The sequence below is a fragment of the Pinus tabuliformis genome, chromosome 9, assembly GCF_031772625.1.
Source record: "Pinus tabuliformis cultivar Carrire ecotype Pingquan chromosome 9, CPIR1, whole genome shotgun sequence".
NCBI classification, from domain to species: Eukaryota; Viridiplantae; Streptophyta; class Pinopsida; order Pinales; family Pinaceae; genus Pinus; species Pinus tabuliformis.
This window is the reverse complement of record NC_142307.1, coordinates 193,100,849-193,172,937: the sequence shown is the minus strand read 5'-3', so window position 1 is coordinate 193,172,937 and position 72,089 is coordinate 193,100,849. Positions and strand designations below refer to the sequence as shown.

Here is a 72,089-nt window from a genome sequence, read left to right as displayed (position 1 = left end):
TGAGCTATGGCTTGGGCCTGTTGATCCATATATCTCAATGAAGCTTGAGGGTCAGTGGACAAATGTTGGTGTGCCGAGATTAGTGCAACTGGATCCCCTGGTTCTGGTCTGGTGAGCAATGGCTCATTCAGCTCTCGGTTCATGACCGCTTTGGCTTCTGCTGCTCTTTTGTCCTCATGGTTTAGCCATGAGGCAAATGCCATTAATTGCATATCTCCCAAGGCCGTATTGGGATCCCATGAAACTACATTAGGCAGGGCCAAATTATGGAGGTAGAACTCCGCTAATTTGGCCTTATCCTCTGATGAGCTGGTGCTGCATACTTCAGTGAATTGCTGCGGGTCTTGGAGCTGAGAGATACCCCTTTGCGCCAAGGTATTTATTTTAAATTGCAGCCATTGGTCTTTCAAGTATAGGCCATAGGATTTGGTCGGCTGCCTGCATTGTATAGCATCCATGGCCCAACTGGCCATGCAGGCCAATTGTGCCTCTTTCTGCTGCAGCTGTTGTCTGAGAGCTTGCACCTCAATTTGTGCTTGTTGTTCTGCTTCCTGTAGATGTGTGGTTGGCTCCCCAAGACCGGTGTGCAGTTCCTTTTTGCCTTGCTGTTCTGCTGTGGTGTCATTGGAGGGTGTAGCTGTCCCTGTCCTCAGCTCCTGTAGCTGCAATCTCAGCTTTTGGTTTTCCTCCTGTAGGAACACTCGTTGGCAATTTGCCACGTGTTTAGCCATGGACAATTCACTTCTGGCCTCCTTGAGCTACTCCTGCAAGGGACCTATGTCCGCCACACCCTTTGACTTGGCTATTTTCATCCACGTGTGTGTACGGACTCTTTCTTCCTCCAATGCAAAAAACAGTGGCACAGTAAATTTCTGAGGTATAATTTTGCCAGCCTCTAAAAAGTTGTAATATGAACTCAGACTTGGCTGAGGGTTGGGCTCTGGTATATGCTCTTTCTCCACTTCTTTTGGTGGCTCTACTTCGCCCTCCCTCGGTGGTGATGAGGGTGCTTCTCCTTCCATTCTCTCAGTTTCTTTAAGCCTGGCTAAGGTTTCATGTAGAGCATCCTCAGCATCATGTAGCCGAGCTTTTGTAGTCAACTGGTCTAACCTTTCTTTCCAAGTAGTTTTCTTCAGGCTCCCCCTCTCATAGGTGACTGATATCCTCGAGGGGGACCTCTCCTTGGGCGAAGTAGGGGCATCTTCGATAATGATTGGGCTGCTGGACGGAGGCTGTGGCTTGCCCGTCTTTATTCTCACACTTCTTCTAGATTTAAAATATAGAGGGGTCTCCCTCTTTCTCTTCTCCTTTGGCTTAGGAGGTGTGCTAAGGGCGGCCAGCACAGCTGCTTCCTCCCTTGCAAGAATGTCAGCTTTCTTCTCCTTGGGTTTCACTTTTTCAGGGCTTCCTGTAGAAGACCCTGTTTTAGTTAATTTCGGGCTTCCTGTAGAAGGCCCTTTTTCAGCTAATTTCGGGCTTCCTGTAGAAGTTGGTTTCGGTTTTCCTGTAGAGACAGGTGGCACCACTTTAGATTGCTTTGCTGAGGGTGTTTTACTTTTTGACTTGGTTGCGGCTACCGACGTGGTGCCTTTGCTAATGTGGACCTACTCAGTCTTGTCCACTCTGCTTTGTAATCTTTTCTCTCTGGCTGTCAAAATGGGTGTGTCATCCTTCTCTTTGGCACCCTCTTTCTCTTGTTTCTTCTCTTTCTTTTTCTTCTGCTTCGTGGTCGTGGTCTTCTGGCCTTTTTCTTTCTTCCCTGCGGGCACTGACTCTTTCTCCTCACTGCTAGATGAACCGAGCTCTTCGGTCAGCATCTTTATATCACCATCCTCGGTCAAATTTCTGAAGGCTTCCCATGAGAGAGGAACCTTGTATGTGTGGAGCGTATCCTCCACGAGGAGTTCGATGAGTCCATGGTGGGCTACCTGGTCTGGTGTGCCTTCTTTCAACTTGGTGGCACACTCAATCAGAGGTTGTAGTAGAAAGTAGGGGAGACTGAGTTTGTTTTCTACAGGTAGATCCATCTGGTGCCTTAATTTCGTGAGTAACCAAAAATGGTACCCATATACAACGGCATTCGCAGGTGATGTACTTCATAATCTGAAGGCTAACTTCACTCCACAATGGCAGTAAACTGGTTCTACGAACCCCATTTTTATCTTCTGAGAATTCCTCCTCTGGTGGAAAGAAGTCTTTCTTAGCCTGTTGGCCCAATTTCCTTTCTTCTTTATCCCATGGTAATCCCATTGGGAGCTCAGTAACTCGGCTGATGAATTGTGGGGTGAGTCTGAGACTCAAACCCCTGAAGTTAACGGTGGCCAATGTTTTGGATTTCGGCCTCAGAGCTTGCAAAAACTCCTCTGCCACCTCGTCGCCATAGCCCTGCAATTTGTCACAAAATGATATCCATCGCGCTCGCGTGAAGAGCTCCACCACCTCAGGATTTTCTCTTAGCTTTGTGGAGTCGGTTGGTTCCCTTCTGATGAACCCACCCGGCATGGTGAAAAACCTGCGACGTTAACTGGAGGTGGCGGGTGCGGAAGAAAATTGGCTAACTGGGACAGAGCGTAGAATTACGCCTCTGCCACGCATACAATTCACAAAACTTATCTCCCGACGACCTTAACACGGCTTAACTATAACTCACATCCTGTAGGACGACAATTCATGCAACAGCAGACAATATTTGCAAAATTTTCTTACGACCAGACTGTAGACGTCGATTCTGCCACCCTCAAAACCAATTGCATGGAAGGTTCAGGCTTACCTTTTGAATCCGCCACCTTTTGACGTGAGGAACCCAATTTCCTGTAGAAACAGCTTTCCTGTAGAAGCAGCGCGCGAATTCCGGAGGATACTGCAGTGGGTCTGTGCTCTCTGTGCTGCTTAACAGGCGTTCGAATGGCCAAAGACTTGGAGTGTCGAGCTGCAGAGGGATCCGGATGATCACTCGACTTTCAAACGGTGAATGATAAATGCGTGGGGTGGCAATCTAGCCGATTAGATTTGAATTCGGTGGAATCCGTGGCGCGGGGGTGAGTTGTCCTTGCCGGACCGTTGGATGACGTCACTCCATCATTCGTCTGCGAGTTCCCTTACTGCCGCATCATTCCCCGCAGATCCGTCGCCGTCACTTCTGTTAAAACTCGTTTTTCCCGACTGGATGACTCTCACGTGTGCACTGCCCATTCCTTTTTGCCACAAACACCATTCAAACATCCGACTAGACCACTGACTGGTCGACGTGGCCAGTCGAATGGCCATACGACCGCTCAACCCATTCACTTTACACTTCGCAAACATTCCAAAGTAAAATTCATGCAATTCGACGGAAGAAAGGGCGAGGCACTTACCTGTGCGGCCGCGACAAGATTCTTCAGGCTTTTGGACGATGATGAGTCGATTTGTTTGCTGCTACATGATTGCACAGGTTCGGAGGTTCATCTTTACAGGCCGCTGACGATGAATTTGATGCTTCGGCTGCATGCGCCCGCGTGATCTTTGCATGTTGCAGGCGGTGGAATGGTGTGCACTCTAGTTGGCTTAACTGCTACGGGACTCCTGCAGGATGTCCTGTAGCAGTTTTTCCTCCTCGGGTGCATGCTGCACGGTGAAGACGGTGGCCCCACGATCATGCTCACAGGGCTCTTAGATAGCTGGGATGGGTATGGCACGGCATCTCAGCGTTTTTTCATTAACAAAAAATTGCTTTCTCTTGAATCTCAATGATCTGCCTTGATTGTGCAGGTACCTTCATTGCATGTCGACAGCGGTGGTAGAAGGAGGTGACAACAGTGTGTAAGGGTGAAAATAGTAGCTTGCATGCGTCCAAACCGAACCTTGGTCGTTAGATCTCCTCATATAATCAGTTCTGGGCCGTCCAAAACTTCTACAGGAAGTTTCCTGTAGAAATACAGAACTTCCTGTAGAAAGTCTGTACTTCCTGTAGAAAGTCTGTAACTTCCTGTAGAAGACTAAGCTGTGATGAAATCGTGCCCATACCTTGGAGAAGATGAGTATTCTTGGAGGAGGTGCTGGTGAGGTCCCCTGGCAGCATGATAAGGATCCTTGACTTTGAGTTGAGAGACCTCCTCTCCTTCATAGAACACCTGCAACCTGCATGCATTTCCACATTATAAACTTGTTGTCCCTGTCTTTTTTGCTTATTGTTTTCTTTTTTCTTTTTTTTTGAAAGATAGCAGGGGCGCCTCAATGAGGTTTTCACCCTTGCCATCTGCCTTAAGCGCCTCAGAGAGGTTTTCACTCAAGGATCTTTTTTCAAATCTCTTTTTTTTTTGAAAGACAATAGGGGCGCCTCAATGAGGTTTTCACCCCTACCACCTGCCTTGGGAGCCTCAGAAAGGTTTTCCCCCAAGGATCTTTATTTTATTTTTTATTTTTTTTAGATCTTTCAGGGTATGCCCAAAGCAGAGGCAGAACCCTTCTCTATGACCAACACTGATTTCTCCATAGTTTTGATGAACTCTTGTCTTGAGAGAGGTTTCCTGTAGATCTTCAGTCGATGCCCATTGACAAGCATGGGGATGGCTTCCTCATCAATGGTCCGAATAAGAACAGATCCATTGTCATGACATTTTTCGACTGCATATGGTCCCAGCAATCTGGTTCTCAGCTTCCCCTTGAAATCTTTGTGCCTGGAGTCATACAACAATGCCCAATCTCCTGGCTGGAATTGCTTGTCATTGAGGTGTTGGTCATGCCACACCTTTCTTTGAAGTTGAACCACTTCTGAGTGAAGGAGAGCCTGCATTCGGTGCTCGTCTAGTCCATTCAGTTGCAATAACCTTTCTTGTTGTGCATGGCTGAGATGTAGGTCCAGTTGAGCTGCCATCCTAAAAGTGTTGTATTCAAATTCAATGGACAGCAAAGCTTTCTTCCCATAGACCAGCTCATAAGGTGTGAAGCTGGTGGTGGTCTTCCAGGTGGTGTTGTAAGCCCATGTGGCCTCAACCAGGCGATATGCCCAATCTTTCCTACTGTTGCTCACCACCTTAGTCAAAATCCCTTCCAATGCTCTGTTGGTGACTTCCACTTACCCATTTGCCTGAGGATGGTAAGGGGTGGAAGTCCTATGCTTGATTTTGTGATGAGCTAGTGGGTCTTCAATTAAGTTGGATGTGAACTGGCTCCCTTGATCGGTGACCAGCTCTCTTGGATAGCCAAATTTGTAGAAGATGTTCTCTCTTAAGAACTCAGCCACCTTTTCTTCTGTTGCTGCTTTGATTGCTTTAGTCTCTGCCCACTTTGTCAGGTAGTCAGTGCAAACAATGATGTAAGACCTTTGCCTCGAAGGAGGGTTGATTGGACCCACAAAGTCCATACCCCACTTCTCAAATGGCTCAAGATTTACTTAAGGTTGGAGAGGCATCTCATCCCTTTGAGTCGGTTTCCCCATTCTTTGGCATCGGTCACATTGGCTGATATACCTTCTGACATCTTGATGAAGTGTGGGCCAATAGTAGCCTGCCTGCAGGATTTTGAAGGCAGTCCTCTTTGTTGCAAAATGTCCTCCACAAGGCCCATCATGACAGGTGAGGAGGATATCAAAGACTTCCTCCTCCCTTACACAACGCCTTAAGATCTGATCAGGGCCAAGCTTGAACAGGTTGCCCCCGATCCAAGTAAATGAGGCACTTTTTCTGATGATTCTGCTCTTCTCTCTTGAAGATAGGTGCGGAGGGAACTGTGCTGAAACAAGGTAGTTTGCTATATCAGCGAACCATGGAGAGATTACTGAGATAGAAAACAGATGTTCATCGGGCATCTGGTCATCCACTGTTCCATCCTCATCTGCAGACAAATCCAATCTAGATAAAAAGTCAGCAACAACATTTTCTTTACCTGGTTTGTCAACAATGGTCAAATCAAACTGTTGCAACAAAAGTAACCATCTAATAATACGAGCATTCACATCTGATTTATTCATTAAATATCTAATTGCAGCATGATCCGTATGTACAAAGGTTTGATAGCCAGTGAAATAATGTTGGAACTTGTTCAGTGCATGGACCACAGCCAAGAATTCTTTCTCGGTTACAGTGTAATTTAGTTCAGCTTTGGATAAGTTTTCGCTAACAAAGTAAATGGCATGTGGAAGTTTTTGTTCAACTTGTCCTAAATCTGCCCCTATGGCTTTGTTCGAGGCATCAGTGTGGATGTGGAAAGGTAGGGCCCAGTTTGGACCTCTCAAGATTGGGGCCGACACCAACTTCTCCTTTAATTCATTCAAAGCCCTCTGACAATCGTCAGTCCATTTAAACTCCACATCTTTTGCCAACAGGCCAAACAATGGCGAGGCTAGCTTGCTGAAGTCTTTAATGAATCTCCTGTAATACCCTGCTAATCCTAAGAAACTCCGAACATCCCTTACCTTTTGGGGACGTGGAACCTTCTTGATGAGAGCAATTTTGTTAGGATCCACTTGTAACCCTTGGCAAGAAATGGTATGGCCTAGCACGGTCCCTTCAGTCATCAAGAATTCACATTTTTCAGGACTAAGGGACAGGTTCATCTCAATGCATTTGGTTAGGACTTTTCCCAGATTGGACAATGCTTCCTGGAAGTTGGACCCATAAGGAGTGAAGTCATCCATATAGATTCCACCGCATCATGGACCAGCTCCGAGAAGATGCTCAAGACAGCTCTCTGGAAGGTAGCAGGAGCATTGCATAGCCCAAAGGGAAGAACTCGATAGGCAAAGGTACCCCAAGGACAAGTGAAGGTGGTCTTATCTTGGTCTTCCGGGCTGATTTGGATTTGGTTCTACCCGCTAAACCCATCTAGGAAAGAGAAGAACTTCTTTCCTGCCAGTCCATCCAACACTTGATCTATGAAAGGTAGAGGGAAATGGTCTTTCTTGGTAGCTTTGTTCAGTTCTCGGTAGTCCACACAGATTCTCCACTTCCCATTTTTCTTGGGAACCAACACCAGAGGGGACACCCATTCACTATCTGAGATGGGGTAAATGAATCCGACATCCAATAGTTTTTACAATTCTTCCTTGACAATGTCCTCAAGGGCTGGATTCATTCTCCTCTGGGGTTGCCTAACCGGTTTACAATCCTCTTTGATGTATATGTGATGGGTACAGACCGAAGGATGGACTCCTTTCATCTCCTTATAGCTCCAAGCAAAAGCATCTAGATGACTGGCCAACAGGCTACACAGCTCCTTTTCCTGGGAAGGAGATAGGGAGGAGCTGATCTTTAGCGTTCTCTCAGGGTCGAACTCCACATTCTTGACTCTGGGAGTGACAGGGTTGGTGGCACAAAGTTCCACTAAGGTGCTGGCTTCGGCATCCTCCACCAATTTCTCTAAGGATAGTGCACTGGGAGGTGGATTCTGGATCAAGGTCTCAATCAAGTCATCCTCGGTTGGGGGGTCTCTTCTAGTGGTGTCTAGGGTGCACAAAGGTGCTGAGTACACCTCATCCTCTTCTCCTTCCTCCAACCAAAGTGGTAAGTCATGCTCTAAGGAGGGTTGGGCAGGAGGGTATAGGACTAGCTGCTTGGACATAGGACCATATTTGATGGTCATGTTTCCTGCACGGCAACTTATGTAAGCATCTGCAGTGGCTAACCAAGGCCTTCCCAAAATAAGAGGATATCCAGTAAGCTTTGCCTTTGGTTTCAGAACCAAGAAATCTGCAGGGTATTCCCAAGAGTCAACAGAGACCAAGACATCCTCCATAATCACTTCGGGAGTCACGGTGGAGCGATCTGCTAGTTGCAAGACTGTCGAGGTCTTCCTCAAGGAACCCTGAAGGTTGAGTTTGAGCATGGTATCCCTGGTCATCACATTAATGGAAGCCCCCAGATCAATCAAGGTGTGAGGTATGATGGTGCCATTGATGTGGACATCTACTACAAGACTCCCAGGATCTAGATACTTTGGGCAGATGACTTGTCCTAACATAAGGTCAGACAGTTTTCCTATGACATTGATGGTTGAAGCATCTCTCTTTCGCCTGTCTGGGTGTTTGAAACACTTTTCCTTAACCAGTTTGTTGTATATTGGCACATCCTTGATGGCTTGGAGAAGTGGTATTTTCACACACAACTGCTTGAGCTCTCCCAGAAGCTCATCCTCCTCTGGGTTGGGTTGTGTGGTGGCTATTAGTCTCTCAGGAAAGGGTGGAATAGCCTTTGATTCACTTTCCTGTTTGTCTTCCTCATCCTCTGGGGGAGGAGGTTGGCGATCCGGAAGATTCTTTCCAGATCGAAGATTGATCTCCTGGATCTCCACAGCATAGGTAGGGCATGATGTTTCCCCAATGTATACCTGCTGGGCCTGTCTATTGTTGGGGTTCGGGTTCGGTTGAGCAGGCATTTGAGGTTGCCTTGGAGGAGTAGGAGGTAATGGTTGAGGTTGAACTGGTGGTGGAGGCAAAACGGCGGGAGGAGTGTTGTACTGGGGCCTCCACCCCGACTAAGGTGCATTCCACTGAGGCTGTGGCTGGGCATGTGAGTGATATGAATGAGTAGCGGGCTGAGTAGGGTACTGAGGTGGATAAGACCATGGAGGAGGCATAGACCAGGAAGGATGAGCAGGGGGACCCCAGGAAGGCATAGGGGTAGATTGGTTGGGGCTGTAATAAGCTTGGGGTGCCCCTTGCATCCCCTGCTGGTAAGGTCTAGGTCCTTGTGGCCTCCTTTGGTTGAGGAAATAGAGAGGTTCAGTGGGGGCTTCTGTCCCTTGGTACATGGCTTTAAGCCCAGGTAAAGTTGGACATTGATTTGTGGGATGGTACTCCTCACAAACGAAACACACTTCAACCGAATGCAATGGGCATTCGTTCTTAGGGTGTCTCCTTGTACATCTAGGGTAGAAGATAGCCAAGGCCCTCTCAACTTCTTCCTTCTTCTGTTGGATCCTGAATGTGTCAAGTTGCATGGCAATGGTCTGTCTCACCTCACTCTTGAGATCTAATTGATTTGCAAACTCATGTTTGGAGAAAGGAATACCAGCTGAGAGGAGGTTTCCTCTGCCTCGTTTCCGGGCTGCCCTAGAGTGGTTCCTAAACATAGTCTTGATGTCCTCATAAGGCAGTTGGTAAATATCTCCTCCAGCTAACATGTGAAGGGTATCTAAGAGGTCTTCAGGGACTCCTCGGAGCAGGACCAACTTGAGGGATTCAGGGTCAAGTGTGCACCTGGCCCGTTTATAGCTAAGTGGGAACCTTTCCTCATAATCCTCTAAGGACTCATCATTTCCCATGGTCATCTGAAAGATTTCTCCCTTGGTTTCCTTGGACCTACAGTAGTCCCGGTACTTGGTATTGAAAGCTTGCTGCATCTGAGCCCAAGTGGTGATACTATTCCCAGGTAAGCCCATGAACCAGCGTAATGCTGCGTCCTTAAGAGTTGAAGGGAAGAGTTTCAGCTTATGCTCATCTTCAGTATAGTCATAGGTTCGACAAAGGACAGCAAACTCAAACAGGAAGGTATCAGGATCTTCAGTAGTCAGTCCATGGAAGTGAGGTAGAGCGGAGGGGCTAATGTTCTTCATTTTCATGTCTCCATTGGTTTCTCGGATGGGGAAGGCACCTTCTATTCTCTCATCTTCTCCTCTATTGTCAGCCATAGCTTCAGATGGGATGGTCTCTAATTCTCCTTCTGCTATAGGATCTTCGTATATCTCAAGAGGTTCACCTATAGGTTCTTCTGGATCACTGTCACCGAAGAAGAGAGAAGGGTGACTCAGTGATGTGGTGGGGGTGTTGGGTAAGAATTTTCCTGTTTTATCTCGATTCCTAGGAGGCATGAAATGGAAAGACTTTTTTTTGATTGCTTTTGTTTTTTCTTTGGTACCTGCAAAAACTGAAACAGATTGATCTACAACTAACTATCTTGCTGAAATGAAAATGCAGAATTGAAATGAAAGCAGGAAAGAACTAGTCTACTTTGCTCAAATGGAATTGCAGGAATGGAAATGCTAGTCTACGCTTGCAGAATTGAAATGATAATCTATGCTTGCAAAATTGAAATTGCGGAATTGAAATGCTAATCTATGAAAGCAGGAAATGTCTATGCTACTTTTGCAGAATGGAAATGAAATAAACTACTTGGCAGAAGGCGAGAGTAGGAAAATAGAAGAAAAGCAACAATTACTAATACTCTGACGCTTCCCCGGCAACGGCGCCAAAAATATGGTGGGCTCCAGTATTGTAGCAATAATGCTACAACTCCTGGAGCTTCCTTCTCTAATTTTATCAACCCGGTAGTTCGTAACAAACTTGGAAGCGACGGTGATGTATGCACAAGTACTAGCTCTTGTCGCAGCTGTCACTTGGTCAGATGGCACAAGTCCGCTAGGGCTCAAGCCAACTTCTATATGCTCTCAGAAAAAGCTTTTTAAGTGATGAACGAAAGCTATTTCAAAGGAAATTAACCTACTTTGCAAGAATGAACTGAAAGCCAACAAAACATGGAAACCCTAATTTGACCAGCTTAATCCTTACGATGCAATGGTGGGAATGCAACTTCTAAAAATGATGCCATTACTTCTAGTGAGATGAGATGCATGAGTCTAAACTACTTTCATCTGAAGAGAACATGTTTTTGTATTTTTTCTCAAGTGGTTGGAGTTATTATGACTGTGCTTCTTACTGGGTCTTGACTGTGCAGGGGTAGTTCAAGGGGAGGAAGGCTTGGAAAAGGTCAGGAGGACTTTGAGAGGGTCCAGAGGATCCCTAACATCATTCCACAGAATTTCACAACCTTCAAATGCCTGGCAACCGTGTTTGCAAGCTTCTACAGGATGTCTGCAGGGGATCCTACAAGAAGCTCGGGATTTCTACAGGAAGATTGCTAACTTCTACAAGATGTTCTGCAGTCGGAGTTTTGGGTGATGGATGGGTGAATGAGTTGTATGGGTGGATGGGTAGGATGAGAGGGGATCTTGTGATGGCTTATGGACAGAGAGATGAGATGGAGAGGGGGTGTGTAAAGTTGGTTGGTCGATAGGAGGGTAGAGGCAATGGAAGGCCGAAAAGATAAAACAACGTGGATAATAGAAGAGTTGGTGGGCAAATGATCTAGCTGGGAGGTAAGGAGATGGCTTAGGCACGGCTGAGAAGGATAAGGAAATGATAGAGTGGTGTTGCGCAGTGTAAATGAAACAAATCACCTCTGTCTTGCACAAAACCGAGAATTCATCAACCTATTCTAACTGTTTTATTGAAAACCAAAGAACAACAATGTCAGTTAAGGGAGAATCGTGCATGGTGCTGAAACAAAGAGCTACTCCACAAGATCTAAATGCATGGACACTTCTGCAACTGAAATTATTGCGTTAAAGCTTGCATGAACATATAAAACAGTGTTTTTGGTAGTTGGCACGGTCTGCACTTCCGGTCCCCAAACAGAGGTGAAAGTGAGTGTGCATTCAACCTTTTTTCGAACTCTGATTAACTCCAATCCTTACTCTAATCTAAACTACTGAAAGAAACTTTTGTTCATAACACTAACCTATGTAACCACACCAAGAAATCTGAATCAGCAAACTGTGTTTCCAAGTGCAAGTAAAGGACAAGAAATATAATGTTGAAAGAAAGACAAGTACAATACAAAGAAAGGAGGCCTATTGCTCTCAGGTTGGGCCCAAACCTAAGAGCTATAGCTCCTCTAAGAACTCAGAATTGAACTCAAATCTGCCTGCCTTATACTAAAAGATCATAGTCAAAAGTCTAACAACATGCCAAAAATGGCTTACAAAGAGCAAAACAGAGCTGTAGCTCGTACTTCAGAATTTGCAACAAAGGTTCAAAAGTTTTTTATCGAAGGCTACAGCCTCAATATTTATACATTATGAGGGCCAAGCTGGCCTCCTAAATTAGTGGGGCTTGGCTGTCCAACTAAAAGTAAACTGTTGTTCCTTTAGAATCCATTGGCTGCCTTCTAGCTCGGTGGTGATAGCTGTTGGAGCTCGGAGTTGGGGTGGAGATCACGAGGAAGGTCATTCAAGGCTGTGGACAACCTTCCTACAAAACCGCAATGCCACCTTGGCTGTCTCCTTGCCTTCATCTGCGTGGTTTTGCTCCATTTAATGTCAAAAAACCTGAAATAAACATGTATTAGCCACATAGGCATAATGACTGCCCTCCTTCCTACAAATAACATGAATATACTAAGAAATGATGCATAAGTGATAAAAAATGAAGGGTTGAGCAAGTTAAGTAGGCCAAATGAGCCCAAAATGTTACCAAATTTGGGGCTCATCACTTCTCCACACTCCCGACAGCTGCCTGCTTAACTTTGTAGATCCATCTCGAACCCAACACTGATTTCCCTTCTAGTCTAGGAACAGTTTCCCATGCAATTTTTCTGACAATCGAATCATACTCTTCCACCATGGCGTCTACCCATGCGGGATCCTCCACAGCTTCCTCGAAAGAGGATGGCTTAGTCACAACACATTTGCTCATAAGAGCCATGTATCCAGTGTACCGATCAGGTGACTGTCTCTGCCTGCATTGGACTGTAAGTGGTCCTACAACTTTTTCTGCATCTTGAGCCAGTCGCTCAGCTTCTGTCAAGTGCTTTCGCCCTCTAATGGTTGGCGCTGCATGAGTGGTCTCTTCCACTCCATGAACCTCGTCCTGTGGCTGATCCACGTCCTGAGGCTCATCTTTAGGAACTAATAGCTCCTCATCTGCATGCACGTGTGACTCCCTCTCAAGCAAACACTTCATGGCTTTCTCCTCCTAAAATTTTATATCCCATCGCACAATACACACGATAGTTGTGGGGCGTATCAATGTACCCCACAAATATCCCAACCTCTGTGATCGGCTCCAACTTCTTCCTGGCATCCTTCGTCACATGCATGTAAACGTTAGCACCAAAAATCCTCAAATGAGAAAGATCAAGCTTCTTACCAGAATAAGCCTCCTCGAGTGTACTCATGCCAAGTATCCTGTGAGGACAACGGTTCTGCACATAAACTGCTATATTGCATGCTTCCGCCCACAAGTGAAGGGGTAGGCCCTGATCATGCAACATCGCCCATGTAGCACCCATTATCGTTCTGTTCTTCCGCTCATCAACCCCATTCTGCTGTGGGTTATGGGGAGCTATGAGCTCTCTTCGAATCCTTTCTGCACTGCAGAAATCCTTGAACTCGCCAAAGATGTATTCACCACCATTATCGCTCCTAAGAGCCTTCACCTTCTTCCCTGACTCCTTCTCGACCAGTGCTTTGAACTCACAAAACTTTGAGTATGTCTCGCTCTTCTTCTGCATGAAGAAGATCCAAAACTTACGAGAGAAATCATCAACAAAGATCACATAATACATGTGTTTTGTTGTCGAAGCTACTGAGAAGGGTCCACACACGTCTGTGTGAATTATCTCAAGGATCGTCATGGCGCGACTATCCTTCTCGTGAAAAGTGGATTTCACAAACTTTCCCAAAGAACACCCCTTGCACTGATCTGACTGCACAAGAGTGCCTTTAGGAAGCCCTGTAGTGGTCTGCTCCAGTATCTTCAAGACTCCATGGTGAAGGTGACCCAATCTCCTGTGCCATAGCTCGCCATCATCCCGGCACACCAATCCTTCTACCTTGCATGCCATTTCTGCGCATCCATCTACATGCAACTGATAAAGGTTCCTCACTCGAACCCCTATCTTCCGGGTTTCTCCAGTTGTCTTACTGCACAGGAAAGCCTTTCCCTCGCTGAAAATAACATCATATCCCTTGTCTTCTAACATCGCCACAGAGATAAGATTCTTCTTCAATCCTAGAACATGCATCACTTACTTCAATACGAAGGGTTTACCAGACTCCCTCTCAAAGGAAATGGTACTGATATCGGTCGCACTGTATCTACCATCATCGCCCATCTCGATGTGCACTCCAAGATCTTTGTCCTCCAGATCAGAAAACAAATCTCGATCTCCTGTCATGTGAAAAGACACACCACTGTCCAAGAACCACACTGATCCCATCACACTTGAAACCAAGCATGCGATCAATGAAAAATCAAGCTCAAACTGCGAGGCTAGAGCCTCTCCTGCTGCAGATCCAGGAGCTTTCTTGTTCTTCTTCTTCTGCAGACAATTAGTGGCATAGTGTCCGTGCTGGTGGCAGTGAAAGCACTTCACCTTGGACATGTCTTACTTCTTGCCTTTCGCACCAGACTGAGAATCTTTCTTGCTCTTCCCCTTCTTTGCTTTGGCAACCAAAGCGCAATTTTCTTCATCAGTTCCCTTTGATGAAGATTCGTCCCTGGTATTCCGCCTGATCTCCTCCTGCACAAGATCTGACCAAAGTCTCTCCCATCCTGGCAATTTCTCCCGACCATTGACAGAGTCCTGATAGGAATTCCAACTCTTCAGAAGACCAAGGAGAGCCAAGCTCACCAAGTCCTCATCATCGACAGTCACCCCCACACTTCCCAGCTCATCCCGACACTGAGTGAACTTCATGAGATACTTGGGCATACTGTCTCCCTTCTCACATTTGATGTTTCCGAGTTTATCCTTGAGCGCCAGCTTCCTCTGATCGCTCTTTCATTGGAATAGATCTTTCAACGCTTTCCACATCAAGTATGGAGAAGCCTTTCCATGCAGGCTGGACACAATGTGATCCTTCACGCCCTCCAACAGAATCCTTCGACACTTTGTTGTCTTCTTTTGCCAAGCATAACTTGCACAACATTAGTAGGCTTTTGGACATCATCCTCTATGAAATCCTTCAGCCCATTATCATCCAACACCGCCTCCATCCTATCCTTCCATGCAATATAGCTCGAGCTGCCCTCAAGAGCATACTCTAATCGCAATCCGTTGAAAGACATTGCCACGTTGATACCAAGAAAACACTGCTGCAAATTTGAATTCCACCAGCTCCAAACTCAACCGCCTCTAATCTAAGATTCGTGAGAACAAAGTATTTCTCGTACAGATATTGGTTGTATGGGATTTTACCGGATATCTCACCTTCCAAAGGAAGGATGAATCCAGAGGCTACCTGGCCCGATTAGAGACTCTGCCTGAAGAAATAGAATGTAAACACTTTCTGAATAATAGATCTGATGATCAATAGCTCTGATACCATGTAGAAATTTTGAATAATATGGCACTTATTCACAGAGATTATCCCGATTATACACTATTGCGGAATACATGCATAATACATAACCTCCTCTATGTTGATCATCAATTTAGGAGCATAAAAAACAATGAAACATCAATCGCATGCACACATTAACACAGTATGTAACCCGGGGAAAGCTTATAGTTGAAAACCCCACACTATCTGTATATTAATGATTGAGAACATGTAACAATACATAGTACAATACTCCTCACAAGTATCTAGCACTATCTCCACTTGTTACACACAAAACTAGCTCAAATCCGAACAAGTCACAGGTTCAAATCTCCTCTGCTGCTTTGTCTGCCTCCACTGCACAATACCATGTGAAAATCACTCACACTGGAAATCACGTGAGCACGGGCTATAATATTGGGCATATACTGGGAAATACTCATTGGCATACTCAATCCATTGATTGTGCAAGATATCATGCACAACTATAGTCACAATTGATAGCAATCTCAACCTCTAACACCTGTCTCCACTAAACTGTACATGCACTGAGTTAACTGATGTATTATTCAGTGGCATTATGAGTTAATAATTAGTGAATTAATTTAATAAATTAATTCACATCACTCATCACTAGTCTATTTGCAATTAGACTAATTACAACTAGTTTAACAAAGTCAAACTGAACACAACTCCATCAACTCCACCAAACTCAACCACATGAGTTCTAACTGATGTCCTGCATGCAGTAGCTCAACTGACCCACAAAGAAAGCATATTTCCTTCTGACAGCTGCATGTGCCACATCTGTAGCTCAAACTGAAGTGCTCCAAGAGGATAAGATAAAGTTTATAGTCTAAATATTATTATGAGACAATAATATTTGACTTTTCTATTTTTAGCCTGGCAGTCTAAAAATAGACTTTGATCACTCCACTGTGAACCAGAAATAGAATTCCATCTATTTTTCCCAACATGACCAATCATCCATAAATAGCATCCTGAAACTCATAGACCATGATCCATATGTCTAAAAATAGACATAGTCTAAAAATAGACTTTGCGCCATAATTTGCCTGCGGGCCCACTTAGTGAAGGCGACTCCTTTCCACTAAGCTCCATCATCTTGTTTCATTCTCAACACACTTAGCACTCTCCATTTGCAACCATCACTTAACACTCTGGTGTTAGATATAGAAATAAATTTAATTCCTTGGTTATCTTACAATGAATAAAATTATGAGTACTACCTGAATGAATCAACACTATTACCTTTTTCTTCTTGATATAACCTTCTATCTTGAGAGTTTGAGGAGTGGTAATTCCCGCCAATGCATTACAAGATGTGGTCATATTCATTTCTTCTTTCTCTGGGGTTGGTTCCTGGTTTATATCATCTTCTTTTGATGTTTCTTGTTCATTTTATTTCTCCTCTTCATAATCTATGTAAAATAATTTCTTCTCAACGCACTTATGACCTTTAGTATATTTACTATCACAACTGTAACAAAACCCTTTTTCTCTTTTTTCCTCCAATTGTTGTGGTGACAACCTTGTATGTTGTGGAAGGCTAGGAGCAACAACACTCCCATCTTTATAGTTGTGAGTGGTATACTTCCTTGTTGCAATAATTTTTCTTTCAACTTTTCTTGCACGTTGAATGCCTTATCCAATGAATCGCCTCATGTTGTATGTTATCCTTTAAAGTCCCTATGAATACATCAATCCTATGCTCCTCTAGAATATCAGTTACCCTTATATTCAATTTTTGGAAGTCCTCAATGTGCTCCGCCATTGAACCCTTTTGTTTGAGGCTTATCAATTGGCTAAAGAAGGTGTTACTCTTTGTTTCCTCATAATGTGATATCATTTCCTCCATAAAAATTGACAAAGTGACAAGTGATTTACGAGAACAAATCCCTCGATACCATACAAATTGATTGGGTTCTAAATATAAGGATTCAACACATACCTTTTGTGTGTGTTGCACATCATGTAGATCAAAATATTGCTCCATTTGTAGTATCCATGTTACTAATCCATGTCATCAAACTTCCCCATATCTATATTTTTAATGTGGTGGTTCTTAAACCCCACATTGAAGTCTCTAAATTCATAATTCATATTCTTTTTTTCCTCATCATGATTTTCATGGATTACCTTATCACCACTAGGAAGCATTTCTTGCAACAACTTTGTCAACCCTTCCAACTTGACATTCATCGCATCCATGTCTACTTTAAAAACCTCCATGTTTCCTTTTATTTTTTCTTCTAAACCATCCATCTTAGATTCCAATTCATTTTTGGTTACTCTTTGTGAGAGCGAAATTTGTTGCACTTGGTCTTGTAATTTTGATATATCATGTTGCATTTCTTCCTCTTCTTCATGCGTCATAGTAGAGCTTTCTGGTTTCTTACTAGGTGTATCCATTTATTGTTTTGAGGAATTTTGGAATCAAACAATGATATCTATGCTTCATTATGACCTTTGAATCACTTCAAACTAGTTTTTAAACAAAAGTTATGCAAAATAAAAAATAAAAAAATACACACATTTTTCTTTCTTTTAGTAGCTCAATATTGAAATTGTTTTATCTCTACAATTTAGGACTCCTAAGGTCTAAAATTTTGTCCCATGTTAGCCCTATGAGTCTTATTTCCAATGCCACAAGTTAGACCAAGATTGGATTCTTCAAGATAAAGTTATGGCAAATCTCCTATAATGCACTGATTATGGACTAGTTCAGTAGAGTGAACTTAGACCGAATGCCACATGTCAATGTTTCATCCTTCAGCCTTGAAATTGATACACAAGAAACTACAATCCATGCAATTTCTTGAAGAGAAACTTATAATGATTTTCCATAGGCCACCTATTTGAGACTGAATTCTGGAGCATGCATAAAAACCCTAGCTTCTTCGGGCCGTATCTCAGAAAATATAGCGAACCAAGATCTAAAATTTATACATGAATTTCACCAAGATTTCAGATCTACGTGGCTGAAATTTCAGCCTCTAAAGCTCGTAGAAAAAAAGTTATAGCGAAAATTCCAAGATGGCCTATTTGAGGTAGCGAAACCCTAGAATCCAAAGCTCTGATACCAAATGTTATGTAACCAAATCACATAAGAATAATGTGAATCTATTGTTAGGGCCTACATAACAATAATAATTTAATGACACAAAAATAAAACTTGTCGGGTTCTATGGGGCACAACAATAATAATAATATGGGGATACATGGGCACAACAACAATAATAGGGGGCTACACTATCAATAACAATAAAGGGGCTACACTAGTATTATAGGGACCTAAAAACATAAGAGATAATGTTGAAGAGTCAGAAAAGCATAACAAGAGTTGGCACAATGTTGAAAAGTTAACCAAGATGATAAACATTAGAATTTGATTAGTGAATTGTATCCCTATATTTACAAATTAGAGTATCTAGCTAGAAAATAGAGTTGTTAAAAAGTTGACCAAAATGCACAACCAATGTTAAGAACTTGTGATATTTAATCTACAATACTTTAAGAATTGATATAGAGGAGATCATTGTTCATAATTATCATGTGTGATTCATTATATGTTTTAATATCTTTGTATAACCATTGGATCATAGGTTGTTGCATGAGAGGCAGGTCATATTTTGAGGCACTACCCCCAAAAATTTGTTGCATTAAGAAATGAACAATATATATCTAAGTGTTTCTTTAAAGGAAGGGCATGGAAAGTCTTTACTCTAGTTGAGAATCAATCTATTATCCCTAAAAGGAAATACAAGTTATTGTTTTTCATGTAGAGAGGAGGGTATTAACCACAATGCATCCATAGACTTGATATAAAATAGGGTTGATCTTTTAATTCTAGGATTTAAGATGGATGGCCTTGGTGATTTCTCCCAAAGCCTAGAAACTGTCCAATCCATTTATTCACTTTCCACTAAAATATGCATTGATAAATTTTCTTCCAATGTGGTCTTAAGTCCACTAGAAGGATCTTTCTGTGGAGATGGTTTTCGTGGAAGACATTGTTTTCAACATTTATGTGAGGGATCTTAGTGCTCCAAATTGGATAAGTTCTCAAAATTCAATATCATGGATGGATTTTTGGCATTGGAGTATAGGGCAATATTTTTCGAAAAACCTATCTTTAGAGATTGATTCATCATATTTTATAGTTGAAATGGTCAAGTTGGGGGACAAGGCTTTATCACTAGTAGATTCAATTAGATTGAGACATGCACATCTAACTCATGTTTTTACTAAATATGGATATTGTTTTTTCTTGGGCAAGGTCACCAATGAAATGTTTTGTCGGGAAACATGTGGAAGATTCTACAATGGATCATTTCTTGTTCTTTCAACTTCAAAATCTTCTAGGGTTTCTACCTATAAAGGTAAGAGAGTAAATTTTATCTCTTTGAAGTTTTACCCACCTAGTTCTCAAACAAAAGGAGCTAAATCAAGGAATCAAATGTTATGTGTAAGAGCTACCTTTCCTCCATTTTGGGGAGGCTTTGTCACATACCATTTTAGATGGATAGCATGTTTTGAATATATAATATAGTTCCAATTAGTTTGTTTTAGATATGTAATGTAGTTCTTTGAAACTGCATGCTTGCTTATTCAACATATTGTCACATCTATTAGAATTTTATATACTAAAATCTTTACACAACATAATTTATAAAGTAAATAAAAATGTAATGTCTTTTTTAAAATATTGTTTAATTATTAAACAATTAAAACTTAACTTCCACCATATTTATAAAAATATAATCACTCATCACTTAAACTAAACTACATAACTATGATTCTAAAACTTGTCATCTTATAAAAATAACGTAATGCATTCGGTGAAGGTTAACCCTTTAACTTACTTTGATAAATCTTGACTTGCATTAAAAGATGCCAATTAATAAGTGGTTACACCTTTTAACTTAATTTGATCAGATTTGACTTGCATTAGAGATGTCATACGACATCATTAACTCAAAGGAAATATATTCTTGTCTACATATACATAAAGGGCCATGGGTAGAAATTTCTTATAAAATTTGTAGTGGAAAAAGGGCTTAAATGGTAAATATGTGTGGAAAAAGGGTTTAATGGTAAATATTATATTTATGATATTTTGTTTTTATTTATCCTTGTCTAAATAAAGGGCCATGGATAGAAATTTCTTATAAAATTTGTAGTGGAAAAAGGGTTTAATTGGTAAATATGTGTGGAAAAAAGGTTTAATGGGTAAATATTATATTTATGATATTTTGTTTATATTTTGATAAATCAGGTTGAATCATTAAATATTATATTTTAAAAAAAAATTGTTGTTTGTTTTAATTTAAGTTATTGTGTTTGGTAAATAAAATTAATTAAATGCACAAAATTTTATTGTTGTTATTGATTTTTTTTCAAGTTTGATAAAAAATAATTGAAAATTTAAAGAGGTTTGTAGTAAAAAAAAACAATAAAATTTTAAAGCCTAGAAGTTAATAGCTTTAATATATATATATATATATATATATATATATATATAGTTTATACTAACAAAATCTTGTTTTTAATGTCAATTTTGTCAACAAAATGTTGTATTTAATGTCAATTTCATTGAGGCGACAAAGAGTGAGAAATGTCAATTTTGTCAACAAAATGTTGTATTTAATGTCAATTTCATTGAGGCGACAAAGAGTGAGAAAAATTAAATTAACTTTGAGAAAATGTTGAAAATTATTAAATTATATAGAAATTACTTTTTTTACTGGCCATTTTTATTTTAATAATATTTTTCATTCTATTATTTATATTTATTTTTACAATTTTCATATATTAATTTTTTTATTTATACTATATATACTTTATTTATATAATAGAATTACAGCAATTTTTAATATATAAATATATAATTTTCAATTTTTTAATATGTAAATATAAATTTTTAAATATATTTTAAATTTTATTTTCAAAATTTTAATTGTCTAATTTTTATTGAATTTTTGCATAAACACTAACCAAACAACTTAAATTTCAATTCATATTTATTATTAGATTTAACATTATAATCTACTTAAACTAATTGAATTTTATTAAAAAAAAAAAAATTATATTGTTTCACAAATTAAATAAAATCTCAAAAATATTACATATACATATTTGTTGGAAATTGAATCACCACCCTTACTAGACACTGTCACCCTTGTTTGAATAATTTAATTATTTAAAACCTCGTAATATATATATATGTATGTATGTATGGGGTGAATAAAAATTATTTATACATTATAAGAATAGGTAAGAGATTAGTTTCATTGGTTGGGAAAATGATTGGTATGCTTTTTATATAGATTTAAATTTCAGTTTAAAGTATTAAGGTTTATTGGTTGAGTATTGTAAATCTCAAGTTTATTGGTCTGAGTGTTTTAAATTTTAAGTAAAAGGTTATTGGGCCGTGTAATTATTTGAGTTATTTTACATTTTATATTTATATGTTTTAATTTGAATATTAATTAAAACATAGGAAGCTAACATTTTTTTCGACATTTAAAAAATGTTGACATACTATCTTTCTTACATTATGCCTACACATCTCCCCTAGACTTGGATGTAGAGCACTTTTGAATGCAAAGACTTTTGAAAGATCTTGCACATGTGAAGGAGACAACTTCTATTTTTTTGTGACAACTCAATAATTGCATTATCAACGAACCATGTGTTTTATTGCAAAAGCAAGCACATTGACACTCGCTAATACTTCATTCACAGGCTTGTCAATAATGATGACATATCTCTTCAATTTTGTGGATCTAGAGATCAACTAGTAAATATCTTAACCAAATCATCGAGAATAAGTGTTTGAAATGGCTATCTTTCTAGATATTTCGAAAATATTGTTAATCCTTGATATTTCTAGAAAATCGTTAGTCCTAAATAGTTCTAAAAAGTTTAGTTTATTGTCAGATCTTTTAATACTAAAAAAATTGAGCTATGCTTTGTAAATTTCCACTTGTTTTTTCTTGTGAGTTTCACAATAATAACCATTTTATATACATTCCATGTTCACAACCATCTATAACAAATCACTTTTATACTCTTTCAACATTTCATATGAAATTTAATAAAAATCTAAATTCTAAAATATGTTTCATTTCATATGAATCATTAACTTTGGTCAAGCCATCAACGACTTACAACGTGTTTTTGGAGACTTGAACCCATGCAACTGGGAAACAAATTGTTCACCAAACCACCTGAGCTAAGATCCTTCAACTTCATCCACATCATTAATTTAGTCTTTTTTATTTGAAGTATAGTTATGTGTTCAATAACCCCTATACCTTAACAATTTTGCTTGATTATAATTCCAAATGAACCATTTTTATCATTAATTTAGTCTTTTTTATTTGAAGTATAGTTATGTGTTCAATAACCCCTATACCTTAACAATTTTGCTTGATTATAATTCCAAATGAACCATTTTTCTTTAACCTTCAGGTTTTCAAATCAACCTTTCTTTTTTCAACCCTTCTTTCTTTAACCTTTGGTCATTTATTTTATTGACCAGCCTAGATCCATTTTAACTACGGATCTATCAAATGTCGAGAGAAATCAAATCTCTCAATGTGCAAACGTCTTTTTTGAGTGCAAAACTTAAGAAAAATTTTGCATCTGGAGAGATTTGGTCCCTCTAGACACTTAATACATCAATAATTAATATAGATCTAAGTTAGTTATTTAATGTAAATCTAAGTTGGTTATATATATATATATATATATATATATATATTCCATAAAATATTTATCATAATTATTAATTTTTATTTTTTTAATTATTTTTATATAATTCGTTCAAGTCAAAATGTTTAAATAACATAAAATAATATAATAAAACATTACAACATTTCTTCTATACTAATCTAGAGAAGACCTCTCAACTCACTAAAAACCATGGACTTAAAACCATTGTTCAGATATTACCAATAATATTGACCTAGTAGGTTATAGCTAATTATATTCCAATATATTTTGTTAATATCGTAAAAAAAAAAACGAAATTGAAGAGTGGGGGACTTTTTTAACATATAAATAATGCATTAAAAAGCTTTTCTAGCTTAGAGACACTTCAGCATATGAAATGTTATAAATATCTGAAAAGTTAAATATCTGAAAAGTGGACAATAATGACCACCTGCCTATGTTATTTTATGTTCACTTTCGTTTAAATGGACCACCTGCCTATGACACTTCAGCATATGAAATGTTATAAATATCTGAAAAGTGGACAATAATGACCACCTGCCTATGTTATTTTATGTTCACTTTCGTTTAAATGGACCACCTGCCTATGACACTTTAGCATATGAAATGAAATGTTATAAATATCTGAAAAGTGGACAATAATGACCACCTGCCTATGTTATTTTATGTTCACTTTCGTTTAAATGACCACCTGCCTATGTTATTTTATGTTCACTTTCGTTTAAATGACCACCTCTCTATGTTATTTTAGGTTCAATTTTTCTTAATATTTGTTTTAATGGTCACCACCACCAATGGGATTTAGGATTAAAATGAGAAAGTGCCAATACATGAGATTTATATAAAATAAAATACCTCCTCATTGATCTTTTCTCGTTGGAGGCAATATTTGATTTACTATGTCGAAATAACTTACTTTATCAAGATTACTTGATATACTGAATTACGAAATTCAATTGAAAAATATTGCCGTTACTTTTTACTTCGGCTTCTAAAACATTTCAAAGAGAAAAATAGCTGGGCTTCTATAACATTTCCGAAAAGAGAAATAATTATAGAGGGACAACATTTATAACATGATAAAATGCAATAGCTAGCAAACTTTGTAGGAGTGATAATTCTGTACATATACATAAAACCAGCATTTATTCTCATGTAGTAAACTATGGTGTTGCTGATTCTAAACCAAACCTGTTTTGGGTGGGATGAACATGGAAGCTTAGAATACAGCTATCTACTTGAGAGAGATTTAGCCACTTCTGTTACATTTTCTTCTGTAAATCCCATTTTCTCAAAAGCTCCACTAGCTCCAAAATCTCTTACAGCCTGTATTAGCCCCTTAGAGCCCACATATTCTCTCCATCCCAGAGGAGAACCAGCTTCAACACTCAGTCTCTTCTCAACACTTGGAGGAAGAATGGCATCCCTATATACTTGCTGTTGTTCGTCAAACAATTCCCAACAAACTAAAGAGACCACTCTTACCTTCCTTCCTTCCTTTCTGAGTTTCTTGGCAGCAGCTTCACAGAGGCAGAGCTCTGATCCAGTTCCAATCAAGATGAATTCTGGTTCATCTTTGTCAGAATTATCACTTATCACATACCCACACCCTCAATTGTTGTCCCTGCCAGGTTTGCAGCCAACTTTTGCCTAGACAGTGCAATTACAGATGGCCCTTCTCTGTGTCCAATTGCTACTTTGTATGCACCTGCTGTTTCATTGCCATCACCGGGTCTCAATACCAGCAAATTCGGCACAGCTCGCAGACCTGCAAGATGCTCGACTGGCTGGTGTGTTGGGCCATCTTCCCCTAGACCTATTGAGTCATGAGTTAGTATGTACACCACTCCAGCATGGCTGAGAGCAGATAGCCTCATTGAATTCTTCATGTAGTCTGAAAACACAAGGAAAGTCGCTGCAAATGGGATTAACCCACTACCATGCAAGGCAATTCCGTTAGAGATCCCAGCCATGGCATGCTCTCGCACACCATAATGGATGTTTCGGCCCCAAGGGCTTTCTGGCTGCTTGAAATCCTCGAATTCTTTTAGGTAGACTTTGTTTGAGCTTGCAAGGTCAGCACTTCCTCCTATCATACCAGGTATGACTTTTGCAATTCGATTCAAGCACTTTTCAGAATACCCACGTGTTGCATCTACTGGATCTGGTTTCGAGAATCTCTGTATTTATATACAGAACCACACCATAAATTATATGTTGCGCAATATAAATTGAACTTCCATTACAGCAAACTATACTGCTTCCACATTACCCAGTACGTCCATTTCTGGAATGGAGTCATGTGTTGGGTGTGGAAACCATCTCTTACTAATCGACCAGACCAAATTAAACTTTGCATCTATTATTATTCTGTATCAGACAAAAAGTATTGCAATTTAGTACTTACTGGCAGAGCAGATTCCCAATCAGAAGGAAGTCCACCCTGAAGAAGAGTCATGAATTCTTTCGCCTCAAGAGGATATTTCTGTTTATATATTTCAAGCATTGTGTTCCATTCTTCTTCCAGTCTTTCTCCATATTTTGCTTGCTTCTGCAGTTCTCTGCATCACCAGCAAAAGTAGCCTATCAGTGGTAATAAGCTAGAGATAGATTAAGTAATGTGAATCATAAAGTACACAGAGGCAGAGGCAGCTTTCAAAGAAGAATAATGACTAGAATCAGCTACATAGCAGTGAGATAAAAATTAAAATAGGTGCTACAAATAGGAGCAGTCTCCCTCGTGAAATCAAAATCCTCTCCTACAGTAATCAACTCAATAGAGAAAAGTGAATAGTATATTATAAAGGTCGAATGAGCTAACGATGAAAAATGCTTGTAAAAAAGGAAAATATTCAAGGTGTTTCAATGGAGCATTGTATGACTGAAGACTACAATTCGACTAGCAGTAGTAACCATCAAATAGGAGAAAACTATACTAACTTGCCACAGCAAAGAGTATAGCAATTGAAGCAAAAGAAGTTAAAGCCATTAGAAAAATAGAGCAAACAATCACACATTCATGTATTTTCTCGGAGTCTGAGAGTGCAATCCAATGACGCTGCATCATAATTGAGCCGAGAGGCTCATTCTACAGCCCAGTGTGAAGGCCATGTGTATGTGTAAGTATGTCCATCTGTCTTAAAATAAAAATAAAATATTCTCTAAATAAAAAAGCAATGCCGGCTATAATAAAAAAAGAAAAAAAAACTATGCTATGCATATTTAATTAGTTGTCCATATGGCCTAATATAATTTTATGTAAAGTATAGACCTAATATAATTTCATATAATTTCATGCATATATATATATATATATAAAAGATGTTTAACTTTCATGCTTTTCAAAAATATTTTAACACTTCATATCAACTTCATATATATCTATATATGGAAAAAAAATTTAAAAGAAAATAATTTAATGTTGTATATAATAAAATATCCAATATAGGTTATGAATAAAATATTTTAATATGAATTAATATTGATGTATATTTAAAAATATATTAATAACAAAAAAACCAGTTTAATGTGCGCTGATAAAATAGCTCAGTACACATGTTATATGATCTCTATAATATTCAAAAATACAATTTAAACGATAAAAAATTACACATAAGTTTGCATCTGAAAAAATTTGATCCTTCTCGGCTCATATTAAATCCATGGTTAAGATGGATATATGCTGGTTATAAAATAGATATATGGTTTATCAAGGATATGAGGAAAATCATTTGCTTCAATACACTGGATTGGAACGAGTGTTTTCTCAAGTGTCTCGATCTAATTGATAGGAGTACTATGGAAACTAATCATAGGCTGGATGCCAAGCATATAACATTCGACAGAGATAGCATGAATAATGTAAGAGGTCCAAAAATGTACTGAAAAGCATGTGACATAAATGAAGCTCATCACCAACTTCAAAATTTTTCCTTTTTAATAGGAATTACTTTTCATGTTCTCTAAACAAAAGAGGGATGACCTATTGAACTTTAGTTCTCAACTGTGTGAGGCATTACAATTTTGAGAAATCTACACGTACATAGCATTTCTCTCTGTTGTCTCCTCTCCAATCCTTCAGGGTCTTCTTTATAACTCTCAGACCACTATGTTTAAATCAAAACTAAACATACATAGCATTTCTCTCTGATGTCTCCTATCCAATCCTTCAGGGTCTTCTTTACAACTCTCAGACCACTATGTTTAAATCAAATCAGAGATTAAGCCAGGAATTGAAGTGTCAGACCAGGCAGTAACTCCTCAAAAACAATTTGTTACTATTCATTCAGGTTGGTCTTATTATATACATGAGGGAGAGATTGTTCATTTCATCTCCCGGTGACTATTCATATTCTCTATTATTTATTTACATCAATTTCGGTTATTCACCCAATCTTGATGATTAAGTGTCAACATTCCCCCCCTTAATCTGAAGGGATGTTGGTGAGTCCAAGCATCGTTCTAAATCTTTGAAGCTTTTATCTTCCAAGCGCTTTGGTGAAGATGTCTGCAATTTGCTCATTAGTGGAACAATGGTGGAGATGGATTGTTTTGGCCTCAACATGATGTTGAATGAGATGATATTTAGTATTGATGTGCTTCGTTCGATCATGGAACTTTGGGTTCTTGGCCAATTTTATTGTCGAGGTATTGTCAATCATGAGTGGAGTTGATTGTACTTGTTTTACCTGCAAATCTTCAATAATTTTCCTGAGCTACACAATTTCTTTTGTTGCCTCAGCTGCTGCCACATATTCTGCTTCTGTTGTGGAATCTGCTGGAACTGATTGTTTGCGTGATCTCCAGGAGACAGCTCCTGATCCAAGACTCATAGCATATCCTGAAGTAGATACCCCATTTTCTTTGTCTTCATCGAAGTCTGAATCAGAGTATCCAATGAAGCTGAAGTCGTCCATCTGTGTATACTTGATTCCAAAGTCTTGAATTCCCTTCAAGTACCTTAGAACTCTTTTTGCAGCATACCAATGTCCCTCACAAGGCTTTTGCATAAACCTGGAGAGGATTCCAACAACAAACGAAATGTCTGATCTGGTAGTAGTTAAGTAGTTGAGACTTCCTACAAGCTATCTATACTTTGTTGCATCCTCAAATTCTTTTCCTTCAATGGATGTGAGCTTTAAGTTTTGTTCCATTGGAGTAGTAAGAGGATTGGATTCTGTCATGCCAAACCCGTTCAACAGATCTCCAATGTACTTCTTTTGGGAAAGGAATATGGACTTCGGATGTTGAGTTACTTCAATACCAAGATAGTAATGAACATAGCCCAAATCATCATTTCAAAACCTTTCTTCAATTCCTTCTTTATGGATGCAATGTAGCTTTCAATGTTCCCTGTCATCAAAAGATCATCTACATATACCACAAGATATACAACTGTTTTGCCAACTTTCTTGACAAATAAAGTTGCATCATCAAGATCATAATGTTTGAAATTGAGTTTTAGAAGATGCTCAGTTAGTTTTTCATACCAGGCTCGTGGTGCTTGTTTGAGGCCATACAAGGATTTCACAAGTTTGCATACTCTATGTTCATGTCCTTTCACAGCAAATCCTTCAGGCTAGGACATAAAAACATTCTCTTTTAGATCTCCATTCAAGAAAGTCGTTTTTACATCCATTTGATGGACTTTCCAATCGTTTTGAGCTGCTAGCGCAAAGAGTGTGCAAATGGTAGCCCATTTTGCTGTGGGGGAAAAATTCTCCTCATAATCGACCCCTTCCTTCTGTGCAAAACCTTTTGCCACAAGCCTGGCTTTGTGCTTGTCAAGTGAGCCATCACCATCAGCTTTATACTTGTTCTTGTAGACCCGAAAAAGTCTCCTCATAATCGACCCCTTCCTTCTGTGCAAAACCTTTTGCCACAAGCCTGGCTTTGTGCTTGTCAAGTGAGCCATCACCATCAGCTTTATACTTGTTCTTGTAGACCCACTTGCAGCCAATTGGTTTGGTTCCTAATGGAGGATCAACCAGCTTCCAAGTGCCATTCTTTATCAGCGCATGATACTCCTTTTGCATCGCTTCTTTCCATTCATCATGAGAAGCAGCTTCTTTGAAGGAAGTTGGTTCAATATATGTAGACAAATTCAATTCACAATCATAAGAAACATCCATATCAACAGGTGAATTAGAGTCATCTACATCACCTCCATTTTGTCGGTTTGAATTTCTAGTTCCTGTCTTTCCAACCTCATCAGGATGAACACTTTTAAGTGTCTTTGTCAGCCACTTCGGGGGACCTTTCTCAGATGGTCCAGGCTGCTCAGTTGATTGAGTTGGGACTGAATCAAGATTGAGTCTCCCAATTCTATCAATCACATCACTTAAAGCATCATCCATTATTGAAGTTTCATGTGGGGGAGAGAGTGCTTCAGAAGAAGATTCCACAGGTTGATCTAGTATAAGAATCCCCCCTTCAAGATGTGGAATCTGATTATCAAATTCTTGAAATGATTTTGCATTTGCGAATCTATCCAAGCAATCAAGTTGCCGCTCAACAACATTGTCAGTTTTGGATGATTCAAGAAAGATTACATCTCTAGATACAACAAACTTTTTATTAACTTCATCATAGAGACGGTATGCTTTGGAGGTGTTTGAATACCCCAGGAAGATACACTTACGACTTCTTGCACCAAGTTTATTTCTATGTACCTTTGGTATCAAGGCGTAATAGGTGGAACCAAAGACCCTAAGATGCTTTATCGAAGGAATGTGCCCATACCACTTTTCATAGGGAGTCTTGTTTCTGATAGCATTAGATGGAAATCTATTCTTTATATATAAAGCACATAGAATTGCATCAGCCCAAAACATCAACTTTACATTTTTGAAAAACATCATGGAGCGTACCGTATTTAAGATTGTCCTATTCATTCTTTCAGCTACACCATTCTGTTGGGGATTATAAGGCACAGTTTTTTGATGTTTGATCCCATGTTGGCGAAGATAGTTTTCAAATTCATTTGAAGTGTATTATTTTCCATTATCAGTGCAAATAGAGCCAATATGAGATTGTGCATCATTTTCAATCCATGTATGAAAGTTCTTGAATGTTTGAAAAGCATCAGATTCGTTCTTCAATAAATAAACCCAACACACTCTGGTGTAGTCATCAATAAATGTCATCATATATTTATTTCCATTTGCAGAAGGAACAAGCATTGGACCACATAAATCTGAATGAATGAGCTCAAGTTTTCTATGTGCTCTTGAATGTGAATCATGAAAAAATTGTTTGCTATGTTTTCCTAGAATACAAGCATCACATTGCTTAAGTTTCCTAGGAATTGTAGGCAAAACAACAACACCATTTTTCTTCAACAAGCGGAGGCTGTCATAGTTCAAATGTCCAAATCTAGCATGCCATAATAAACTTGATGGAAGTGTACCTTCTTCATAATTAGAATTGTATGAGAAATGTTGTGCACGAGCAGAGGTACCTTGCAGCTTGAGAAGCATTTCTTCTTCTATTCCCCTCATGACAAGTGAGTGGTCAGATGCTTTTCTCACCTCAAGCTTGCCATCAAACATATGAATGGAGTGACCTTGCTGGTGGATGTGGACCAAGGACAGCAAGTTTCTCTTCAGTTGTGGGAGATATAGAACATGATGTAGAATAAATTCTGGAAGACCAAGCAATTTGAGCCTGATTGTGCCAAGCCCTGATGGCTTGATTTTTGATTGGTCTGCAAAGTATACTGCCCCATCAACATTGTCAGTAAATTCTTCAAAAAAATCTTTTCTACGAGTCATGTGACAAGTTGCTCCTGAATCAAGCAACCAATCATTTTTCCAAGAAGCAAGTGAAGCATTAAATAAATGAGTGGATTCAGGTGCTTTACCTTTGTCTGTGTCATTAGTTTTACCTTTATGTTGGTTTCTTTGTTGCTCAATTTTGTCCCAAGGTAGCCTGCATGTAGAGGCATCATGTGATCCATTTTTTTTGCAGCATATGCAGTGAAAATCTGACTTTTCTCCTTGAGAGTGCCTGCCCCCCCTGCCTCTGAAATATCTTCCTCTCCCTCTCCGACCACCTCTTCCTCTCGAAGAATCTTGGGCAAGATTCTTTTCTTTATGAGCAAGGCACACAGCCTTTTCAGAAGATTCAGGGGCTATCTTCTTTCCAAAAGCTTTCTCTCTTTCAGCAAGTTTTTTCACAAGAGAGTCAAAGGTAATATCTTTGAGATTTCCATTTGCTTGCAGTGACTCAAGATAATTGGAGTAAGTAGGATAAAGTGCCTTGAGAAAAGCATTAAGAGGAATATCCAATTCAACCTTAGTTGCTTTGATATCATGCATTATAGATTTTACTTCGGATGCAAGAGCAAGAGGATCATTATTTTGTAATTCAAGAGTGAAGAGTTTAATCCTGAGTTGAACAACTTCAAGTGCAGAATGTGAGTCTTAGAGTTCTTTCAGCTTTTGTAAGGCTTCAAAAGCAGTTGAAAATGGCGAAATATGGCGACTCCCCTCTTCACTTACAGATGCTGCAATTACTGCATAAGCTTTGTTGTTCTTATTTTCCCAAATGGCGAACTCTTTGTCTGAGGTAGGCTATTCTGGCTCTTTGTCTCCGTCTCCAACACACACTCCTTTCCACAACTCATTGAAAATGAGGGTGTGTTTTATCATCCAGGACCACTCAGGATAGTTCTCCTTACCAGTGAGAACTATTCCCACAATGGATATGATTGAATGCATTGTAAAATCTGTGTACTATAAAAAAATACTTCTAGCAATATACTGTAAAAAATTGTACTTCTGGTGGCAAACTCTATTTAACTTTGAAAAAAAATAATGAGGGATAATTAAAACAACAGTGTATTAAAACCAGCAGTCTTAAATCCACCATATGAAGTTTCATCACCAAGGAAATATGCTTATCGCACCATACGCTACTCCCTTCAATGCATACACACCAGAGGTCATATGCACCGGCAGAGGTAGAATACCAGACTTGGGCTCACATTCCAGCAACCACACCTCAATGTAGAACCTCACTTATGTAGCAAACTCTTTTTTTTTGGACATAAAACACTTAATATTATAAAACTTCACTTATGAGCCTTTAAATATGGCACCACTTATAATGACCATAAGTCATCTTTAAAAAACTCTATGTTTATATATATGCACCCTTTAAGAACTCAATGGAACACAACTTCACGGCTTGTATAATATAGGGTCTTCAAAAATGGTTAACGTGCAGGCATCAAAATGATGTATTAAAAAAAAGCGGTGTGTTAAAACCAAAACCGGAGTAGGCTTACGATATTCAGCTGAGTAGCCTTACCAGCGAGTTCCAAAAACCTCAGCAGCCAGATATTCAGTTGATTAGCATTACCAGCAAGTCGCAAAAAACCTCATCAACAAGATATTCAAGAACAGCGGCAAGGTACACCGGAGCACCAGCTCTGATATTCAAACATTTATCTTCATATTGATATATCATATAATATTCAACGCGCTCTCACGGTGTTCCCACACAGCGCCAAAGTTTAACACAGTTCAACGCACTCTCACGGTGTTCCCACACAGCGCCAAAGTTTCGACCCCAGCTCACTCCACGGCACCTCCAAGTAGCGACTAGCTCCAATCGACTCCTTCAATGCAGTAACGCACTTCAACAATGAATGAGATTTCGCAAGGATTTAACAGAGATGTTAGCCTTCAAAAAATGCAGAACATAGGCAGAATAGGGAATTACAAAGCAGAAGGAAGCCAAAAATGGCGTTGGCTCTTGATACCATGTCAGACCAAGCAGTAACTCCTCAAAAACAATTTGTTACTGTTCATTCAGGTTGGTCTTTATTATATACATGAGGGAGAGACTATTCATTTCATCTCCCGGTGACTATTCATATTCTCTATTATTTATTTACATCAATTTCAGTTATTCACCCAATCCTGATGATTAGGTTTCAACATGAATAAAAACACAAAAAACGAAATGGATTTCTCATCTCTAAGCACAACCATTCGGCACACCAATCTATTCCATTGACCTCAATAGGCACCTAGATACATCAATAAATTTGCGTCCGAGACAAACACATACTCTTATAGGAACATCATTGATAACTCTTCAAATTCATGGAAATCATTCATTCTGAGTGCTACTTCTCATGGGGAAAATTTTCCTTAAGATAGACGCACACTCTTATATGAACATCATGACAACTATTCAAATTCATGGAAATTGTTCATTCTGAGCAGTTCTCATGTGAAATGGGTAATGCATAACTACTCATGTGAAATGGGTCATGCATTAATGACTTACTCGAATGTTTAAACAGATAATCCCATATTTCATTTGTTTACATTAAAAATCTCCAAATCTTAAAGAGAAATACTCAAGAGAGCTCTAAATGAATAGTTCACCAGGCACAATACTACTTGTTAAGGTTTCCCAAAATGGTATTTCCTTTGTTTGACATTAAAAATCTCCAAAGCTTAAAGAGAAATATTCAAGAGAGCTCTAAATGAATAGTTCACCAGGCACAATACTACTTGTTAAGGTTTTGCAACTGGGGTAGCAAGCTAAATGGATTTGAGTATGTGGGAAAACTCGACCATTAAACCCCCTTGAGCCGGAGCAATCTTATGATGGGTGATTTTCCAAGGGAAGACCCAATTACTACTAAATTCAAGTTCCCAAGTCTCAATTACCAGGTGCAAGTCCCAATTTCACTAGTCTCAATCCCACCTCTTCACCTTTATAAGCATCACCTCACAAAATGAGTGTGAAGTGGACTTCAGATTTATGGGAAATTGGTAAATACTAAGTGGATTATTCAAATTTATGAGAAATTTTGTCACTTAGATAAATCCTAAAACCCAAATTCACTAACCTCACTCCTACTTCTTCACTACTTCACTATTCAAATTCACAAGAAATTTAGTCATCGCTAAGTGGACTATTCATATTCATGACCAATTTGGCCATTCTAGGTAATCCCAAAAATGATATTTCATATTTTGGACAAGGGAATCCCTTCGAAACTTAAATAAAAAGAGTATCAGGTGCAAGTCTCTGAGATGATGGTTGATATTGTGTAATTCATTATGCTAATGTCAATCCCACTTCTTTACCATTGTGAGCGTCAAAGGACATGAGTCATGCATTAATGAAAATAATATTCCATATGTTGACTGTACAAGGCCCCCAACGTTTAAATTAAAAGTTTATTATTATGTTAATGTGTGCAAGTAACAGAAATTCATGCGAAATTAGTCATTGTGATTAGTTCTCATGAACTTGGTCATTAGTCATTACGATTACTTCTCATGGGAGACTGGTTACTTCATCAAATATAAAGTGTAGACCAAGGAGATTGATTTGCATGTCTTAAAATCGACTAAGAGATTTTTTCACCAAGGTATTTACTATTAGCAAAGGACAAATTTGGAAGGTTTAAAGGAGATGGTTAATATGAAAGAAAATCAAAATGGCCATTGGCAATGGAAAGTGTTGGAAAAGCCAACCCTTGCTTGGAGCTCTGCAAATACCCTAGAGTAAGGGAGTGAGTTGCCTCATTGAGTGTACCTTCACAACAATTTTTTCACAGAAAGCTAATTTCAACCAAATGAACTGAATGCCAAATCAGTCTACAGCTATCCCTGACCATCCAAATGCCTCCCTGAAGGGGCCCCTTCCACAAGAGGGGAAATAAAAAAGGAAATGAAATTCAGCCAGAAAATATGACCAAAAACTTTGGCAGTATGACAATTCCAAAAAGCCATGTTGAATTGTGTCATCCTTACCACAATGCATATGTCGAATTAGTACTGTCGACTTTGTGGAACCTACTCTTTACTACCAATCCGTGACGAAGGACTAACCAGCCCCAAACTTGATGCTTAAAGGAGGCACAAACCTTCCAAATGTACTAACACCTCCTCAACCATCGCTCCATCGGATCTCCAAGCCCCAATATTTTATTAAAGCGAGTGCCTAGGCTAGAGGAGTGCCTAACGAACTCATAGAGAACCTTCGTCTCCATCTGAATCCCTCCATATAAACAGGCTTTCTCCATCTCAATCCCTCTATATGGAGCCTTCCCCATGCATCTGCATTTTAACTTTTAACCAAACAACTTTTTGGAATCATACCACATAGGCCCTCTAAAACAGCCTTGTCAACACTAAATATCTTTTGAGCGAGATTTCTTTTATTGTGTGTAAATAATATCTTAGAAAGGTTAGGACCAAGGTGCCTAACATGGATGCATGCCAATGGTTGCCTTGCAATGGACCATGTCTTGAAACATTCATAAACCAGGCAGGCATGATTAGACTTAAGTTACTAATCCACATTGATACTTGTGAGTCGAGGAGCTTGTTAACTGACACAAGTTCCAAGTACAAAAAAGGAAAAAGACAATTCCATAATAAGAAAAATCTTCCACAACAATTCTTCTAGCAAAGATATGGCTAGCGACTAGAACTAGAATCTATTTGCAAGTTAAATAGGCTTCGACCAAAAGTAAAATAGTGAAAGGGAAATTTTCCCAAGATGGAATGTTGTGTCCAAGCCGTTGGAATACAATCAAGATTCTGCCCAAATCATTCATCAGATATATAATCCTAATATGATTTTATAATCAATAATGAGCATGGAATTTGATATTTAGTAGACATAGCACTCCATGCAACCTACAGCTCCAATGTGCAGCCTTATTTCTAGTTCTTTATGGAGAAAGGTTTGGTTTGGTGTTTGAATAGTAGGTCAGTATTATGACCGCTTTTGTGTTATTAGGGAGGAATTCAACAGTTAGCCATCTCTATGATAACTGGCTACCTAGGACTACAAGCAACTCTGTCACATGTCTACAGAAATTACTGTAAATCATTTCGTAATCCTAAGATGATTCTATCTGTGCAAACTGGGGATGTAATATAGATGCACGATTATTTTAGTATCACGCACTAGCTGTAGCACATTACTCAAACACAAACCTTCTGTACACTAGGCCCTAAGTTTGTTTTTTACTTTTGTACATTGGACCCTTACTTTTATGCCGAAGACATAGATGCCTTATGCATTCTTTAGTAATTCAGTGTCCTGGAATCCCACTAATTAATTTGAGTCATATGTCGGCATTATTCATATATCCTTCTCTCTGCAAGCTCATTTGAGAATGAAAGCATGAAGAGATAGGTCTTTCAGTGACATTTCAATCAAGAAAGAAAAGTAAATAAAGTAGAAGGGGTGAAACAATTTACTTATCAAAGCTTATGCACTGCCATTACTAGAGCATAAAGAGATAGGTCTTTCAGAGGACATTTCAATCGAGAAAGAAAAGTAAATAAAGCAGATAAGTGGTAAAAAATAAAATCTACTTGACCAAAGCTTATGCACTTCCATTACTATTTTGGGCTCACTTACCTCGTTACTCCAATAGCAGTTTACTAATCCAATTTAAATGCTATAAGTTCTTATGGTGCTATTCCAGATCCCTGTATTTGAACTTCAAAACTTTACCTGCTTATTGGGGCATCATAGGCTCTAATTGTGGTCTTGAGGGCATTAATAAAGTTATCCTGCCCTGTAGCAACTAGATATTCAGTAAATACAAATAAATTACTAAATCTGTGTGGGGGAGGGTGTTCAGTCCCATGCATTCCACGTCAAATTTGAAAAAAGCTAGATGACATACTGGTAGGCCATTGGAATAACATGGAATGGTTCTCTGTCTTCCCATTTCACTTTCTGCCTCATCTGCTTCAGATCTTGATCATCAAATATTCCATGATGAGCTTTGGCTGTTCCTTCCTTCTTGGACAACTTACCAATCAGGGTCTTTACCTGGTTCAAAATGATTCATAAGTACTGAAGAAAGGAATTAGGGAGAGAGTGACATCGATATGGTTTTTTGGCCATTACTAAGTTTTATTTTAGAAAGAGATTTCCAGCATGTAACAGTAAAGCGAATGGCTTGTATTTTGACCAAATATTAAAAAACAGTAATGCCTGTCGGTTTTCGTTAGATTCCTTTCATGACATCTCATATAAGTGCTTTTGTACATTACCTTGATAAATGTAGGCCTCTCAGTTTCATTGAAAGCAGAAACAAGTGCTTTATGAAAGGACTCCATGCTTTCATGTATGTTATCCACTGTAACTGTATTCCAACCAAGAGCCCTGAAGCGGCCAGAAACGTCTTCAGAAAATGCAAGACTAGTATCTCCATCAATCGTATTATGGTTGTCATCATAGATCAGTGTGAGCTTGTTGAGCTTCCAATGTGCTGCAAGAGAAGCTGCCTCATTTGATATTCCCTCCATTGCACAACCATCTCCCATAATGCAAAACCTGCACGGGGATGTAACGTTAATTTCAGGAAACAAGTACAAATTGATGCTTTTAAGACTCCCTTATTCACTATAAGAACCAAAGAGGAAAATAAGTAAAGTGCATCACAACAATGAATAACACCCCATTGCACTTGCAATCCAATGAGAAGCATTGGGAAGCTCACAGAAACTTTTGACACCACATGGACATTTCTTTCTTGAATGTAAATTATTTTTTTTGTCTCAGCGGAATATTTAAAAATATATTTTAGTGTTAATCTTCTATTTCACAATACTGGACAAGAAGATAATATCAAGTTGAATATGTTTTCTTCTCATTGACTGCCTAGTTTTTCTCGCTAAAATGGTTAGAGAATCTCACGTCCGGTGATCAACAATCACTGCATCAGGTTTGTTGAACCGTGCTGCTAAATGTCTCTCTGCAAGAGCAAAACCCACTGCATTCGCGACTCCTTGTCCCAGGGGACCTATTTGGACAAAACATATATGGATTCAGATGAAATAAAGATAAAACAAGGCACTGGGAAAAAATATGAATATTTACCAAGAAGATTACAACATATTGAATATTAGAGAATCAACATCACCATTGTAAAAAGCATTAACATAGAATTGTTATCGTTATTCACTAACTATAAAACTGTTGTTCTTTTAAAGAACAGGAAGATACTCAATGGACAGAAGAAAGTCTAATGAGAAATGTATCCCTCCACCAACTGACTTCCTGTAGTTAAATTTTGAAGGGCTATCATAAGAAAATCTAAGAAGAGGAGAGGGGAGGAGGCCAGCGGAGATAACAAAGGCAAAGTGTTATTGTCTCCTTAAATGGGATTAGGGAAATTGGGGGAAAAATCTATAGTGAAGCTAAAGTTCTAATTATGATTTTCAGTCTGAAAGAAAGTTAAGTTTTGGCATCAGATGAATTAGGGTACAAAGGAACTCCAACTTAATCATTCAAACTTTGAAAGGCCTCCAGGTTGATCAATAAAACCTTGAAAGGCAATTTAGAGGCTGTTAACTGGAATCTCCAGTCGAAGCTGGATAAGGCCAAAGACGCAGTGCGAGGATTTAGTAGAACTGAAATCAATAAATGTTAGAAGACATAGGAATTGATTTGCAGATAGAAGGCATAAATAGAGTGCAACTCAGGCACCAGAAGATAAGAATATGAAAGAATGGGAAGAGATGAGAGTTGAGGAAAGCTACATAAACCTCAAAAGATAATGATGAGGGGTCTTGACTCTCAATTTTCGAGGATAAGGTCAGTGTAATCAATAGATGTTAAAAGACATAGGAATTGATTTGCAGATAGAAGGCATAAATAGAGTGCAACTCAGGCACCGGAAGATAAGAATATGAAAGAATGGGAAGAGATGATAGTTGAGGAAAGCTACATAAACCTCAAAAGATAATGATGAGGGGTCTTGACTCTCAATTTTCGAGGATAAGGTCAGTGTAATCAATAGATCAGCTGATTGTATTTATTTCAATACCACTCAAAGTTCCAGATCCACTGCAACAAAATATAAGATTTGGATGGTATCCCTAATTTTTAAGGAGTTGCATGAGGGAGGAGAAATTTAAAAGCATGACCTGGCATCTTATCTACAGTTCTAAGCTTCACATGAGCATTCGTTTGGTGAGAAGGAAAAGAGTTACAAACTCAGAAAACACGAGGGATTGCAGGAGAGACACGATGGTTTGTTTAAGGAAGAGAAGAAAATAATACAGGTGGTGGTTAAAAAAGAAGACAGAGAAAATCTTGGAAGCTTTGATAGGAAGAACTTGGGCAGCCCTTGGAAATGAACGATGCACACAGATTCTGGTTTGTTTTTCCATGCAAGCAAGCATGTTCATGAGGAAAAATTAGACCTTGCATAGCAAAAATGGTCCAGCTTCTTGGTCTGCAAACTTGAGCAACTAGATGAAGCTAAAGGGTGGATAAAGGACACAGGATCTCATAGAGCTAGAAAAGTAATTACATTCTTGCTTTGAAGCTGAGCAAGAGGTGTACAATTTCCTGGCAGGTCTGGGTACCAAATGCATCATGCAGTAGTGGAAGTCCCATTAATGTGGAATGAAGTCCTCAACAAGGGATATGCCACTATGGTTTAGTAAGATTTCGTTTAAGAAGGCATCAGAAAGATGATGACCACAACCAATAGGGACCCTCAAAACACACGTAGCAAAGACCAGAAAGAGACTTTGCAGAGGGTGCAGGTCCTCTCAGCTGACCAGGTCCCTATACCAGGTGTGGAAAAAGCAGGTGAGCTCAATCAAAGACTCAAAATAGGCTAAGGAGGAGTTCGCTGCATCCAAGCAGAGATCAGAAATCTGACAGAGTATTTCAGGGTTTAAGCAAGTGGAAGTCTGATTAAATTTGAGTTATCGGAATGCTACAAAGAAAATCTGACAACTAACAAGAAAGGGGAGGAAAGAGGACTGACATATACTCTTGAAGAGGCAGGAAAAAGCCTTGTTGATGTATGCCCCAACATGCTTTGTATTTTACATTAATCAGTTTCAGTATGACAATGTTTGGGTCTGATATTATATATGGGAAGTTTAGGCTGGTTCCAATTAGGTTTAGCAACAGTGCCTTTCATTCTAGATTGTTTGCTACTGATTGATAGGATTCTGAGAATAGATTCTAGACCTCTGTTTTGACAGTTGTTTGTAAATATGTTATGACATTAACCAGGTGTTATTATGAAAACATTTTCCCACCAAAAAAGGATTAATATTTCCTGCTCAATATTTCTAGAAGCTTTTAGTTATCATTTATAATTTTTTGTTTGTTCTGGATCAAGTGAAATTTATCTTCCAGAGCTCTACAATATGCTTTCAGTATTATTTGTGCACTTTCTATTTAGTACATAGAAGAGGAGAGTACCTGTAGTAACCTCAATGCCTGCAGTAGTTTCATTCTCTGGATGACCAGGTGTGCGACCTCCTAACTTGCATAATCGTTTTAGGTCTTCCACCTGTGAAGAAAGAAACGAAGAACAATGCAGTTTGTGGATGCAAAGACCAGTACAAAATACAACAGTGTTGAGTCGAAGAAAAAATTCTATAAATTCTGGAAACCTACAGGAAAAAGATATCCCTCCATTCTTTTATATCATAACAGACCAAAAATTGACTAATGGGATTAGCCTTTGTTTAATAATTTTCAACTATATGCTGTCAAGAATAGGCCAAGAAATTTAGTTCAGGGGATTACTTTTTTTCTTTTTTGTATCAAGAAGAATCAGCAACTAGGCCAGGCTCATACTCATGTGACACGGGGTCGATTCCAATGGCAACCAGTATGACCTATAGTCTATAGATGAAGCCATACGCGCCCCCATGCACAGCCCACACAGTGAATCAAGGGATTTGAACCTCAAACCTCAAATTTTCACATCTTCATATCACGGCAATTGCCCATTGAGCTGCACCCCTAGGGAGCTTCATGGGATAACTTCTTCAAAGAGCTATTTTGTTAGGATTATGTAATATGACCGACTGAAAAAAGGGGGAGTCCCAGGCACTTAAACATGTATCTCAGATTCTAAACACAAGAAAATCAGCTGAAAACACAACTAAATACCTCAATTAAAATTACTATGTCCCTGAAGTTGTAAACAACTAAATACTGAATACTTTCAACAGGAGGCAAATAAATTTTTGAAAAGGGTTTGACAATACTCACTGACCTACACCAAAAATAAGTTTCTCCTTTTTTGTTTCCTTTCCTGTTCATTAAATTTTATGACCTAAAAGGAAATAGGGTATCCTGAGACATAAGAAGCTTCATAACAGGAGAGGTGCCCCACAAGATAAACTAGTTAAGACAATTAAAATCACATGAAGACTGAAATGAAGCAGCTATCAAGGCAGAGACAACATAAAAGAAACCTATAGTCAACAATGAGAACTAAAAAGTGGACCATTTTCTCCTCTGCAAACAATCTTCCTTTCAAAGAAATACATGTAATAATAAACTGATGAATCACACACAATGAAGTTATCTCCAGTCACAAACATGGAATACTTTTGCAGTTTTTCCTTGTATATGTAGAACCTTGCAGTTCAAAATTAGAAAACATATTTAGTTTCTCCTCTATCGTTGAATTCTTTAACTTCTACCCCTTTTCTTCGATGGATTCTTCCAGCCAACATGTGCAAATGACACATTCCCCAATATGGGAATTATTGCATGTGTGTGTGTCTCACAACTGGGTGAAGATCGTTTTGCTAAGAGGCTGAGAGTAGGGAATATCTATCAAACTATGCAATGTGACATGACACAAGAACATTGGTGCAAAAGACTTCAGCCATTCTCAACAATATATTTGTCCAGTGATATCAATATATAGTGCATGGACATAATCACCCAATTAATTAAAGAGTGCCTACAAACTGACAAGTCATCAATAGATAAGGATGATAATCTATAAAGAAACGATCTAGGACTTTGTTTGTCTAAGGACACATAGGCTAACAATCCTCCTCCTCAATCATAAGTCCAAATAATTAACTAGCAAGACAAGAAGAAACAGGGCATAAACTGGTATAATTTCAATCTGAAATTTCTGAATTGAATTTTGATGACGCTATACCTAAAATATTGTCAAATCTGAATGTTGATAATCTGGAAAATCCCACTAATTGAACATGTGAGTTCCAATATCTATAATTTTCCCACGGATGTGAACTCCAATATCTAATGAGAGCGGATTATAAGAAATGAATCAACTTTATGTTTGATTCTTCCTTGAAATTGCTTGATAGCCCCATCAAATGCCAAGCAACAATGCTAGGTTTAATGAACATTGGACTGAACAAATGTCCTGATTATTTCTCTTAGAAAATGACAGACAAATAGTGTCAATTAGCATCCCAATTATTAATTATATCGAAATATTTGCAGTGTCACTATTACCATTGTTGTCAAAACTTGAACTATGACAATCATCATTGATATTCCTCCCTTTGTCATTGGAAAGGTGAGAAGTATGTCAAAGGAATCCAAGCTTGACCTTTGGATTCTTCTTTCTTCAATAACTCTTTCATCATTGTATCTAGTGGGTTTGGTTGACCACTGACAATTTTTATTTCATCAATGTTCTCCTGCGCTTGAAGTGTAAGAGCGTTCCACTTTATTACATCACTATACTCCCTCCCTTGAGGTGCAAGAGAGTGCCTTTTTCATTTCATTTTTGTCCTTTACCCTTTTAAGGTACAACAGAGTACCATCTTGGAGTCATGAACTTAATTTTCGAATTATTTGAAATGGGCTCTAGTCATGCCCAAAGTTATCATATGTAACAATTGATTGAAAGCCATTTATTTTTGTAACTTTTCCATAAAAATATGTATTCACCTATGTTTGAAACTTTGAACTCAACATTAAGACCTATACAAATAATTGACTTGTAGATTCCATAGCCAAGAACTTATCCAACCATAATGAATTGTTTTCTTCTTAACCTTTTTCTTCTTCTGACATTTTTTTAGAGTATGATTTGTCTTCCCACAACGAAGACAAGGATAATAATCAAAACAATTGGTGTCCATATCAATGTTGGAACTAATAAAAAATTTCATCAATCTGTTTGTGATTAACTGCTTGAAATCTGAATATCTTCTTCAACGTGTGAATCTTGCACCTTGAAATTCTCTGCAAGAAATCTTGCACTCTCAGATTGAACTGGTGTGTAGTTTGGAATATGAAAGTTAATGTCTTTTCAATCCTAAGCTATGTTGATTACTGTTAAATTACAGTTCTTCCCAAGGTCTGCAAATGATTTTGGAAAGATCATTCTCTACTTGAGGATGTTCATGAATTTTTTCTTTTTGTAACTTCAAAAGAAAATTCACGTTCATATTCACTTACACTGCTTTTGGTATCACTCTCTGCTTTGACATCTTCTACTTGTGATTCGTCTTCAATAAAACTTGTCTTCATCAACTCACTGTTAATGAATGATTCCATGTCATGAACTAGTTAAAGAATTGTTGTATTGAGGCTTCTGTGATCCATATCAAGTTTATGAGAGATTCTTCAACGTAAATCGCATGATATTTCATTTGTCGATGCGTTTCGAACCAACCAGTGTGGTTCATTGTTTCGAAACGCGTCGACAAATGAAATATCATGTGATTTACGCCGAAGAATCTCTCATAGTTAAAGAATTATCAATCATATTATTTGTTGTATTTGTGTCAACCACCTACATTAGGCCATTTGTGTTACAACATCAACCATTTGCATCAGGTCATTTGTGTCTCAAGTTGCATCAATCATTTTCTCAATTTGCAATGTTGGTATTTCTTGTTCATTTTCAATTAATTCTAGTTAAAGTGATTCGATTAGTTTATCCTATAGATCAATTTTCTTGTGAAGACATCCAATTGTCTAAATCATGCAAAAGGTCCTATAGTTCTTTAATTTCTTGATGGCATTTTGCAAATGATTTCTGCCTTTACTCATTTTAGATTTGTAATTGTGTCATGTTTGCGATTTCTATTGGGGTGTCTAGTACTACCAAAAATGCATCATAGTACCCTTTTTACAATGATTTAAAATCTGGTGAAAATGACCTCCTTATTCAATTTTAGTTGTCTTTTGTACAATTCAATGACACCACTACGCTTAAATTATTCAATGACTCGACTAGCTTTTGATTCAAAGAAATGTGGTCCACAACTCTTAGTCTTTTGTTACATGAGATTACAAAATACTTGGTGTATGATTGATTGATGTCTTAGGTTTGTTGAATGATCAAATTCGCCTTTTTACTCCATGTTTGTATGGCTGAATCATAAGTTGCAATTGTAGATACAAGTGTCAAATCTAGGCACAAAATACCATCATCAGGCCCCTAAAAAGATCACCATCACACAAAATCACAAATGTACCTAAGACCCCTTTATTCAATTATTCAATGACTCAACCAGCTCTTGATTCAAAGAAAAGTGGTCCATATGTACCTATGACCCCTTTATTCAACTATTCAATGACTCAACTAGCTCTTGATTCAAAGAAATATGGTCAATTATTCAATGACTCAACCAACTCTTGAATAAAAAAATGTGGTCCACAACTCTTAGCCTTTTGTTACATGAGATTACATAATGCTTTGTGTATGACTGAATTGATGTCTTGGTTTGTTGAATGAACAAATTCTTATGTCTTTTTATTCCAGAATCCATATGTGTATGGTTGAGTCATAAGTTGCCAATTTAGATTTAAGTGTCAAAACAAGACACAAAATACCATCATCAAGCAAGCCTAGGGGCTTTAAATCATATGTATAGCAGGCCGAGGGGCTTTAAATCATATGTATAAAAGGCCACATTTTGTCAGGCCCCCGAAAACTCTTATCTAAACCAGTGCAACCAAGACTTTGGAGTAAGTCCCTTTGAAAAAACCACCGAGTTCAAGCCTTATGCATATCTATGCACATTTGCATCAAGTGGGGTGGAGGGGGGGCTGAGTCTCGATAATCTAAGGGCTTGGGCACTAAGCCGCAATAGGCCCATGTGCAATAGAACCATTGTGACCGAGTTGAGAGGGTAGAAAGGCCCAAGTATTCACATATATCACATATGGCAGGGGTTGGAACATTAGGGCTTGGAGGAGCTGGGCGGCTCAAGCCTAATAAGCCAAGTGACCAAATGCGATGACAATAGATAGAAAAGGAGAAATCTAATCTGTTGAGAGCTGAACACTTGTAGTCATCCACGTGTCTTAGCAATTTGTACTCGGAGATTTCAAGGGCCGTCTCAAGGAGAAACTCTTGAGATTTTATCGCCAGGGTGACTTCGCATTATGGGGCCGGTTGAACATCCCATCACGAAACGACGAATGGAAATCTGATTCCTCTTTCTCAACCTGACCCATGTGAGTTGTGTCGCACCGGATATAGTGGAAACCACAGATACGTGGCCCATGATGTCGAGGGTGTGTTCAGGATGACATCACCCCGACGTTTAGGATTGTGACATCACCCAAGATCTCAAACCTTGAAGGTTTCGCACAGAGACACTATGGAAAACTCTCGAGATTTTATTTTTGGGAAGATGTGGCATAGTGGGTTAGCGTCCATACCGAGAGGTGAAAGGTTGAAGTCGTGTGAAGGTATTGAGCCACATTATCAGCAAGGCCCACAAGTTTTATGCAATCCCAAAAGTTTATACCCTAGAAGAAATGTCAAGAGATTGCCCAAGAGATTCCTGAGATTTAATCTCTGGGATGAGGTGGCAGGGAGAGGGGCCTACACCGCGTACTACACCCAATATATATGTGGATTATGTAAGGGGCGTGCTAAGAGGTCTAACAAGTATGAGCGGGTCAGAAACATAAGTATAAATATGACCCTGAATATCAACAGGTCGGCAGCTGCCATGTGGCCCATGACTTGGATAGCCATGCGGGCACCACGTGGCAAGTAGATGACATGGCTCTATAAGATATGTCAATCTTTAATTGGCCATATCTTTCGATTCGAGAGTCGAATTGAAGTAAATTTTATATCATTGGAAAGGTCTCGACGAAACAAACACAACAATGTTAACCATTTCTTTTTTTGAGAAGGCTTAAAAATTCAAACCCCTGTTCCATAATGTGACAGTGGAAGTCAGTTCATCACAATAAATACCTTCTTCTACCCTTATCTAGGTTTAGGGTTAGTAGGGGGTACGTTACAAGGTGGTATCAGAGCTTCCAAGTTCAACATTTGGACTAGATGGGCTCTATCATAGAATTAACAAGTGAAAGTTCAACACTAGACCTTGAAGGTTTAGTGAGGCCTTAACACCTCGCGATAAACATTAGAAATCTGAATGTTGTGTGAATTGATCGTATGTACTGTTTGATTTAAGATAACCAATACTACTATCAGCTCATCCCTGTGAATTTAGACTCCACAGCTTATTCCATGCATTGCCTTTTCATTCTAAGCCTACCATGCATTGCCTTTTCACTCTTTATCCTTTTTCTTAACCTCCCTTGTCTCACTGTAGATGCCATAGGGACAAACCGTTTCATCAAACTACATGGTACAAGCACAACCACATGCACTTATTAGATCTGGCCTGGCCCAAGTAGCCTAAACTGTAGCAGTTTTGCTCAAGTGTGTAAAGGGTGGAACTGTACTACAAATCACTGCCTTTTGAAATCCATGAGAATCAAACATCAACATGTTCCCCACAGCTGTAGGACCTGTGCATTTAAAACCTGAAATCTGAATCCATGGTTATGTGCACCCAGCAATGCGAAAGCTGGAACTTGTATTGCTAAGAATCTGTCCCCTTTGTTGGAGAGTTAGCCATCAATGGTCAATTGATTTAGTCAATAACTTAAGGTTAAAAAGGAAAGGCTAGGTGAAGGAGAGACACATAATAACTCAATGGGAGATTGAGACACAAAGAATAGTGACTCATGCTTAGAGAAAACAAGAGCAGTGATTAACAACAAAGTAATCAGCCAACAGCTTGATCCAGTGGAGGTTGAGGCTGTACGGGTCAAATTGAGGAGCAGAGGGGCATAGATTAGGTCGTACGACAGTTAAACAACAGGCCAAGGTCATATATCAGCTAGTAGAGGCAGCCATACAGCAGTCTAGAAAGGTCGTACAGGACATATGAGTCACACTAGTAGCCAGCAGCAGGTCAATTGGGCGATTCATAATTTTAGGTCATTTTCTAGAAATTTGTTGTAATTTGTGTTTATTCTATGGGCCATTTTCCCAATAAGGGAGCCCTTGTAAGGTTTGATATTATTTTATTGGGAAGCTGATTTGAAGGGCCTAAATATTTTGCTGTGTTGTGGCAATTGGTTTTATTTGCTTTTGCTGAAATTTTATTTTGCTAGTGAAAAATCCCAATGTCTACATTTTATTCTCTGAGCTGAAATAAATTTAACTTTCAGCAAGGAAATCGCAAGTAAATAATTTTTCAAGCTCCGGGGTTAGAAAAAGTTAACATGGTACTAGATCTTACACTCTGACTATGAAGCTGATTTTCAAGATTACAGCAGAAGAATTATGAAACCAATGGTAAATCGTGTGGGTGCTTGAAGGACTGAGCACAAATCCACAGCAGTTTGTTCATATCTGAAAAATAACAGCAAGAAGTGTTAGGTTCAAAGACAAATTGGATGAAGCATCCAACTTCCTTGTTCTGGAAAGTAAGGGTTACTTTGCTTTTGAAAGAAAATGACCATTGGGAAATTGTTAACCAAGTAATTCCTTCATCAACACATCTGGAACAGTTGGTAGCTCATGAGAAGAAAGATATAAGAGCCTAGTAGGTGATCTTAGATGCAATGAAGGATCATTTGATTCCTCACTTGTTTAAGAAACAGTCAACCAAAGAGATGTTCAAAGCTCTCGTGGATATTTTCTAGAGCGATAACATGAATAGGAAATTGATATTGAGGAATAAGCTTAAATCCATGTAGATGTCTAGATATAACAATTTTACCAGCCACCTCATGAGGATCACTCAAATACATGATCAACTTGCAACAGTAAGGGAGAAGGTGGATAATGTAGAATTAGTTAATACAACACTGAATGGTTTCTCAAAGCCTTGGGAAACATTTGTCAAGGGTACCTATGCTCAGGAGAAACTTCCCTCTTTTATGAAGATTTGGGATGATTGCATCTAGGAAGAGACTCAAAAGGAGTCCAAAATCAACAGGAAAGGAGGAGATGAGAACTTGGCCCTTGTCAATCAGGGGGAAAAGGGAAAACGGAAGGGTTCTAGCAAAAAGGGTAAAGGTAAGGGGTCAACCTCATAGCCGAGAAAGGAGGAGGACTTGAGCAAGATCAAGTGCTTCATATCCCACAAGAATGGACATTGTGCATCTCGGTGTCTAGCGAAGAAGGATAAGGGAAAATCATAGCATGTAGTAGCATCAGTAGAAACTTAGTTGGATGAGTTTGCTGCATAATTTGAAAAGGACTTCTCACTAGTCTCTGGCCTTTCTACTGACAGAATCACAAGGAGTGCATGCATGGAAAATGGTGCATCTCATCACATGACAACATGAGAGCTATTTAGCAGTCTAACAAAGGACTCATATATTCATGTGGAGCTTAGTAATGATTCCAAGTATGTAGTGAGAGGGGTGAGGACTATTTTGTTCTAACTCAAGTCAAGTGGTTTATTCGAAGCCAAGGATGTGCTATATGTACTAGGAATTATAAAGAAATTGCTCCTAGTCTTAGTTATGGAGGACAAGGGTTTTGTTGTTACGTTTTAGAAACAAGTACTTATTTGTCCAAAGGGATCTAGCCCTGACACAACATAGGTCATTGGGGTTAGAGGGGCAATGTTTACGGGTTACAAGGTAAGCTGGTTCAAGCTTTGACACATAGCAATGAAAACCTGTGTGAGTTATGGCACAGGAGGATGGGACACCTACACTATATGGCATTGCCGATTTAGAAGGAGATTGTCATTGGTCTTCCAAATTTCTGCATCTAGCAGTAGGGAGTGTGAAGAAGGTGTGCTCTTGGCAAGAATGCCAAGGCTTGTTTTTCAAGCAATAGGTCCAAGGGGATCTTGGATCTAATTCATTCAAATGTGTGTATATTGGTACAAGGAGCATTGTAATATGTGACATTCATTGATGACTTCTCCAGGAAAACTTGGATCTACTTTATGAAGACTAGATAAGGTATTTACTGTATTTAGTTGCGTTTAGGCATTTAAGGTTCTTGTGGAAAACAAGGTAAAAAGAAAGATCAAGGTCTTGAGGTCCAATAATCAGGGTGAGTACACTTCCAATGAATTCAAGAATTTCTACAAGGAGGTAGGGATCAAGAGGGAGTTGACAATCTCATACAACCCACATCAGAATGGAGTTGCAGAGAGAGAACATGTCCATCATTGGAGCTGTCAAGGCTATGATTCAAGACCAAGATTTTGCTATGTTTCTTTAGGAAGAGGCATGTAATACGACAATGCATGTTTAGAACAAGATTCCGCATAGGATCTTGGGACATAAGAATCTAGAGAATGCATTCATTGGGGTGAAGCCAGAGATAGGGCACTTTCACTGTTATGAAACCAGCTCACAAAAAGATAGAAAAGAGAGATCCACGCCTTAGAATTCAGCCTCTTCGAGGGGGCAACCTCCTTTACATTACATAAATGAACAATTCTTGGATGATACAAATGACAAAACCTCCTTTCTATATATAGGAGTCTAAGGAGTCACAATATAATCCAGCCAACCTAACAATAATAATATAAAGCCACAAAAATAACAATAGAGGGATTCTATGGGGCACAAAAATAACAATATGGGGGTAATAGGGGCACAACAATATAAATAAGGGGTATAACTACAATAGTAATGGGGTAATCACTAGTATTATAGGGACCCAACATGCCCCTCTCCTTCAAAAAAGTGTTGTCCTCAACGCTTGAGTAGTTCTGGATACTTCTGCATAAAATTCTCATCCTCCCATGTGGAATCTTCAGCGGATAAGTTCTTCCACTTGATAAGATACTCTGAAATTGATCGATTTCGTAGCTGTCGAGTTCTTGTTTCTGTGACTGCTTCCGGTTCCAATATAATTTTTCCTTCCTCGTCAAGTTCTGGCAATATTGTTTGAACTGGGAGCTTGTCGCCTATAACCTTCTTTAAACATGAAACATGGAAAACTGGGTGCAATCGAGAAGCTGCAGGAAGCTCCAATTTGTATGCCATAGTACCAATCTTTTGCAACACCTTGTACGGACCATAATACTTTGGTGATAATTTATTATCCTTCTTAGCTTGCTTTAGGGACATTTGCTTATATGGTTGTAGCCGTAGGAATACCCAATCACCTACATCAAAACTTCTTTCACTGCGATGTTGATCTGCCTGTTGTTTCATTCTATTTTGTGCCAACACGAGGTTATCCTTTAAGAGTTGGAGGACTTGTTGTTGATGTTCGATGTGATGTTCCACTGCCTGAACCTTAGAATTTTCTCTTAAATATGATGTGATGGATGGTGGTTGATACCCATAAAGTGCCATAAATGGGGTCATTTTTGTTGTTGTATGGAAGGAAGTGTTATACCACCATTCAGCCAGAGGCAACCATTTGACCCATTGTGTCTGTTTATCAGATACAAAGCAACGAAGATATCCTTCCAAACATTTGTTTACTATCTCAGTTTGCCCATCAGATTGAGGATGATAAGATGAGCTATGAGCTAACTGAGTACCAAGACAAGAAAATAATTCTGTCCAAAAATTTCCAGTGAAAATGGGATCTCTATCACTTACAATAAATGCAGTAGAAACTGTACTGGCTTTAAATGGATGTGATAATGCACAAAAGTGTGCATACTTGGTAAGTCTGTCAACTACCACCATGATGACACTCTTTCCCTCAGACTTGGGTAAACCTGTGATAAAATCCATTGAAACCTCCTCCCAACGTTGGCTTGGAATGGATAAAGGTTGTAATAGACCTGGTGTCTTAATTGTTTCAACTTTATTTTGTTGGCAAACCAAACATTCCGCCACAAACTTTTGAATATCTGATTTAAGGCCATCCCAAAAAAATTCCTTCTTAACCCTGTGGTAAGTTTTTAAAAATCCTGAGTGCCCTCCTAAGGGAGAAGTGTGCAATTCCATAAGAATCTTTTGTTTTAGCTGGGAATTCTTACAGAGGTATAAGCGATCTTTGTACCATAACGAATCATTTTTCCAGCTAAATGTATCAGAAGTACTGGAATCTTGTTGTAGCTTTCGAATAAGTGCCCACACTTCTTCGTCATTCTTCCATTCCTCCCTTGCTTCGTTTATCCAATCTGGTTGGATAATAGAAATGGCACACAACAATGCTTCCACATCCTCATCCTTTCTTGAGAGTGCATCTGCCACCACATTTTGCTTCCCTTTTTTGTAGATGATTTCAAAGTCATAACCCAACATCTTTGTGACCCACTTTTGTTGCTCTTCAGAGGATAATCTTTGTTCTAAAAAGTATTTAAGGCTATCATGATCCGTTTTTACCTTGAAGTGTCTTCCCATTAGGTAGGGTCGCCATTTCTTAAGTGCATGGAGTATTGCCAACATTTCCTTCTCATAAATAGCTTTGCTTAAAAACTTTCCCTTGATTGGACGACTTTCAAAAGCAATGGGTCTTTCATCTTGCATTAGAACAGCACCAATTCCATTTCCTGAAGCATCACATTCCACAATAAAGGTTTTTGTGAAGTCCGGTGTAGCTAAGACCGGTGCTTGGCACATTGCCTCTTTAAGATGTTCAAAGGCCTTTGTTGCTTCCGGAGTCCATGAAAATGAATCTTTCTTCAATAATGTTGTTAGAGGTGCTGCTATTCTCCCATAATTCTTAACAAACTTGCGATAATACCCTGTCAACCCAAGAAATCCTCGCAGATGCTTTATGGATGTGGGGATTTTCCATTCCTTAATGGCTTTAATTTTGCTAGGGTCTACCTTAACTCCTTCATGAGATACAATATGACCCAAATATTCCACCTCCTGGACTCCAAAGAAACATTTGGATCTTTTTGCATATAATTGTTTCTCCTCCAATAGTTGTAGCACCCTGTCAACATGTTCAACATGATCCTTCCAAGACTTGCTGTAGATTAGTATATCATCAAAAAATACTAACACAAATTTTCTAAGGAATGGTTTGAAAATTGAATTCATCAAACCTTGAAATGTTGAAGGTGCATTGGTAAGGCCAAAAGGCATGACCAAAAATTCATAATGACCCTCATGAGTTCTAAATGCCGTTTTCGGAATGTCTTCAATCTTCATTCTGATTTGATGATATCCCGAACGAAGATCCAACTTGGTGAAGTAAATTGATCCATGCAATTCATCCAGTAATTCATCAATGACAGGAATGGGGAACTTATCTTTAATAGTGAGCTTGTTGAGCTCCCTATAATCTGGACACATGCGCCATGATCCATCCTTCTTGTGCACCAATACTACTGGAGCTGAGAAAGAACTTTGACTCGGTTGAATTATACCAGCCTCTAGCATTTCTGCAACCATACGTTCAATTTCACTTTTTTGGACATAGGGATATCTGTACGGCCTGATGTTTGGAGGAACACTTCCTGGAATCAGATGAATAGCATGATCATGATCACGCATAGGTGGGAGACCTTTGGGAGTCTCAAATACCTTGGAATGATTGTCCAGGACTTTTTGGAGATCTGGAGAAATAGATGATTCCAATGTGGAAACATCTAGCGAACATAATTGTGCAATTACACCTCTTTGCTCCTTTTTTAGAAGCTTTGTCATGCCATTAGAGCTGATTATCTTTCCTGGTTTCCCTGCAATACCCCTTAATTCAACTTCCTTTCCTTCCACAGAAAATTTCATGAAAAGTTCTTGAAAATTAAAAGCTATTGTACCCAAGGATTGTAGCCATTGGACTCCTAGTACAACATCAGCACCTCCCATTGGAATGGAAAGCATTGGGCTAGTCAATACATATTCTCCCATGGATAGCTTGATATTATGGCACTTTCCAAGCAATTTATTGTTCCTCCATTTGCAATCATCACTTGACACTCTGGTGCTGGATATAGGAAGCAATTCAATTCTTTTGCTACCCTACAATGAATAAAATTGTGGGTGCTTCCTGAATCAATCAACACTATTACCTTTTTCTTCTTGATTTGTCCTTCTATCTTGATGGTTTGAGGAGTGGTAATTCCCGCCAATGCATTACAAGATATGGTCGGATTTATTTGTTCTTCATCTAGGCTTTGTTCCTGGAGTATATCCTCTTCTTTTGACCTTTCTTGCTCCTTTTCTTCTTCCTCTTCACAATCTATGTAGAATAATTTCTTCTCAGCACACTTATGACCTTTTGTGTATTTGCTATCACAATTGTAACAAAGCCCTTTTGCTCTTTTTTCTTCCAATTGTTGTGGTGTCAACCTTGTAGGTTGTGGAAGACTATGGGCAACAACACTTCCATCTTTATAGTTGTGAATGGTATGCTTCCTAGTTGCCATAATTTTGCTTTCCATTTTTCTTGCTAACCTGAATGCCTTCTCTAATGAATCAGGTTCCCAAAGGCGAACATCATGTTGGATATTATCCTTTAAAGACCCTATGAACACATCAATCCTATGCTCCTCTGGAATATCTTTTACCCTTATGTTCAATTTTTGGAACTCCTCAATGTGCTCCATTATTGAACCCTTTTGTTTGAGACTTATCAATTGGCTAAAAAAAGTGTTGCTTTTTGTATCTTCATAATGTGCTATCAATTCTTCCGTAAAAATTGCCCAAGTGATAAATTTTTACGAGAGAAAGCCATTGATACCATACAAACTGATTTGGTTCCAAATATACAGTTGCCATACGTACCTTTTGTGTGTTTTGCACATTATTGAGATCGAAGAACTGCTCCATCTGTAATATCCATGTGGCGGGATCCTTGCCATCAAACTTCCTCATATCGATTTTTGGAATATGGTGGGTCTTCGATCCAACATTAGCGTCTATGGAATCATGATTAACATTACTTTTGTTCACATCATGAGTTTCCTTTACAACCTTTTCACCATTAGTAAGTATTTCTTGTAGAAAATTTGTCAAATCTGTCTTCAAATCTGCCATGTCTGTCTTCAAATCTGCGAATCATCCATCTTAGCTTCCATGCCCTTTATCTTAGATTCCACGCCACTTATCTTAGCTTCTGTTAGCTTTTGTGAGCGTGACATTTGTTGCACTTGTTCTTGTAATTTTGATATATCATGTAGCATTTCTTCCTCTTCTTCATGAGTCATGCTAGAGCTTTCAGGTTCCTTACTAGGTGTTTGCATTTTCTTTCCTCGGGGCATCAGTTACCGATAATAATGCTTTACTATGCCCTTTGAATTCCGTTAAACCAAGCTTACACAAAAATTTAAAAAAAAACTACACACCTTTTTTCACTTTATAGAAGCCTGATATTGAATCTGATGTATCTCTGTAATTTCGGATCATCCAGTTCTGAAATTGCTACCTGTAGTAGCCTTCTGCGTCCTCTTTCCAATGCCACAAGTCTGAGCCAAATTGGATTCTCCAAGGAAGAGTTATGTGAAATCTCCCACAGTGACTTGCTTTTAGACTGGTTCAGTAGAGCGAACTTGTACGACGTGCCACGAGTCACTGTTTCAACCTTTGAATCTGAAACACACACACAAGAAACTACAGTCCATCCTCTTTCTGTACCTTTTTACAAAATTTCAATCCGATCCTCAGAGAGAGAGTTATGATGATTTTCCCCAGGTCACCTGTTTTGAATGTAATTCAGGAGTCTGCAAAAAGCCCAACTTCCTCAGATCATATCTTCGAAAATATCGCGCGAAAAGCTCTGAAATTCGGACCCAAAGTTCAGCACCAATTCTTCTCAAATGGGTTTTTTTTGCAACTTCTGAAACGTCACAGAAAAAAGGTTATAGCGAAAATGCCACGATGACCTGTTTGGAGCAGCGAAACCCTAGAATCCAAAGCTCTGATACCAAATGTTATGAAACTAGCTCACAAAAAGATAGAAAAGAGAGATCCACGCCTTAGAATTCAGCCTCTTCGAGGGGGCAACCTCCTTTACATTACATAAATGAACAATTCTTGAATGATACAAATGACAAAACCTCCTTTCTATATATAGGAGTCTAAGGAGTCACAATATAATCCAACCGACCTAACAATAATAATATAAAGCCACAAAAATAACAATAGAGGGATTCTATGGGGCACAAAAATAACAATATGGGGGTAATAGGGGCACAACAATATAAATAAGGGGTATAACTACAATAGTAATGGGGTAATCACTAATATTATAGGGACCCAACATTCACATCTTTGATTGCCTAGTATACATCCATGTGCCTCTGGAGAAGAGGACAAAGTTGGGGCCTTCGGGATAGAAGGGCATATTTGTGAGGTACAATGAGACTTCAAAGGCATATAAGATCTTCATTCCAGTGCATAGGAAGATAGTTGTTGTTGATTTGGGGTAGCATCGGATGTGCTCTAGCCACGAAAATTGGTGGAGAGGCTAAGGCACATGAGATCTCCAATACCCAGAAAGGGTTTGAGCAAATTCTAAACAGTTTGGGAGATATTAAAATAATTAATGTTTTTATTGGAGTCCCTAAATCTAAACTTAGGGAAAATAAAATATTAATGTGAATTAATATAAAACTGTGTTAGAATGGTCCAAAAGTCATGGATCAAGCCAAATCTAATCTTAGCCATTGATTAGGGACTTAATCTCGGTCATTGATTCGTCAACGAGAAAGTATAAGAGGGGCTTGAGGGTCACTTGGAGAACACACCGAGGGATCAAGATTTCGACTTTTTGGGGCTGGGTTTGCTGAGAAAGTTGAGAAAGTGATCAGAGTTGCAGCTGAGGGGCAGTGAATACAGAAGCAGAGAGGCAAAGATAGCACCGGGAGGATCAGCGCAGTAGCCGGAGAGAGGGACGCAGAAGCAGCCATGGGTTCACACAAGGCCAACGTGGGTGATGCAGAGGGCCAGAGGGTTGACGCAGTGCCTCCAAAGGCTGACGCAGACCAAGCTGGAGTTACGTTGGGCTAACGCTGGGCCAGAGAGAGGCTGGCGCAGTCCCTAGAGGCTGACGTTGGGGTTTCGTGGGGAAAATTGGAGCTATGTAGCTGCCAGAGTGTTTATCCGAGGTTTTAGCCGGAATATCTGCTTCCGAGTAGAGAGGTGCTACTGCTGAGATTTTTCTCTATTGGGTGAGCCGAATTTGACACCCAGATTATATTTTGAAACTGCTTAATAAATCAAACCCTCACATAGCTACACCAGTTTTCCCGCATTGGGTCTTTCTGGGGACATTAGTCCAAAAACAACAGTGTCACTTCTGTGGTTGTTTCTATTTCCTTCAATTGATGATCTGTAATGTGTTGAGCATGTCTTGTATTTATTTCTAGTATTTACATGGTAAATAACTTGTTAATTAACAGAACAAGTAGGTAGGAATAAATCAGTAAAGTGCATGACGGGTTTCTAACGTGTCAGACTTAGAAATTCCAACATGGTATCAGAGCGTGGTTGTAGATCACAGGAGAATTGAGGACATCAGCCAAACAGAGCAGCAACAGTAGAAAACAGTTATCCTGAGTGACATAAGTTGTTCCTAGTAGAGTAGGAACAGCAAGGAAGGGGTGACACAGTGCCTGCATCATCAAGATTGAGCTAGGAAGAGGCAGCGCAGAGGCTAAGGGAGGCAAAGGCAGACTCACGCAGAGCCACACAGAGGCCAAGGGGGCTGACGCAGTTGGATGAGGAGGCTGATTTTCCGGTGCTGGGATTGTGCAGAGCCTAGGAGCTCTAACCTTCAGTTTGCTGGGGTTTAGGAGGCTGTGGGTAAGTTGCAAAGTGGAACTGGTGGGGTACTGTAGTCAGAACAGTGCTTAACAGGGCAAGACCAAGGTAGAGGGAGTTGTTGCCGAGGTGGATTTCTAGCCAAGGAATCCAGATCAGTGTTGCAGTTGCACAGACGATTGGAGAGGGGCATCTCAACATTGGCAAAAGGGTTTCCAGGAGGGAAATCAAGGCTCAAAGGAGTCATACCAAGAACTTCTAGGAGGGAAGTAGAGGAGCAGCGAAATGGCACTACACGGAGTAAGAGACCAGGACAAACTGGACGGAGCCTCAAACTTCGTAGTCTAGAAGGCCAAAATCTTATTCGTACTAGACAAGAATCGTTTCAAGCACTTCGTCTTAAGGATGATAGCTATCTCAATTGACTCGGCTGATAACGATAGGTACGAGGATGCAATGGCGAGGGCTAAGAGTATCATCCTTGACGGGGTCAAGGATCATATAGTACCACATATTGTCGAGAAGAATACGACACAGGAGATATGGGAGGCCCTGACCAAGTTGTATCAGCATACTTTCGTGCAGAGGAAGATGCTACTAGAAAATCAGTTGTGATCATACCAGATGAAGAAGGGAGAACAGATTGACCCATTCCTCGGTCGATTGAAGGAGATCCGTGATCAACTAACTTCCATAGGGGTAACGACGGATCCAGAATTGATGGTGAGAACAACCCTGAACGCAGTCTCAGAAGACTGAGAGGTGTTTGTCTAGAGCATACTAGGAAGGGCGACTCTTCCAGATTAGGAGGAAATGTGGGCTACTCTTCGCCAAGAAGAGATCAGAAGGCTGAGCAAGGCAGGAAGCAATGGCAAGGGGATCAGAATCAAGATGGAGGAGGCGGAAGATGTTGCTCTAGCATCTGAGGGAAAGCAAGAGAAATGAAAGAAGAAGGACCTCTCCAAGGTCAAATGCTTCCACTGTGGGGAGCTGGGTAATTATGCAACCTAGTGTCCAAGGAAGAAGAATAAGGGAGAGGCCTCCGAGACCAAGGCAGCGCCAGCAAGGGCAGAGAAGGAAGTGGAGACAAACAGTGATTGTGCCATGAATGCTCATGGGCCACTTTAGAAGAAGTGGGGAGACATCGAGCTGTAATCAGGCGGACTACAAGAGATGAGGGGCAAGATCCTCGAGGTACCCAGCCTCTTGGATTAGACCTTGCTACGGGAGCCCCAAAGAGGAGTAGCAGTACTGGCGATGTCAGTAGAGACGGATGCGGATGGAGAAACAGAGGAAGCTGCAATGCAGAATTCCCAAGACAACGCGAGGCTAGCAGGTTGTAACAGTGCGAGAGGCAAGAGAGTGTTGCACCAGTGCAAGATGGCACAGAGAGGTGTGCAACGGTGCGAGATGCATGGAGTTGTTGTAGCAACACAAAGGTCAGAGAGGGAGCACTTGTCAGTGATAGAGGGAGCTTCAGCATCAGGAGTGTTTCTAGCCTGACGGAGATGTCAAATTTGGGAGATCAGTTACTTACTTCTCAGTAACTGGGTTGCAGTGCATCAGTTAGCAGTGACAGTGCTATGGGCAGCATGATGCAACAGGATGAGAGGGAGTTGCAGTACGGATGCAACAGTGGCAATTGCAAGGCCATGGGTAGCAGTACAAGAGGCAGTAGTGCAGATGATGGGCAACAGGCCTAACATCAACACAGGGACCGATGCCGAATGATCGGGGTGATACTCAATGAGGAGTATGGCTAGAGCATAATGCTCGCTAAGAGGGAGTGTTGATTTGGGGTAGCATCGGATGTGCTCTAGCCACGAAAATTGGTGGAGAGGCTAAGGCACATGATATCTCCAATACCCAGAAAGGGTTTGGGCAGATTCTAAACAATTTGGGAGATATTAAAATAATTAATATTTTTAATGGAGTCCCTAAGTCTAAACTTAGGGAAAATAAAATATTAATGTGAATTAATGTAAAACTGTGTAGAATGGTCCAAAAGTCATAGATCAAGCCATATCTAATCTTTGTTATTGATTAGGGAGTTAATTTCGACCGCTGATTTGTCAACAAGAAAAGTATAAGAGGAGGCTTGAGTGTCACTTGGAGAACACACCGAGAGATCAAGATTTTGACTTTCTGGGGTTGGGTTTGTTGAGAAAGTTGAGAGAGTGATCAGAGTTGTAGCTGAGGTGCAGTGAATACAGAAGCAGAGAGGCAGAGATAGCACCGGGAGGATCAACGGAGTAGACGAAGAGAGGGATGTAGAAGCAGCCAAGGGTTCACGCAATGCCAATGTGGGTGATGCAGAGGGCCAAAGGGATGATGCAGGCCAAGCTGGAGTGATGTTGGGCTAACGCTGGGCCAGAGAGAGGCTAACGCTAGGCCAGAGAGAGGCTGACGATGGGGTTTCATGGGGCAAATTGGAGCTGTGGAGCTGTCGGAGTGTTTATCCGGGGTTTCAATTGGAATATCTGCTTCTGAGTAGAGAGGTGCTACTGTCGAGATTTTTCTTTGTTGGGTGAGCCGGATTTGGCACCCAGATTGTATTCTAAAACTGCTTAATAAATCAAACCCTCAGATAGCTGCACCGATTTTCTCGCATTGGGTTTTTCCAGGGACATTAGTCCAAAAACAACGACGTCACTTGTGTGTCTGTTTCTATTTTCTTCAGTTGATGATCTATAATGTGTTGAGTGTGTACTTGTATTTATTTCTAGTATTTACATGGTAAATAACTTGTTAATTAACAGAACAAGTAGATAGGAATAAATCAGTAAAGTGCATGAAGGGTTTCTAACGTGTCAGACTTGAAATTCCAACAGTTGTAAGTCAAGATGTGAAGTTTGAGAAAAACTTGGCATCTAGGAAGTTTCATGAGCCCTTACTAGTGACAAAGGATGAGGAGTAGGAGGCTCTGAAGGGTGAACAACATTCAAAATCCAGAGGCTTCCAACTTAGGGAGTAACCATTCAAGTGGGATGAGGAGTCAATAGCTCCTTCCATTTCTATCAAAAGACATCAATGATTCACACAAACATTGAGGGATGCTTAGGAGCACATCGAAGCTCCTAGGAGTACATTTAGGGAGAGTAGGCCTTTGACAAAGTTTCCTAACTGTATGGTGCTTATGAGTAGCATCATTGATTCCAAACCTTCTAGTTTTGATGAAGCAGTATATCAACAGATTTGGAAGGATGGCATGGTGGAGGAATACAACTCCATCCTGAAGAATAATGTGTGGGACATAGTGTCGGGAATGAAGAGGAATTTAGTGGTGAGTTCCAGGTGGTTCTTCAAAATCAAGTATGTTGCAAATGGTAGCATCAAGAAGTTCAAGGCGAGATTTATGGCAAGATAGTTCTCTAGAAGGAGGAAGTGGACTATGAGGAGACATTTGTTGTAGCCACTAGATATACTTCCATTCAACCTATCATATCTATAGCTTTAGTCATGTAGTTGAGGTCCGAGGATACATTAGATGGATGTGAAGATCACATTCCTCAATAGGATTAGTAGATTACTAAAGAGGAGGTCTATATAGAACAATCTCAGGGTTTTGAGGCACAAGGGAGAGTGTCTCATGTGTGCATGCTTAGGAAAGACATGCAGGCACTAAGGGTGTGGCATTCCGGGATTGATGGATAATTGTTGAGCATGGACTTCAACAAGAGTGAAGTGGATCCTAACCTACACTTCATACTTGTTCAGACTGATTCGCTTATCTTGGTGCTATACATGAATGATTATTTTCTCACTAGGGCAAAGAAGCTTATAGTAGGGTGCAAAGAAAATTTAGCTGCAAAAGTTTGAGATGAAGGGCATTGCCTTAATACATCACTTCTTAGGGTTAGAAGTATGGTAGAGGTCAGGATAAATCTTCCTTTGTCAAGGGAAGTATGCAGTAGAGGTTTTGAGGAGATTCAAGATGGAGGCCTATGGCCATGGCTATGCTTATGATCACCAATTCGAAGAAGGCTTTGACTTCAAATTTAGAGTTGGTGGATCCCATGTTGTATAGGCAACTGACAGGGCCCTATTGATTTTTGGTAGCATCGGATGTGCTCTAGCTTTGAAAATAGGAGGAGAGGCTAAGGCACATGAGATTTCCAAGACCCATAAATCGTTTTGAGAAATTCCACCCAGATGAGAAGTTATTAAAATAATTAATATTTTTAATGGGTTCCTAAGTCTAAACTTAGGAAAATAAAAATATTAATGGGTATTAATAAAGATAAGGATCAAGTCTGTTTTAATCTTAGCCGTTGATTAGACACTTAATCTCAGTTGTTGATTCAACAACAGGAAAAGTATAAGAGAAAACTTGAGGATCATCTAGAGACGCACCGGCAGATACTCAGTATCTCAAGGAAAATCAATTCTCAAGTAAAGGAGATCAATTTTAGAGGGAGAGTTGCAGCGTGGAGGAAGAGGAGGGCATCAGCAGCAGGCAGTGACTGAGGAGGAGGTGATGCAGGGACAGTGGGAGACAATGCAGAGAGAGACATAGTCTAGAGGAGAGACGTAGCCCTCACGCAGGGTGACACAGAGGGACACAAAGCCACTCAGAGCCACGCTGGGCCATGCAGAGTGATGCAAGAGTGGGAGCACGTGTCTCCAAAGTGTCAGATAGTCTCAAAGAGAAAGTCTCAAGTGTTTTCTTTCAGTTTCTCTATAAAATCATTCCTTGTAAATGCAATTTCCGCTGAAGATTAATAAAGCCCTCATCTGCTGCACCAGTTTTCCCGCATTGGGTTTTTCCGGGGACAATTGTCCAAAAAAAATTGTGTTGATGTGATTGATTCTTGCGCATGTATTTTTTCTCTAGGTAATTGTGTGATAACTGGAGTAGAATTTATTTTAATATTTGTTGAAGGGATTTCGTAAATAAATTTTTGTGAATAGTAAGTAGGTGAAATAAATCAGTTGTTTCAGTAGAATTTCAGTTTAGAAATTTTCACATGTTATCCGAGCAAAGATCCGGCAACAGGAGAGGAAAATTGACTATGGGTCAAGAGCATGATGCAAAGGCATCCACTCAAGGGGACTAGCCCAAATTTCCAGAAGAATGCACAAGGGACATGAATTACGATTTTCTATGTTAGCTTCCAGATTGGAAGAAGAAGTCGCTTGCTTAGCAAGCTCTGCCTCGTCTGAGGTTTGGTATATAGGCAGTGGAGCTTCCTGGCATATGACAGGAATCTGAGAATGTTTTTCAGATTATCAGGAAGAAAGAATGAATTTTTAGATCACCATGGGAAATAAGACAAAGTGTACTCCAGTAGGAAGAGGTACTGTAGTCTTTCAAACCGAAGCAGGAGAGCGACTTCGAGCAACCAATGTGCTACATGTGCCAGGATTGGAGATGAACTTACTCTCTGTATTTCAACTTCAAAACAAGGCTATGATGTTTTCTTCATTAAGGAGAAAGTGTATGTCAAACACCCAAGTTGGAAAAAGAAGGCCCAAATTGGAATCAGAAGTAACAGGTTGTACAGGTTGCAACTAGAATCACCAATAGCACTGAAGGCATTAATGGAGACAAAGATTTGAATGAACTATGGCACAAGAGGATGGGACACTTACACCATGGGGCTATGAGAATTCTCAGGAAAATAGTATCAGGAGTTCCAAAACTAAGTACCAAATGAGATGATGTATGCAAAGGGTGTGCTCTGGGCAAGTATGTCAAAGCAACGTTTTCCAGAAGTAACAATAGGGCTAAGAGTGTGCTAGGATTGATACACTCAAATATCTGTGGACCGATGTCCACAAAAGCTCTTAGTGGTGCCGAAGACTTCGTCACCTTCATCAATGACCATTCCAGGAAGGCTTGGATCTACTTTCTAAAAACCAAGGATGAGGTTTTTCGTCGATTCAAAGAGTTCAAGGCTCTAGTGGAGAATATGACAGGAAAGAAGATAAAAGTGTTGCGCTCAGAGAATGGCGGAGAGTATGTTGACAAGGACTTCACCGATTTTTGCATTATGAAAGGCATCAAAAGAGAGTGCATAACTCCCTATAATCCGGAGCAGAATGGAGTAGCATAAAGGAAAAACGAGACTATTGTGGAAGCAGCTAGGGCAATGTTGTATGATCAGGATATGTCTAAATTCCTGTGGGCAGAAGCATGCAACACGACACTTTATGTCCAGACACATAGGGCATTAGGAAAAATCACTCCGGAGAAGGTCTTTGTCGGGAAGACACCTGAAGTCAGTCATTTCAGGATATTTGGGATTTAGCGTATTGCCGTATACCCGAAGAAAAGAGAAATAAATTAGATCAAACTGCTGAGAAATGATATCTTGTGGGATATAGCGAGAATGCTAAGGCAGATAGAGTCTATCTTCTAGGAAGTAGGAAGGTAGTAGTTCAGCGGGATGTAAAGTTCATGGAGGACAGAGATTTTAGGAAATCTCGAGAAATGCCTTTTGAGGAGCAGTGGAAAGACGAGTCGTTGGTCAAACCACTTCGACCAACAGAAACTAGTACCAGAAATTCTCTTGAAGACAAAGCTTCAGAACAGGATGAATCTCAGGAAGAGGAAGAGCTGATAGATGTGCCTACTACCAGTGGAAGAATGAGTTGGGAACTTCGACAGATTCTACGAGACGCGGAGGACTTCATTGGTGCACCCAGGAAAAATAAAAGGGAGCGAAGATAGCCACATAGATACTAGGCCTTGGTAGCTCAGGTTGGGGAACTTTCGACTTTTCAGGAGGCCGTTCAGCATCAAGTATGGGTAAATGCTATGGTGGAGGAATACAACTCTATAATGATCAATGATGTCTGGGAAGTGGTACCTAGGCCTTAGGATAGGTCAGTGGTAGGTTCGAGATGGATCTACAAGGTCAAATATGTTGTAGATGGCAGTGTCGAGAAATACAAAGCCAGGTTTGTGGCTAAGGGGCATGCTCAGAAGGAAGGGATAGACTACGAAGAAACCTTCGCCCCAGTAGCCAGGTATACTTCTATTAGAACCATGATATCTCTTGCAGCACAGATGGGGTGGGAGATTCATCAGATGGATGTCAAGACGACATTCTTGAACAGGGTAATAGAAGAGGAAGTATACATTGAACAACCATAAGGTTTTGAGACACATGAGAAGAAATCTCATGTATGCAGATTAAAGAAATCCTTGTATGGGCTTAAACAAGCACCTAGAGCATGGTATGGTCAAATAGATGGCTACTTGCAGAATATGGTATTCGTCAAAAGTGACGCAGAACCTAATCTCTACTATCTTGTCATAGAGAATGAACCTCTAATCCTAGTGTTATATGTGGATGATCTTTTCCTGACAGGATCATCCAGGCTCATCAAAGACTATCAGATGAACCTAGCCACAGAATTCGACATGAAGGATTTGGGACAGATGCATTATTTCCTAAGGTTGGAAGTTTGGCAACAGAAGGGTGAGATCTTCCTTGGACAAGGGAGATATGCTACAAAGATCTTGAAGAGATTCAAGATGCAGGACTATAGACCTATGGCTACTCCAATGATCACCAACTAGCAGAAAATTGATGCATCAAAAGATAAAGAAGTTGATCCCACCTTGTACAGGCAGCTTATAGGGTCCCTAATGTATCTGGTCAATACCAGGCCAAACATTTGTTACGTTGTCAACACCCTTAGTCAGTTCATGGTGGAACCTAAGAGGTCACACTGGGCAGTAGCCAAACATGTTCTCAGGTATATACAAGGAACAGTCGAGCATGGACTATTGTACACTCGAGGCAATGACATCACGCTGAGTGGGTTCATTGACGTAGATTGGGCTGGAAGTTCAGTAGATCGGAAAAGTACAACTGGGTACTGTTTCAACATTGGATCAGGAATGACCTCCTGGTGTAGTAGGAAACATAAATCCGTGGCTCTGAGCTCAGCAGAAGCAGAATAAATGGCAGCTAGCACAGCTTCATGGGAAGCCATATGGCTTAGGAAATTGCTTGTGAATCTATTCAGGAGAAAGATGGAAGCGACCAGGATCATGTGTGATAATCAAAGTTGCACCAAGCTCTTTGAGAATCCAGTATTTCATGATCGGTCGAAGCACATTGATATCAGGTATCACTTTGTCAGAGACTATGTCCAACGAGGAGCAGTACAGTTGAGGTACACTCCTACAGAAGAACAGGTGGCAGACATCCTCACCAAGGCTCTAGGAAGAACAAAGTTTGTTTATTTCCAAGATAAGATAGGGATGGTAAAGAATCCATTTCAGTAGAAAAAATGGATAAGTGACAGGAGTTGCAGTGCAACAGTTAGCAATGGTAGTGCTATGGGCAGCATGACGTAGCATGTTTAGAGGGAGATGCAATACAGATGTAGTAGTGGCAGTGGCAGTGTCATGGGCAGCAATATAGAAAGCAACAGTGCGGTGGATGTGGGGTAGCAGGCCTAGCATCAGCACAGATACCGATGCGGAGGATTAGTGTGATGATTTAGTGATGAAGCATTACTAGAGCACATTCCTTGCTAAGAGGGAGTGTTGATTTTTGGTAGCATCGGATGTGATCTAGCCTTGAAATTTGGAGGAGAGACTAAGGCACATCAGATCTTTAAGACTCAGAAATCATTTTGAGAAATTCCACCTGGATGAGGAGTTATTAAAATAATTAATATTTTTAATGGGTTCCTAAGTCTAACCTTGGGAAAATAAAAATATTAATGTGTATTAATAAAGATAAGGGTGAGAAGCTTCTAAGAGACGAGGACCAAGTCTGTTTTAATCTTAGCCGTTGATTAGAGACTTAATCTCGACTGTTGATTCATCAACAGGAAAAGTATAAGAGAAGACTTGAGGATCATTTGGAGACACACCGGCAGATACTCAATATCTCAAGGAAAATCGATTCTCAAGTAGAAGAGATCGATTTTAGAGGGAGACTTGCAGGGTGGAGGAAGAGGAGGGCATCAGCAGCAGGCAGTAACTGAAGAGGAGGTGATGTTGGGACAGTGGGAGACAGCGTAGAGAGAGACGTAGTCCAGAGGAGAGACGTAGCTCTCACGTAGGCTAACGCAGACGGACGCAGAGCCACTGAGAGCCACACTGGGCCACGCAGAGTGATGTAGAGGTGATGCAGGAGTGCGAGCAGGGTCTCCAAAGTGTCAGATAGTCTCAAAGGGAAAGTCTCAGGTGTTTTCTTTCAGTTTCTCTGTAAAATCATTCCTTGTAAATGCAATTACTGTTGAAGATTAATAAAGCCCTCATCTGTTGCACCGGTTTTCCCGCATTTGGTTTTTCCGGGGACAATTGTCCAAAAGCAACTATGTTGATGTGATTGGTCCTTGTGCATGTATTTTTTCTTTGGGTAATTGTGTGATAACTGCACTAGAATTTATTTTAATATTTGCTAAAGGGATTTCATAAATAACTTATTGTGAATAATAAGTAAGTGAAATAGATCAGTTGCTACAGTAGAATTTTAGTTTACAAATTTTTGTAGGTCCTTTATGTATTTGGTCAACACGATGTCAGATATATGTTGTTGATATGAACACCTTGAGCCAGGTCATGATGGAGTCGAGGTAGGTACATTGGGCAACAATGAAACATGTGCTTAGGTACTTGAGAGGTATGGTGGAGCATGGTGTAAGGTGTCTTGGAGGTGAAAGAGTAAGGCTACATAATACAGAGACTCATATTGGGTGAGGGGTGCAACAAACAAGAACAGCTAAGGCTACAAAATATATAGACTCAAATTGGGCGAGTGGTGCAACAAACAAGAAAAGCACCTCATGGAGTCGCTTCAACTTGGGATCAACAATTATTTCATGGTTCAATGGCAAACAAACTTCCATATCACTCAATTTCGCAGAGGCGGAGTGTATGGAAGCGAGTATGGTGAGTTGTGGAACATTTGGCTTCGCTAGTTACTTGCAAGGTTGTTTGATCAGGAGTTCCAGCCTATGAAGATATACTATAATAATCAAAGTTGTATCGAACTCTCTGAGAATTTAGTGTTCCATGACGGATCCAAGCATATAGAGATCAAGTATCACTTTATTAGAGATCTCCATAAAGAAATGAGAAAGTTGCGGACACTAACCAAACCCTTGGTCAAGGGGAACTTTGTGTTTTACAGGGACAAGCTTGGAATTGTGTAGAATATCTTCCTCGCTAAGAGGGAGTGTTTGTCTTTGTAGCTTGGATGGATACTTCCGCACAGGGGTCTAAGTGTCAAAATATGTGTAAGTCATCCAATGTCCTCACCTTAGTAATTCACTTCAACAAAAGGAATCATTCATGTGAAATGCCTTTTTATAAAAGTGAGTTTAATCTAATGAAATGTAAAAGCTTTTACATTAGAAAATTAGATGAATCTTGACCATTGATTGGGATTTAATCTCAACCGTCAATCTCAATCTCATTAAGAGATTAGGATTATGGAGACTTAGTCATCAATGGTTAATCCATTCCTTCAATAACTTAATATTGAAAAGGTAAAGGTAGGTGAAGGAGAGACACACAAGAACTCAGTGAAAGATTGAGGCACAAAGGATAGTGACTCAAGCACTGAAAGCAAAAGCAATGATTAGCAATAGAGTAATCAGCCAGCAGTTTGATCCAGTGGAGGCCAAGGTCGTACGAGTCAAATCGAGTAGCAGAGTGGCACAGATCAGGGCAGATACAGCATGCCAGCAGTTTGATCCAGTGGAGGCCAAGGTCGTACGAGTCAAATCGAGTAGCAGAGTGGCACAGATCAGGGCAGATACAGCATGCCGAGTACGCAGATCAGCTAGTAGAAGCGGGTTGTATAACAGTCTAGAGAGGTGGTACAGGCAATACGGGTTGCACTAGCAACCCGCAGTAGGTCGATTGGGTGATTCAGAATTTTGGAGGACTGAGGTGCCCAGTTGATTTCCAGAAATTTGCTATAGCTCGTGTTTATTTTTCTGTGGGCCATTTTCCTAGTAAGGGAGCCCTTGTAAACTTTGATATATAAATTTGAGGAGCTGATTTGAATGGCAAATATATTTTGTTGTGTGGTAAAAATTGGTTTTATTGGCTTCCATTGAAATTTTATTTTGCCAGTTAAAAATCCCAGTGTGCATGTTTTATGCTGATTAATTTTCCTCTAAAATTTTATTTTGACAGTTAAGAAATAGCAGTGTGTGTCTTTTATATTGTGTGCATTTTATTCAGTGAGCATAGATAAATTTAATTTTCAATAAGGAAATCACAAGGAAAAAATTGTCTAAGTTCTTATAGAAAAATTAAGAATATCAGGGATCAGTACAATTCAGTCTCTTGGATAGAACCAAACCACACCTATATCCAGGAAATACTTTCAGGTTATTTTCTTATTTTATTTGACCATTTTGGTGTCCAATGAATTCAAAAGGATGGATTTACATGCAGAGCACTTACCTCAACAGATTGAAAGTGAAACCCTGCAAGATGATGCAAGCATACGTACTGAAGAAGGCACCCATGTCCTGCACTGAGAACAAAACGATCTCTGTTGAACCATTTTGCATTGTTGGGGTTATACCTCATGGCATGCCTAGATACAACACATACCCAACCTCTGCCATCCCCAGAGGCAAACCAGGGTGCCCTGCTTTAGCATTCTGTACTGCATCAACCACCAACATCCTTATGTTATCCACACATCTCCTATCTATAAACCTCTGAACAAAATCCTCATCACACTCTTTTCTATTTAACCTTTCAAACCCATCCATTCTTTTAAGTTCTTCCTTCCATGACTGCATATATTTTTCATGTTCATCCCTGCCTTCTACAATAGAGGCTAGTACATCAGTTTCCACTTTGTTACTAATGCTGATAGCACGTCTTGCGGAAGTCAAACTGTAACTATTTCTTTCAGGATTTCTCTTCCAATGCAAGCAAAGCTTTGTATATCTAAAGTTTTGCAGAGAGCCGAGGTGGTAAGGAATTGTGACTTTGGGCACATATGGATGGAGTGCACGCAGATATCCAGAGCTTCTTTGGTTCGTGTATAACTTGCAGTGGATATCTGCGCCTCCTACAACATTAGATTTGACTGTGCTCAGACAATCTAAACACGTGCTCATGGCAGCCATTTTTGCTGAGAATTTCAGGTTGGAAAATAACAGAATGTGAAGCAAATAAAATTAGGGTCAGGTTGTAAATGTATGCATATGTATGTTTGGCTACCAGTAGGAAATTGGCGCATAATTAAAGGTGAAATACTTCGTGTCATATTTTCAGTTGCAAGCGTACAGATGTAAGATAATCACATAAGGTGGCAGAGTCCTGTGAATCCTGTGAGGACAGGTCTGTTAAAAGAAAGTCAACTTAATTATTAAAAGTCGTTGTTCAACTTTACCAGTGACGAATTAAATAAATTCACTGTTTAGACGAAAACAGCGACAAGATCTCATCTTTTTCGGTCCGATTTCAAGAGACTCAGAGTTGTTCACATGGTTTGAATTGGATCACAATTTCCTGATTCTCCAGGTTTCTTAAATCAAGAGAACATTTAATGGTGTCATATACTTTTTTGTAAACCTGTTTTGTACTTTTAAATTTAATTTTGGATGTTTTAATTTTTTTAAATTTTCTTTGATAAATGAACATTAATATGAAATTTTATTTTAAATTATGGAATTGCAAATATTAATTATTAAAATTATAAAATGTATATATTTAAAAGTATTAAATTTCGTTTTATGTTAAAAACATTATTTTAACAATCCAAAACCTTAATTTTAATAACATTTTCTTTATTCAAATCCGAGTGTTTCAAAATCCAAAATTTTAATTTTAATAAAAAATTATATTTAGATTTAAATATTTTATTTTAGTGATTATTTTTATTTTTATTTTATAAATAATAAATATATATAAATAAAAAAGAGCTAATCTTAAATATTAAATGTTTATATATCATATATATAATAATAATAAGAAGGTAGAATGTTAAAGTATTTCTTGTATTAACAATAAAGAAGTATTCACGAATATTGATAACATGGGTTAAAATGAGCGTTAGAGTTTGTTATGTTTTCTGTGTTGAAAAATATGTCATCATTAAGCCTCTGGTCGCCCTTGGTGTCCTCAACAATCAATGTCTTATAGAGGTCATGCTCTACCATATGTATGGCCTTGGGCATGGATGCTATGGGGTTATCATGATAGGGATTCAATTGGTTTTTGGCAACATGATGCCAAAGGACCACATAGATAGTTGGGGTTTAGGTCATGTGGACGTCTCCTTTGTCAGGACTTCACCTACGAATGTTTCTTGTCTCTGAAACTCAATTTATGCAATGTTTTGTTTCCCTTCCAAGTTTTCCATTCATTGTCTTGGATGAAGAAAAGATAGAGACTAAAACGAAGTCTTTCCAAATTTTCTTAAAAAATCTAAAAGGAAAAACCTCCCTCTTTTGGAGTAGGGAATCTAACGTGGTGGAAAACTTAAAACAAAGTATATAAAGCAGTTTGGGAATCCCAACATCGTCTCAATGTCTGATTTCTGAAGGGAAACAACTATAGGATTCCTTTCAAATAAAGGAATATTGCATCCAAAGGAATGAAACTATCATATTGAATCTAACGCTATAAGGTGGAGCTTTAGGTTCCAAAATCCCCAATGGATTTGTCTCTTTCAAGGACGTAGGGAAGGGGATATCCAGATTGTGTGATTCAAAATATTATTCACCCCCACATTATTGAGCAAAGGGAACAAGCTCTAGTCATGGAAGTTGATCTTCTAGAGGTAAACTCTCTTCTTGTTGCTCTACAATCAAAAGTTGTTATCTGTAGGTTTAATGGTTTTTGGCCAAACTCTGATGTCTTACACCAATGGGTTTTTTTCCACTTGGACACCAAATTGTGACATATATTTGTGTTCAACATGTTTCTTTATTGTTCAATTTGATATACATAAAGACTTGGAATATGTCTTGAATGAAGGGCCTTGGTTTTGGGGCAGAGTAGGGCTCTTCATTACTCCATGGTTTCCAGAATTTGGTTTGGGTGAGACTCCCAAATCGCCCTCGACCTTTCTGCCACCATAAGGTCTTAGAGGATATTGGGAATTCTTCGGGAAAAGTTAAGAAGATGGATCTAGAAAGAACATAAAAAGGTTTATTCTCTTTTGCTAGAATATGTGTTGTGATAGACCTTAGCAAAGGCCTTATTGACCACAACTGAACCATAAAAAAATTAAATGGACCCAAGTATTAGATTATGAGAAAACAACTTTCAAATGTATAACATGCTTTCAAACAGGACACTTGCATAACTCATGTCCCAAAAAAAAGTATTCAAAAAGGATAAAAAGGTCAGTCCATAAGCCAAAGGGCTAGCAAGTATCAAATCCTCACCTCTCAGAAGGTGAAGAAGAAAAAATCATGGACAACCAACCTATCCATGTGGAATCAGATGTCCAGGCACACCAGAGTAACCACATAGAAGGAGGTTTTGAGGATAGGTCCTAAGTTGCAGTGCTCATTCAAATAGGCATTGACACAACGAAGATACACAATTATGAAGGCATGGGGGGCACTAAATGAGTGCATGTATTTAAGAGTTCGGATTTTGACAAAGAATCTTCACCATCGTCTTGAGGAGGTGATCTAACTTTGGTCCTTATTGATCCAAACTCAAAAGGATGACAAAAAGTGCAAAAAAAGAAAGGAAAAAAAGAGAAGTTAAATGTTTCTTCCCACATTTAACTTCGAATGTTGTATGCCTCTTTCATATTTTCTCAACTATTTTTATATCTCTTTTAGTTTTCAACCAAGATGTATTTCCTGAATTTTTTTTGCATATAAAAAATGTAATTTTGTTCTCCCTTCTCAATGAATAAAATTACAGGTGTCTTTTTCTCCAGCAAAAAAAGAAAAATTTAAAAGAGAAAGAGAAAAAATAAGCATTCCTTGTATTAAAGTTTCAAGTTCTAAAATTTGTAAACACCACACATTCAACCACGTTAAAAATTAGTATGACCAAATACATAATTTTTAATCACAAACTAATCCCGAATATTATAAACAAATTAACAAATCCAAAGGAAAAACCTAAATATTAAATAGATTAACAATAAATATATTTGTATTGTTTTATAAAAAATTATTTAAAAACATTAATGTAGAAGTCTCACAACTTAATTTATGATTTATAAAAAATTATTTAAAAACATTAATGTAGAAGTCTCACGACTTAATTTATGATTTATCAAAAATTATTTAAAAACATTAATGTAGAAGTCTTAAGACTTAATCTATGATTTATCTCGTTTTAAGGCTTGTTAGCATCTCAAAAATATCTAACAAATCAGTTTTAATATTTTATAAAATAAAATTATTAAAAAATCATTAATATCAAAATCTTAGGATTTATATTTACGATATATATCTTGTGTTCAAGGTTTGTAATAAAAAAATTATGTTAATCTCAAAAACACAAACTTTACTAATTTTTTATATTTTATAAAATTTTATTCAAGAATCATTGATATCAAAGTCTCATGTATCACTCTTGTGATTAAGATTTAGCATTAATAATTATGTTGATGTCAACCCGTCCACCTAACTTTTCTTTTTCATATTAAAGT

General features: G+C 39.1%; 1 pseudogene across 1 annotated transcript; it reads right to left on the bottom strand.

Annotated features, from left to right (window-relative positions):
• Window positions 1-23,838: 23,838 nt before the first annotated feature.
• Window positions 23,839-68,691, bottom strand: LOC149147794 (transketolase, chloroplastic-like; annotated as a pseudogene). Its single transcript, XR_016263063.1, has 7 exons — window positions 67,910-68,691; window positions 40,069-40,159; window positions 37,537-37,642; window positions 36,891-37,173; window positions 36,518-36,666; window positions 25,247-25,400; window positions 23,839-25,019 (listed from the first exon to the last, which is right to left on the bottom strand). The product of XR_016263063.1 is annotated as a transketolase, chloroplastic-like (transcript).
• Window positions 68,692-72,089: the final 3,398 nt, after the last annotated feature.